Source organism: Diadema antillarum, unplaced genomic scaffold (assembly GCF_040938485.1).
Source record: "Diadema antillarum isolate AM-2024a unplaced genomic scaffold, OU_Dant_1.0 seq00000684_RagTag, whole genome shotgun sequence".
Classification (NCBI taxonomy): Eukaryota; Metazoa; Echinodermata; class Echinoidea; order Diadematoida; family Diadematidae; genus Diadema; species Diadema antillarum.
This window is the reverse complement of record NW_027271589.1, coordinates 773,433-834,380: the sequence shown is the minus strand read 5'-3', so window position 1 is coordinate 834,380 and position 60,948 is coordinate 773,433. Positions and strand designations below refer to the sequence as shown.

General features: G+C 38.1%; 2 protein-coding genes across 2 annotated transcripts in view; one reads left to right on the top strand and one right to left on the bottom strand.

The window, feature by feature from the left end:
- Positions 1-2,113: 2,113 nt before the first annotated feature.
- Positions 2,114-35,732, bottom strand: LOC139737185 (autophagy-related protein 16-like). The gene is made up of 17 exons (XM_071647862.1): positions 35,618-35,732; positions 33,927-34,041; positions 31,114-31,225; positions 24,085-24,158; positions 23,136-23,226; positions 22,255-22,487; positions 16,738-16,758; positions 14,712-14,780; positions 10,211-10,310; positions 8,766-8,871; positions 8,056-8,061; positions 7,277-7,419; positions 6,590-6,710; positions 5,511-5,625; positions 4,716-4,865; positions 4,316-4,462; positions 2,114-2,207 (listed from the first exon to the last, which is right to left on the bottom strand). Exons 1-17 carry the CDS (start codon positions 35,724-35,726, stop codon positions 2,114-2,116), a joined length of 1,806 nt encoding a protein of 601 aa, XP_071503963.1. The 5' UTR covers positions 35,727-35,732.
- Positions 35,733-43,908: 8,176 nt separating this feature from the next.
- LOC139737184 (very long-chain specific acyl-CoA dehydrogenase, mitochondrial-like) overlaps positions 43,909-60,948 on the top strand; it is a 24,669-nt gene continuing 7,629 nt past the window's right edge. The window contains exons 1-10 of the mRNA XM_071647861.1: positions 43,909-44,092; positions 46,437-46,533; positions 47,441-47,513; positions 48,564-48,628; positions 51,661-51,795; positions 53,124-53,392; positions 54,865-54,993; positions 57,342-57,436; positions 59,151-59,254; positions 60,204-60,395. Of these exons, the coding sequence (XP_071503962.1) occupies positions 44,025-44,092; positions 46,437-46,533; positions 47,441-47,513; positions 48,564-48,628; positions 51,661-51,795; positions 53,124-53,392; positions 54,865-54,993; positions 57,342-57,436; positions 59,151-59,254; positions 60,204-60,395 (1,227 nt within the window). The 5' untranslated portion in view covers positions 43,909-44,024. The remainder of the gene's footprint in view (positions 44,093-46,436; positions 46,534-47,440; positions 47,514-48,563; positions 48,629-51,660; positions 51,796-53,123; positions 53,393-54,864; positions 54,994-57,341; positions 57,437-59,150; positions 59,255-60,203; positions 60,396-60,948) is intronic.

Below are 60,948 nucleotides of genomic sequence, written 5' to 3'. Positions count from 1 at the left end.
CAGCCCTATCAAAACCAATTTTCATTAAATGAACTTTGAATTCCTCTTAGAATCATATATGTTCTCCAACATTTCATAACATGGTTTCTAAGTATCTCGCAAAAGTTTACAAGCTGAATCCTCATCTCAACCAATATTATACCATACCTTTAACAGAGACCCAGTTGTGTGTGGAGACATGGGTGAAATGATCTTCATCCACAGTCCACTGGAATACATTAAAACAACCAAGAGTACTGCCTGTCAGCGAAAATATGCATTGAAGCATACACTCATAGATAACTGTCGGATATACTATTTACGCTGTTATTTTTCGCATACAGATATTTTCGCGAATGACAAGGTCATAGACATTTTTTCGGGAGATGTTGTTTTCGCGACCTGACGCTTACCTGAATGCACTATTAACAAAGCACATGGGGGCATTTTCGCGTGTTGTTAAATTTGCGATCCAACTGTGATTCGCGGAATTCAAGAAAAATTAAACCCTTGCGAAAATAACAGCTTATACAGTATTCAAGAATCCCTGTAATGAATCCAATATATACCGCTTCATCACTGGTCTCTGGATGAGTTCACACGTGGCCGAAGAATCTCCACTGGAAGCGACAGTTATCAATGAGCCAGTGGAGACTCTTCGGCCACGTGTGAAGTTACACAGAGATGAGTGATAAAGCTGTACACAAATTAATTACAAGGATTCTCAAATATATCCCAGCCAGACCAGGGGGGTGTTTCATAAAGCTGTTCGTAAAGTTACGAACAACTTACGAGCGACGGGTGATCAGTTCTATGTGCTATACTTACCAGAATTTCATTAATTCAGCACAAGAACTGATCACCAGTCGCTCGTAAGTCGTTCGTAACTTTACAAACAGCTTTATGAAACACCCCCCAGCCTTTCCACTCCATGGAATCCACATGCTATTGGGTCTTTAATAAGATACAGTTGTAGGTAGCAAGCAATGGTAAATGCCTTCCACCACAGATGAAGGAAAGCTGTGGTGAGTTTTTCGATGCATAGTGAAATTCTCGCAAAAATCTGTGAATCTCTCACACACAATGGAGCGTTCAGTTGTGTGGGTGTGAAATCAAGTAAATTCAGCGGCCCAAAAATTGATTTCATCTTTACGGCCACCATACTGGGCTCCAGAACATATTCAGGCCTCATTATGTTCTGCATACATGAATAAATTCTAGGTCAAAGGTTCGTTTTGAGAGAATTTTCTTTCTTCTTTTTGTTTTTATGGACCACACCATGAAAAAGTCATAGTTGTAAAGAAAAAAAAATCAGAGCAGAATAGAGTGAAAATGTCTTGATTTATGACAAGGCCAGTGTTTCCTGTTAGAAAGGCCAAAAATCATAACAGAATGTCTAAGAATACCCAAGACATTGTACTGATATTGGCAGCATAAATGAAAAGCCCAAGCCTGGCTATGGAAACAATCCTTCCTAACCCATGACATCAATACAATGTGATCCTTGATTTTACAAATCATATCTTTCAGTCCAAGAGGGTAGAGCTAAAATGCTGCTTTGAGAATCAAGCCAGAGGGGCCCATTCGCACCAGAAAATTCATACCAAAGAGGATATCTTCAACTCAAACAATTGCAATCATATCGTTTAATTGCATCCATGCATATGTTAAGGGGAAAAAACCTTGCTTATCTGCAGCACAGCACCTTCCAAAAATCTCAAGCTTTGCACATACACCATTCCGTGTTTCTAGTTCATTGCATGCCCCGCACAGGGTATGGCAATCAATCATGTTCTCTGCCTCTACCGCATGCGCGGACCACAGATCACATTATCAAGACCATATCATTTTCCACAAATCTGCTGAGTGTGATAGTAGCACTATCATAAATGCACGGTGAATGGGTAACATTTCAGTGTTGTCCATTCATACAGTAATCCATCATCAATTTGAGATGGAGATCGGTGGTCTCGTTAGCATTCAAAACAAAACATCATTGTCTGAACATTATGTGAACTGGCCCATGGGTGCCGACCGAGTCCATGTCCCCTTCACACTGTGCATTAGCACGGCCTGTACTCTCAGACACTGATAATGGGTGCTACCCGGCGCAAATTCCGATCATCGTCGACTCTCAGAAGTCGGCCCATAGGATGACGGTCTTGGAGCGGTCGCAGCTGAGGAGCTGTCGGCCAGTGGGGTGCCATGAGACGCACATCACTGGAGCTCTGGTAATGAAAGAAAGAAATAGAGGAGAAGCTTGGTCAGGGGACCGTTTCATGAAACTTTTTGTCAGTGATTTACACTGACAACTGTTAAAAGCTACTGAAATCCTTGCGTCTGACTGGCCGATAGCATATTTGTCGGTGAAAACCTCCGACGAATTCGTTGATGAAACGCCCCCCAGAACATTCTATTACATGTATCACCACATTGTCAAAATAAGGCATCCTCAAATGACTTGGTATTGTATCCGCAGCCATGCCAACATGCACTGTAATTATGATGATGGTAATAACTACCACCAGTACTATTTGAACTTAAGATGAGGAGGATGGGGACAAAGAAGAAGAAGGAGAAGAAAGAGGAAGAGGAAGAAGAGGAAGAGGAGGAGGAGGAGGAGGGGGAAGAGGAGGAGGAGGAGGAAGAGGGGGAAGCGGAGGAGGAGGAGGAGGAGATGAAGGGGGAGGAGGAGGGGGAGGAGGAGGAGGAGGAGGAGGAGGAGGAGGAGGAGGAGGAGGAGGAGGAGGAGGAGGAGAAGGAGGAGGAGGAGGAGGAGGGGGAGGAGGAGGGGGAGGAGGAGGGGGAGGAGGAGGAGGAGGAGGAGGAGGAGGAGGAGGAGGAGGAGAAGGAGGAGGAGGAGGGGAGGAGGAGGGGGAGGGGGAGGAGGAGGAGGGGGAGGAGGAGGGGGAGGGGGAGGAGGAGGAGGAGGAGGAGGAGGAAGAGGGGGAGGAGGAGGAGGAGGAGGAGGAGGAGGAGGAGGAGGAGGAGGAGGAGGAGAAAGACCCAGATGAATTGAAGGAAGAGGATGAGTGAGGAAAGGAGTAGAAGCAGGAACTATTGCTGGGAGCAATGACTGAATGATGGCAACAGCAAAGTCACACTTGGTGCAGATATAAATGTTTCACTACACATAAACGTACAGAAGTCCTATTTTCACAAGCAGCTTCACAATGTCTACATTGTAAATACAGCATTCTACTATTTCTCTTCATTTTCTTGAATTCGAATCTATTCACTGGTCAATCAACACATAAGAAACCAGAGAAGCACACTGAGAGCGCAGACCTCCCCCAAGCATGCAGCTCATTTCCACCACTGATCTTGTTCTTCCATAGAGATATCAGTGATTTCCACCCATACGTACTTATAGCATTGTGTGCTGAAAGTCGCCCGATTTCCCAATATAGAAGCCTTTGTTACGTCATAAACCCTCAGCTGCAGGGCGCGCCTCGCCCTAGCAGAAACTAGAGCACGCACTTTAGTGCGCACTTTAGTGCGCGCATGCAAACCTCAAATATGCGCAGCCTGAACTCCCAAGTTCATTGACCCTACCTGCCAAAATATCAAAAATCCTTCATAAATTCCCCCAAAATTCTTGTTTCACTACCAAAAGTTAATCATCTGTTACTTGTATCACGCTTAACCTTTCCTGCAAGTTTCATCCAAATCCGTTAACCACTTTTTGAGTTATTTTGCACACTAACTAACGGCAACGAAAACATAACCTCCTCCCTTGGCGGAGTTAAGAATAGGAACTTGAGAGGAAAAAAAAGCATTTGTCAAAACCCCTCATGTGAAGTCATAAGTAATTACACAAATTTCTTCACGAACGAACATTGGATACCAAATCACTCGAACATTCTGGAAAATCAGCTTGATGTCATTCGAATCTCCGCATCAGTTACCAGAGACAGCTGTGTTTCAAGGCATGGTATAGTTTTGGTTAGGATGGGGATTCAGGTTTCCAAATTTTGGTGAGATAATAAGACACCTTTTATGAAATATAAAAGAGCATACAATTCTAAGAGGAATTCGCAGAGTTTACTTCATGAAAATTGGTTCTAAAATGGCGGGACCCATCATTTATTAGGAACACTTTTAAAGTTTGTTTTTGGAATATTATCTCAGTCATTTCAAAACTGATGTTCATCAAACAAACTTTAAATTCCTCTTAGAATTGTATGCTCTTTAATACAACTGTATTTCATAAAACAGGGTTTCTAATATCTCACAAAAAGTTAAAATCTGGAGATCCCATCTCAACCAAAACAATAACATCCCTTTAGGGTAATGAAGAGGCAATGCAAGGAGGAGTGCTCTTTTAATGACTCACTTGTGTTCTTTCACTCGCTTCTCCAGATCTCCACTTCCCGCTTTCCAGAAGAAGATGGAGCCGTCCTGCGAGCCGGCGGTCAGGTACTCGCCGTCAGGACTGAAAGATGCTCGGGTGTGGTCACAACCCACTTTGAAACCCTCAGCACTGTTCAAAAAAAAAGAAGAAGAAACAACAATTAATTTAATTTGGGGGGGGGGGGGTTGAAAGAGGTTGGACTTGAAAGAAGTTTCATTGTACCATTGTTTCATGTGTAATTGTTTTATTGGTAGCGAAATCAAACAGTATGCAAAAGTTCAGCAGTAACTTTGTGGGAACATTCGTATCATGTCACTTCTGTAACTATTGTGATAATTTCCAAGTGAAACGCCTTGCCAACGCACAGTGTACCAATACTCACCCGCAGGACGTGATGACTTGATTCATGCGGAGGTCAACGACATTCAACGTGTCATCCCTGGTGCAGCAGAGGAGGTTGAGCCTGTCCGGTGAGAGGTCAAGCGAGGTCACCTTCCCACTGAGCTGGACTTCTTTGGCCCGCGCATTCGATCTTGGAGGGTACACACGACAAAAATAGCAGCAGAAGCTAAGTCACGGTCAGGAAATTTCAAGAGTTTTTGAAAGCTAGGCCCTCATTTTGTAGATCATTAAATACTGTAAAAGTTGTTATTTTGTTGTGAGGGTTGAATTTCAAATTTGAGAATTACTGTTGGGCCACGAATCTAAAAACACACGAAAATATCATGAACTATCTGGCATTAGTGCACTTAAGATAGCCTGAGTGTCTATCATGAAAATAACATTTCCCCAACATGTCTACGACCTCTTCATTCCTGTACAAAAAAATATTTGTACACAAAAATAACAGCTTTTGCAGCAGACAACATTGTGCACCGAGTTGTAGGTCACGCACAATGTAATGCTATCATGTAACTTCAGGATAGTTACTATCAACACACATGAAGGCATTTGTAAATATACAAAGTATAGAGGAAGTTCTTCACAATTCACTGTAATGTCCACAAAATAATGTTTGTTGTAACAAAATCAAGATGGAGGTATGATTTGGTAGCAGTCTACCTGTGGTAGTGTAAAGGTACTGTGATATTAAAGCCCTGTAATATGGGTATTTCAATCTAGCACACACTATGACACATGCTTCAATGTGTTTCTGATGTCATCTAAGTGCCCTCACCTCGTATCCCAGAATCGGATCTTCTTGTCGATGTGACCGCTGATAATGTTCGTCCCTGCCCCGTCGCTCGTCACGAGATCATTGCACATGGATCCAGCGAACATTGTTCTGACACCTGATAAAAAATAAAATAATAATTAATCAGAAGCCACTTTAATATTCATAAATTACACTGCCCTTCCTGTTCTAAGAAGAAAACAATATGCAACACGCAGGGTGGTCCACAACTTGAAATTTTAGCATGTTGCAAGCTCACAATCTGAGAATATTGCAGAAATTGAATATGCGCGGAGCGCACATGATGAGTACATAGTACGCAATATTTTGCTGCTTATCTCTCTTTGTGCTGCTTACATTCAATGTTCTCTCTCATGTTTTGCACACAAATATCTAAAGTACCTAGTAGTTTGATGTTTCTTATGTTATGCACATGTTTTGCACATTTTTGAATACTTTTACTTTGAGCTTGTTGCAAATTCTTGAGGATGTTGCATAGCATGTTGCTGGCTTTTTAGGATGTTGCACAAGAATTTTAGCATGTTGCAGCGACATGCTGAAACCCCTCGTGGACCACCCTGCAACACGTATAGGTCTGTAATTTTTGCTAGTGCATATAACTGTAAAAACTCAAATGGCAGTGGCGCTACTTAATTTCCGTAACAAGAAGTTGACAACGCTGTGCTGATGCATAGCACATTCCTACAAGCTCTTTTTGACGGTACATGAAAAACATAGAACACTACTAGTATCTCTATCTCAAAAACCAACATAGTTTTGTAGATTTTCTTAGCAACTACGGTGGACAGGTAGAGTGCAAGCACAAAAATAATAATTTGATATATCCTCAAATAACATGACAGAAAATTTGAGAAAGAAACAGTCAGAGATGAAAAGAAACACAATGAAATATAATACCACAACATAAATCAAATGATATCAAATGAATAGAATGCACCTGAATATTAAAAGTAAGATGAAGTAGAATGATACCAATAAAAATGAAATGCAAATAATTTGAATAAATAGAAAGATACCAAAAATGAATAACAACACAAACGGCAGTATTTTCACAAACTTACACGCTCTGTTCCTCAAATCCCAGACCTTCAGCGTCCTGTCGTGGCTGCCGGAGACAAACTTGCTGGGGTCACTGAGGAACTTGGCGGCCAGCACCTTGTTGCTGTGACCCGTTAATGTTTGCTGCAATGGAACAAAGGATGGTCAACATGATGAAAGATCTGCAGCTTCATTACACCGCTTTTAAGTTGCCTTCAAAACACTTGCTTCACTTTCAGAGCTTGCTGTGCCAAACACTGAATGATTTTTATCTGAGATCTGACAGAGACAGGTTTCATGCTCACAGAAGAACTTGTTTGTGAACATATTTCATGATATAATTCATATACATCAATATATTTTTGCATTTCCTTTCTTTTCCTTGCTCTACCTCCTCATTAGTATTGCTGTCGTTATTATCTTAATTATCACAAACACTATCATTACACAATTTATAATGATTACATAATCATATCATGATCACAATCAATATTACTTCTATTATCACGATTACTGCTATTACTACAATAATTCTGATCACCATCATTGTCATTATCAGTATTTTTTCCTTGATGTTCTTTTTGGTTGCCCTCTTTTCGCTATACAAATCACATGGAAAGCCACTGAACCAACTGATAAACTTTTTTTTGTCTTAGCTTTGCCCATAGATCAGAGGTTGTTTCCGTTATCAAAGGATCAGGCACACTTACCCTTAATCTGTGGTCTCGTGTGCCCCACACTCTGGTGGCGTAGTCGTTAGATGCCCCTAGTATCAGCTGCTCCTGGACGTCAAAGTCTATACATGTCACCGCCAGGTTGCTGCCGAAGAGGACTCCTCGATTTTGACACGAATCTGTGGGTTGGCGCAAGAGTGAGCAAATCCAAGACGTTGAGTCCAGCAGTTTTCAGTGAAGGTTTGATATCAAACCAGGGGCATACTTCTGAAAGAGCTTTGGAATTCAATGCTGTGTTACAATAAATGCAGTTACCATAGAAACAACATTCTAACGGCTGAAGGGCTGCCACTTTGCTGCTGCCATAGAAAATGGGTATAAGCTGCAAGGGTTGTTACGAAACAGCTCTATAAACTGGGGCCCAGAACCTCTCTCCCAAATATAAAGACACAAACTGTGTGCAAAGGCAGTTAGCTACAACTTGCCATGTCAGGTAGAACATGCATAAATATGTACTAAGTTTCATGATGACACTTTGAGTCACTTTTAAGATATGAAGGAAGAAAGGAAATTTAGCACTTTTACCTGACCTTTGACCTTTTGGTATCAGAAACTTCCCAGAGAATCTCTATTGGGTAATACATGTATATATCAAGTTTCAAGAAAATTCCTGCAGGCATTGCATAAATATGAGGGAAGTAGTGAAATTTTGAGAAGTTGACTTTGACCTTTGACCCCTGACCTCCAAATTCCCTAGATAATCACTGTCAGTCAGTACATGCATATGCACTAAGTTCCATAAAGAGACCTTGAACCATTTACTAGATATGGAGAAAAAAGTGCAATTCCAACAATTTCACTTGACCTTTGACCTTTGACCTCATGACCCAAAACTCTCTCTGGAGAATTTTATATTTAGTAGTACATGTATGCACTAAGTTTCAAGGAAGTACCTTCAGGCATTGCATACTGTAGATACGGGGGATATAGTAACATTTTGAGCATTTGACCTTGAGCATTTACACCCAAAAGTTGATAGGCACAACTTCACCCACTTGTAAGCATGCGTCATAATCTCGCTACACATTACCTGCCAACGTAACATCCTTCCCAAAAAGATTTCTGTTTCTGAACAGCATTCTCACTATCATACAATGCGTTTCTTACTTTTTGACATCTGCATCTTTATAACGGTGCTAAGGGCTTCAGGTGAGATGCTTGTGTTGGGTTTACTTCAACAATAACAAAACGAGAAAGATGTTTCTTGGTAATGTAGGATGACAAGGAATGTGGCAATCTTGGTGCCTTATTGTTAAAAAAGGCATGCCCCCTATTCCTCTCCCACATTCCCATCAAACTAAACTTGCTGACTCCTTGACAATCATAATCATGATTTTAATCAGTTTGGACCCACTCGACTTATGTTCTATTTTTCGACAAATTCTCAGTAAATTTTCAATAAAAGTACAGCAAAATCTCACATAAAAGATACATATACCATATATTCCAGCTGATGCTGCCTTACTATTTAGGAACTCCCAGAGCTTGAGATGTCTGTCTGATCCTCCGGTAGCAAAGAAAGTTCCTGATGGACAAAATTTGACTGTGTGTACCTCCCCATCATGCGCTTCCTAAAATGGAGGGGAAGGGGAATTATCAGAATGGGCATGAGTATCACGATGAAACAGATGAAGAGTTTATTGCAAAATGAGCTAAGAGCCATTTTTAAACATTTCAAAGTAAGTCCAACAGATAGAGCAAAATTAAACCTTTCCAGCAACACCTTGCTTGTGACATAACAAGGAATTTTTCTAGAAGTTAGGACTAAAAATATCCTGTATTTTCCTATTTTTTTTCTTTCCTTTTTAGCAGCTTCACTCATAACTATCTCAACTTAACAATGGAGTTAGCTCATTTTGTGATAAAACTCTTCAGATCTCACATAACAAATGACCATTTCATGAAACATGAAAAATCATCATTGAAGATGAACTACATTTCTTCTTGTTGCTGCAAATGTTACTCTATGACATGGAAGAAGGTTCTGCATCATTCTTTTTTTTTTTAACCCTATGAGAATCATGGTTCATTTTGAAGTGCACACACTGTATTTACCTACAATGTAGATGCATTAACCACATTTACATGCTGACTTGCAGACTGCAAATCAGGGGATGGGACGTTAGTGTATAATGTTAACAGCAAAATTTGTGTTCTCAAACAGAATCTGTCTCTACAGGAAATCAGCCTCAAAGTATATTTTGGTTGCAGACATTTCAAAAGGTTGCATTCTGGATCAAAATGATGTCTTCAAGTTTTACAGGCCTAGTAAAGCAAATCGCTCTCCAGTTCCTGCTGATGTACTGATTACTTCACGGGACAATTGCTCACAGCTGTAAGTACTAAACCTCACTGAGAGATAACTCTGATTGTAATAAAACAGACACATTTAGGTCCCATTGTAGGTGTCAGGAAAAACATTTTCTTTCTGTCAATAAACTCACCTTTTATAAGGAACACTTTGATTTTGGATATTTCAGCCACTTCAAAACCGACTTTCATCAAATAAATTTTTAATGCCCTTTTAAAAGAATTGTATGCTCTGTAGTGATTTCTAATTCTTTCACAAAAAGTTGATACCTCAATCCCCATCTCAACCAAAATTATACAACCTCTTGTATACTGTATACGCCATATATTTCGCGAGTCTAAATTTTCACAATCGGGACTTCCCGACAAATTTCGCGAGTGGTTAAATTCGCGATCGTGGAGTCCTGTACTGAATGGAGAAATGTGTACGCGTAGGTCACAATCATTATCGGCATTAGAGTCAACATTTCCGTGTGTTTTTAATTTCGCGAATAGCAGCTGACTCGCGAAATTCGCGAAAATAAAAACCTCGCAAAATATTCGGCGTATACAGTAATCCCTTTTAAGACTCCAGCATGTAGAGGTAAGTGAAATACTCACAAACTGTGAGATGTTCTTGTCGGGGACGCTCATGACAAACGAGATGGGAGGAGGCAGACTGGCGATCCTTGGTAGAGTGGATGCCGATGTTGAGGTAGGTCTGGAAAAGGAGGAAAAAACAATGAGTAGCAAGAACCACCTCTTGGGAACTTTTGTTCCCTACTTTCCCCTCCACCTTACCCATCCCTTTTGCGATACTCAATATGTGATTATGATAATAATAATAATAATAATAATAATAATAATAATAATAATAATAATAATAATAATAATAATAAATTTATTGTGCTAAATCCACTCTATAGAGTGCTCAAAGCGCATACATACTATAATCCAGTGTATTAACCTGTTGAGGACGAGTACCGAGTATACTTGGGTAGGTGTCTATGGGAAATGCATGTTGCAGCAAAATCAGTCCGTCCTCAACGGGTTAAGACCTGGCATATCTATATGCAGTCTCTCACAGAATTGATAGTCTTTTTTAGAGCAACGTTAAAATTACAGACAGCCAACTATTTTTGCTAAAAGGCTCAAGCTTATGAAAATGGACAAAGTTTGGCATAATCATACTGTCATTGTTGTATAATATCCAAGGTTAGTTTGTTTTGGGTTTTGTTTTGGTTTTTTGTTGTTGTTGTTTTTTTGGTGGGGGGAGGGATTCAGGGGGAGGGGTAAAGTCCTCGGTGAAATTTCATGTGATGAGGCAGTATGGCAGCATGGAATTCCAATCTGACAGATATCCAGTCTTTGAAATTATGCAAGTCCCATCAGAAGATAAACAAACAAACAAACAAACACAAGGAACATCCACTAAGCAGAGCTACCATCACAAGTGGAATGGCATGTCAATGATACACGAGTACAAATTATTCACATGGATCCTAGTTTACAAAGTAGGGGTTTCGAGATTTGCCAACCTTATGCAACTTAACAAAACTTACAGCATCATGCTCTAAGTGACTCTAGCTAATTCTTTGAACTGTCCTTTCGTGTTATGGTTCTACTAATGTTTTGGCAACCTAAAGATTACATTGTGTAAGACTAATATCGCTATTCATTCAAATTATCAAGTTTCCGGTGATTGAGAGGCTGAATGTCTGTGTGTGCCATCACAGTAACAATGACTATAAAGTTACTATGGTTGTTGTTGTTCTTGGCTTTTGTTTGTTTGTATGTTTGGTTTTTTTTTTTTGTTTGGTTTTTTTTTTGGGGGGGTGGGGGGGGGGGGGGGGTTATTAACAAGAACACACTATAGCATATGCAGTAATCCAGAAAAGAAATTAATTCAGAAGTTAGCAGGTTAGTCTTGTACATGTAGGTATAATAGTTGATTCTTTGGCAACCCTTTACTAGTCAATATCTGAAGGAAAAATATGAATCCAGTTCAGAACACTGCCCCCTATCTGGGAGGTCCCCCCCCCCCTATTTTCTGTGACCTCATCATGACCGTTGAGAATTTTGGATTCTTGCTTCATGACTTTTTCCCCTGAAGTCTTGCACACATTCTGATACCATATTTGCTAATATCCGATATACCTGTGGGACGTTATGTGTCACAATTTGTACGCGCATGTCGTAAAAATTGCTCATTACTACATAAATATATTTGTGTACAATTACAAACTGTCAGTCAACAGTGCCTTGCATTTCTTTATGAATCTGGCACAGATACTGATGTTGCAATTGCTTCATGCTTTCTTTTGGTTAAGATAGAAACTGAATAAAGTTTGGATATAATAAAACATGTGGAAAGTAGAAAACAATATAAAACATAGGAAATATAAGCAATACAAAACACAAAAACACAAAAGTGACAGGTTTTTGCTGAGAAAGGGAATATGAAATTTTTATAAGAGAAATGATTCGGATAATTGTTTTATACTTCCTCGTGGTAAAAAGATTTACTGAGCAAAACCTAGAAAACAATAAATATATTAAAAATCTTTAAAAAAAAAGAAAAGGAAAGCACTGTATATACCACAAGAATGAAAGTCATATTTATTTGCATTTCTTTCAGAGGAAAAAGAAGCTATTTGAAGGTAAACGGGTAATGGTGTTTGTTTGCTTTTTCTCTCATTTCTAAAAGGTATCATTCATCTTTGCACTTCGCTATTTGCACTTGAAATTGCAAATAAGGTACATTCTTTTAAAAAATCATTAAAATTTCCATGAATTTGCATAAATTATATTTTTAGTTTTACAATATCAGGGTCAACAGAAGACGGCAGAAGGTAATGGTAGTGCTAATGGGTTCTGCAAAAAAAAATATATCATTTTGCTAATATTTTGCATACATGTTTAGTTTTCCACAGTAGATATGAATAGTATGTGATAAGTCCCAATCGTAAATTTGCATATCAACAGTTTATGCAAATTTGCTGTACATATCAACATACAGTCCGTACATAAGAATTGATTCATTTCTCATTTAGGAAACATTATTGTTCATTATTACACGCTTTCTCTATGTTTTTATAGTTGTTTAGGTTGAAATTATGGAATTATCTCAAATATGTATACAATTTGCATACTTACTCAACAAATTATTCACAAAATCTGCAAATTTGACTAAAATATATAATGCCATCAGATCTGGCACATGAAGATCTATCAGAAGGCAAATTTTAAATGTTCATTGGACTTTGCATTTCCGAGATCAACATTGGGGCCTCCTATGCTCAAAATAGCCCATTACGGTTTAGGGTTAAAGTTAAGATGTTAGTCTTTACAGTATTCCACAACCATAACACGCTGAATTCCTTGATTTAGGAGAAGAAACCAACTCCATACATTTTCAAATTTGTTATTAGCATTACCTACACCAGTTACTGCAAAACCAAGCATTCTCAAAATGATGATTACATCATGCCCAGTGGAATAAAGATCTAGAAAATAGATACTGATGGAAGCAATTTCCAAGAAGTCCAAAATGTTCTTGACAGGTTGAGAATCATTGCTCGCAACCAAATGAAAGAAATTCTCAAGAATGCATCAATATGCTGTTAAGGATAAAGTCTGCACTGCCATATTACACAAGTTGCTTGAATTGCATTATATCTACTGATAAAAGAGTGTATCTACAGTCAGGCATGTGTTGTCGTATGGTGCAGAAATTTGCATTGCATCATGGGCATCATCAAAGGTTATCACCAAGTGGGCACGTGCTTGCATTTACAGCGAAACTTTGCCTTCGGTGCAGTGCATGTGTGGCTTTGAACAACGAAACAACCATAAGGTACATGGGTAACAGACACTCCACAGTGCTCTCTCAAAATGCACATTCACAATTCTCAAAGTAATAATACAACTCCATCTGTAATGAGACACATGAAATACTGAAAAAAAAGCCATCTAATTGCAACTGTAGGGATACATTTTTTTAAAGTCAAGAAATTCAAAGACGAATTCCAAAAGCAGTTTCATTTTCCCTTGAAAGACCAGTACAAGTTTTGCACACATCATCTAAGATACTCAGAGGTCAAGTAGCACAAATAAAAGCACGTTCCATGGGGCTTGGGAGGGCAGGCAAATGCAGGGGTCCGTCTCATGGAAGTCTTACAATTTTTTGTATAAGAGACTTTTCGCTCATATGACACACTTATAAAAGACTTTATAAAATGAATTTGAAAGTCTCTCATAGCTACATAAATGTATTTACCAGCAACTTTGGTCATTCTGAGATTTACATAAAGACTTTTATGTGATGACTTCACGAAACAGACCCCAGGCAGTGACCCTGAAAAGAGAGTACTTGTAATGTGAAAACTATGACTAACCACACTTTGCATTTACAAGGGTATATAGAATCATGTTAGAGGGGCCACAACAAAAAACCTCAGGATTAATAAATCATGTTCTTGCGTACATGTCAAACATGATCAAACAGAATAACTGTCAGAGGTACACGTATACAGTGCTTTGCAGCGTGCATATGTGTGTGGCAGGGGTTAGGTGTGAATAATAATAGAGAGGTAGCTAGGGATGTGTGCGTGCACATTAGCAAGGTGCTGATTACATGTGGAAAGAGCCAAGGATAATACAATACACTGGTAAATCAAAATTATGTTTATGATATGGAACTACTGATAGACAGTAAAGAGTTGAGTTTAAATTAATGGATTCTGGTGTCCATTTGTTGCTACTGCAACTGATTGACAAACTGCCCTTCAATGACATAAATAAGCATTGATTATTCAGTGTCTTTTGCAGTTACCATGATAACAAAAAATTAAAATAAAAATCATGGGCATGCATACATACTACAGTTGGATTCAAACCAAATATCTCATGATTACCAAATCCAACCCGAGTATATATGCCCAAGAATTTTTATCATGACTACTACTAAAAATGCTGAATAAATTGGTGCTTATTTAAAGTAAATGAAGGGCAATGTGTTGATCAGTTGCAAAGAGTTGAGTGTTTTGCAAGGTCCCGATACATCGGTGCAGTGTGTCTACACAAACACCATGAATGTTTCGTGAAAGTTTTTCTTTTGTACCTTGTGGGTGAGGACGAGGTGGGGCTTTTTGAAGTTACTGGACTGTTTCTAAAGAAGAACGAACTAAAACTACAAGAGCAAACACAGAAATATATATAAATATATGAATATACGTCTAAATCAAAATCTAACATCACATATCATATCTTGAAATGCTTTTCCTCTCATTCAAAGGTATAAGTCATTATTTCAAATTACATTTTCAGGGTTCCATCAATTTATCAGTTTTCTATCTGAAGGGATGAGATCATCCCAATATCAAAATTGCACGCATATATCCGTTTGTGTAATTGGAATTCTATGATCATAATGTACCATGAAAGAAAATGATTTATAACTTACAGTAACCAAAACTTACATGTCAAGGAATAAAAGTTTTATCTGTAATCTTTTAAAAAAAAAAAAGCAAAATAGAACAAACATTGACAAATGGTAAGATGCATTACCATTGAAACACAGGTACAAATATGACAGATCTTTAAGGTCCCACGTACTGACTTCCATGCAACTTGAGTCATAGTACAATCATTTCTATGAGATCCAAGAATCCCAAGCTAGATCAGGTAGACAAATAAGCAATATTTGGGCAGAGTGACCAAGAATTACTTTCGGCTCTGTTCCGTAACCCTAGTCAAGTTGGAAGATTATGAAATTCCATTCTTTGGTACTCCGCACCAATAGAAAAAAAAAAACGATTTCCTTTTTACACGTCATTACGCGAGCAAGCTTCAAGTTTGTTCTTTCAGATCCAAAATGAATGTAAAGTATCACGCTACAGTACATCAGTACCATGACAAAGACCATAGAGCAGGTGGTCATGGCTACCTTTTGATTTCTACTCAACTTTTGTTCAATGCCTCAGCGATCTGTTGCTATTGATTCTCTGAATGCATGCAGACATTTTTGTTTCACGAATATTCCTACGGAAAAGTCCTTAATTAAAGAGAAAAGTCAACAAGGTCTCTAATTGATCTTGGTAAACAGGTCTGGCTAGAAATTCACATGGTATTACTTAAAGTACCAATCTAACTATCGGTAAATTAATTTGATGCCCAGCACGCAGACACACTACACTGTAGGCACTGACATGCATCTTACATTACATCATAGTTCCCTATCCATTCATACGGCTACACTTTCAAGGGGAGTGTACTGCAATGATTTCAAAGGCTTTTCTTCAATGAAACTCGCCCCATAATGATATCAAACAAATGTGACAGGCTGACAACGAGTTCTGTGTATGGAGAATCAATTCTCCATGATTTGATCATACATAGGAGCTGTTTCAAAGCCAGAGTTCATCAGGAAAAAAGGTCCAAAGTGAGGCCAACACCTGCCTTTTCTACATTTTCAACATTTCAAGTTTCAACATGCAACAGAAACAAACAGAACCCATAAATTGCCCCTAATCCATCCAAGCTTCTCGCATAATGACAATAACGAGGAGTTATTCAAATTCATGAAATTCTTCCGTCGAGATGCTTTCATTGTGATTGACAAATTGCCCTGCATCGACGTCGATGAAGGGCAATTTGTCAATCAGTTGCAACGAGGAGTTACTCATGTAATTCAATCTTTTCCTGCCAAAATTCGCATGCAGGGCTAAGCAGTTACGACTTTACAAAACAACCCATTCTGAAAGACAACATATGACATTGACACACAATTACTTGCCACGATGACATAAGAAAGTTAGACAATATCTCAACATCCATGCTTACACAGCCCTAACCTTATCTTAATCACAAAGGTTTCCACACTAACAATGCAACATATTCTAGGATTCTTTGACTTATCGGTAAAAAGATATTTGCGACACAATATCTAATTCAAATTTTACAGACAAGATATCACAAAAAGCTAATGCTGAGCTGGGGAAGGGGATTAAAGATGCAAGGTTGGCAAGGGGGAGGGGTGGGCAAGGGAAGGGGGGCTAGGTGTAAAGGGATAATATTTGTGGTTCATGTTGCCTTGTAACTCATGGGGTAACATGGTGGAAATGAAACCAAGGTGGTTGGCAGCTTACCTTGCTCTCTTCTCGGCACTGCTGTAAGGGAGAGAGGGGGAGAATTAGACGTGAATGTGAAAAAGCATGCAAACTGCCATGGTTAGGAACTCATCTTTAGAAAACAAAGAAAACAAAACTCATAGATGGGGAATTATACGTGTTGAATGCTGACATGAAAGGAATTTCATTGAGAATGTAGGCTGGGCTCATCGGAAATACATAATCTGCCATGGAAAATGGAGCCCACAAGCTGTGTTCACGTATCTCAGATATTTGGACACAGAAAACTTACTGAAGTTTCAAGTGTATGTGAATATTGTGTGTGTGCATGTGTTTGTGTGTGCCCAAGTGTTTGGCATAATGCCCTCAAAATACATCGTAGACCCAGTCAAAACAATGAAAGGCTGTACACAGCGAGATCCTTGACAATGCCGCTAAGGCCCGCCAATGTTTGAAATTTCCCTTTTTACTGCAATGAATCCCTTTGTGTTAAAATATGACTTTCACATTAAGATAGGCATAGGTGCTTTTTGCAAGAGAAGAAATAAGGATATTAATAATAATAATAATAAAAAATAACCTCTATACACATTAAAAAACATGCCTTATATTAGAGCAAATATTATTTAATCTTCTCCAGTATTATCCAAAGTATTGATTCAAATAAAAGCAAATACTCCTGTATTGTTTGTACACCTAGCATTTATACATGTGAGAGCATATTATTATACAAAAATGGATGCCCGCTTTGTCTACATTGAAAAACATTGTCCATAGTGGTCATTTGACCAATTTTTTTGAATGGCTTTTGAAATCTACTACATTGTAGTAATGAGAGATGTCAGTCGTCTGTCAACAGAGTACTGTATTACAGTGCTTGAACAATTTAATTTACTTGGAAAATCCTGCCTCATGTTGCATAGAGGTGTATTTGGCTTTAATTTGGTACAATTCGATTTTCAAGTTTGATGTACTTGTAAGTTCAAAGTGCAAAGTGGCAACTCCACCAGCCAACATTGAAAAAGTGTCATCAGCTATTGCTAGCTCTTTGTCAAGTGCATCCTGCTATTCCCTGCAACAAAAGAATTCAAAGGAATTAATCAATCATTTATTTGAAGTGGACATTTGTATGGTTCTTTTAAAAATTACAGCCAAAAATAAGTGAGGGCATGAATGCATTTGAAAGATGACATTAATCATAGGTGATAGTGCAGTTTAGTGTGAGAAGTTTCTGCAAGGATTTTTTTTTTTTTTTTGGTAAGAAAAAAAAAATAAAGATATTGCATGTGTGGAATGCAAGACATGCTTGTCATTTCAGGTTGTTCTTGTTTACTGCAGGTTGCTACATGCAATGAAAATGCAAGTTCTGTTGAAATGAATGCCCTATACACAGATAGTACATTTGGCCTCACTTTGTGTGTCCTCTTTTCATCCACTTATTTTCTTATTTGGGCATTTCCACGGTAACTCACGTTACATTTTGAACTCAAAATTAGGTTGTTGAGATCAATATTCTTAAAACCTAATTAGTGATATGAGTTACTATATGTGAATGAGTATCATGCACCTCCATCCTACCTCACAGCAACATTACATCCACAGACTCTTATGAGAACTATGAGAAAAAACACTACAAATGTCGGTAACTCACGTTACATAATTTGGACATGCAAAAATTTGGCATGTCTTATATTCAAAAGTTTCCTCAAACAAGAAACAGAGAGACTTTAAAGTCTATTGTGTCAAAGTCATGGACTAACAACATACATCACCGAGTATGGTAAAAATTCAAATTGTCTTACATTCTCCAGGTATCGTCATGTGAAGCGGTAACTCACGTTACGGTAACTCACGTTACAGTTTGTCCACATGATCACAAGACAATTTTTTGTCTTAATAATCCAAAGAAAACTTACCAAGACAACTTTTTTTCACAAACAAACTCCATGAATAAAGAATCTAAATTGATTTGAACATGATCTGACAGTAATTAATCCCATTTTATCCATGAGATTACCAAAAGGCAGGAAACTTTACATTTAGAATACCAACTTGAAGATAAATTTCATTTTTAATTGAGTCGTTTTCCAAGCTTTCATTTGTACTGAGACAAAAATTGTATTCCACAAAATGATATGAAACAGAGTCTATTTCATTAAATTACACTTTTTTCCAGTTAACAAATGCATCAGAAATTGAGGATTTAATTGAGAATTTGATTTGATTGTTTTTTTATTTTACTAGATTTAAATGGATTTCAGGCTATCTAGATAAAACAAGTCATCCATAAACTATTCCATTTAATACACCGAGTCACGAGACTAGAGACCTGTACATGTAGTCTGTGGAGAGTTTAAAGGTTCAGAAATGAAATATTTCAATAAATCTTGTAACTTTTAAACAATGCAATTTATATTCCAATTATTTGATAATTGTTTGAATTACTCAATAATCAATTGTTTGTATGTTTGATTTGTTTACAAATTCTTATACGAAACTGGTACAGAAATTAGACTTGAATTACAGAAACTGCAGATAAATTTTAGTTATCTGCTACCAGTATTGATCAGTTTAATAAAACATGTTCATAAATGTTTTAGCCTTAAAAAACAATGGCTTTGGTCTATGAAATGTCAAGTACCCATTATTTAAATTGTACAATCATGTAAAAAGTATATACCAGTATTTTCTAGAGTAATCAAGCAGACTGAAGCAGTAAATCCCAATGAAAAACATGAATAGTAAATATTTTGTGATCAGGAGGCTAACTATTGATATCACAAAATGTTGATAGTTTTGCTTTAAGGTACATGACTGTCCAGCTCTTAAAGAAAATGTCTGATAATGAGGTTCACATTCAACAAGTTTTTGGTAATAGATCAGCATGTAAAGTAAATTATAGTAAACATGGAAAAGTTTCATTGGATAGGATTTTGCAACAATATAGCTAAAACCTCAGAGTAGATTAGTATAAAACACATAAGCGTGTCAAATTCACAATGTTCAGTTCTCAAAAATCTCAGAAAAAACAGCAGGAAGCGAGCTCCAATCTTAAAATTCTGTTCATACGTGTAAATGTTTCAGCCTCATAAACAATGGCTTTGGTCTATACAGGTACTGTATAAAAACTATGAAATGTCAAATAGTAATCACTTGAATTACAAAAACAAGAACTTTTCAAGAGTAATCATGCAGTGATTATCCCAATCAGGAGGCTATTAATAGTTATCACAAAATTTTGATAATTTGCTGGAACAAGGTCCATGCAGCTTTAGAAGAAATGTCTTTTAACAACTTTCGTAACAGATCAGTATACATGCACTGTAATATTAAATAGTACATATGGAACAGTTTCTTTCAGAAGTTAACATGTGATGAACATGTGTAATTAATATGTCCATTGTACATGTAGACCAGTTGGTTTGGTGATAGAGAGAGACCAAGAGAATAACAATCTACTGGAAATAGAATCTTAATACTTGTTCAGTAATCATGTACTCATTGGTTACTTACAATCACAACCTTCATATCATTTCTTGGTATTAAAGAAAAATCATGTCGGTAACTCACGTTACATTGTGGTAACTCACGTTACATGGTAACTCACGTTACAATTTTAAGACCTCTGTTATGAGAATTTGAAGTAAAGACTATAAGTCCCATCATATTTCTTGGATGTGTGCTGCATAGTTATTTGATAATCCAAAATACCATGTCTCAGTTGGGCATAGTAAAATTGCTAGGTTAAAAAGTTCATGTTTCGGTAACTCACGTTACAGCAGCTTCTCGAGCTATGTAAGAGCACGCTGGTGTCCGAAGTACAGATCTTATATCGAGGTCTCCACTTTATTTTCTGCTAGATTAATATATTTTTGATTTGTAAAACCAAACAAAGTTTGATTTGAGCCTCAAGTATAAAAAATAACCACAAAGAGCAACAAAAATGCATTTTTAGGGATTTTTAGGTAAAAAAATGCTTTCTGGCTTCAAAAGGTATAAAAATGCACAGAAGGGAACTTTTCTTAAAGGTAAAGTTGGTTTCACACACTTCAAACTATGGCCAACAAAGTAAGATTATCAGTTGTCCTGAAATATGCGGGTAAAATTTTGGTGGTCATGTCGCACAACTCACGGAAATGCCCATTTATGTTTGTATATATCTAGCAATGGTAATGGTAATGATGACGATTATGATTATAATAATAACAATAGTTATAATAATAATAATGATAATAGCGATAATAATAATAATAATAGTTATAATAATAATAATAATGATAATAGCAATAACAATAATAATAATTATAATAATAATAATAATAATAATAATAATAATAATAATAATAATAATAATAATAATAATAATAATAATAATAATAATAATAATGATAATGCCCTATGATACCAATACTGACATATAGTGAAAGGGCAAAAAATATAATTCTTTGATTCATTTGGTTGCAGAAAATGAACAGGGCCCGCACTACAGTTGTAGGCACCTTGGAAGGTGAGTGAATACACAATTCTGTCTCAACCAGCCAGTTATGGGTTAAACCATAGCTAATGGTGAGTTTCCACCTTTAAGGCACCTTTGAATGTTTCTATAGATAAATGGCGCTATGTATTAAAACGTGTTTCATCATCACCAGCTGTTTCACCATCATCATCATCACCATCATCACCATCATCACCATCATCACCATCATCATCACCGTCATCACCATCACCATCACCATCATAATCATCACCATCATCATCACCACCACCATCATCACCATCACCATCATCACCATCATCACCATCATCCTCATTATCATCATCACCATCATCACCACCATCACCACCATCATCACCATCACCATCACCATCATCACCATCACCATCATCACCACCATCACCATCACCAACATCATCACCATCACTATCATCATCACCACCATCACCACCATCACCACCATCATCATCACCACCATCACCATCACCACCATCACCACCATCACTATCATCATCACCACCATCACCACCAGCATCATCACCATCATCATCACCATCATCATCACTATCATCATCACCACCATCACCACCACCATCACCATCATCATCACCATCATCACTATCATCATCACCACCATCACCATCATCATCAACTAGCTCTAAAGTGAAAAGAGAAGCAAGTGAAAGAAAAAACAAGACAGACAAAGGGAGAGAAAGAGACAGAAATGATGAGGAGAGAGAGAGAGAGAAGGGGATGAAGATCCAGAGTGAGGGGAGATTGGAGCAAAATTTCTCTAAAACCAGAAACTTTTGTGTGCATGAAACCTTTGCAAATTTCGCAAGGAGCCAAGACTCGCAGAAGCAAAATGCACGCAAATTTTTTTTTTTTTTTTTTGTCTACAATATGCCTTGAATGCTAGTCGCCAATCAGCAAAAGTTTTATGCCACTGAAAAGGCCATCGGCTCCAAATTCGCGAAAGTTTCATGCCACGAAACATTTCTGGTTTTTATGGTATCATATTCATCCTCGCAGCTAGCTACCTGGTCTGTGGTATATTGATGGGTTCCGAGGCCGCGTCCTCGAGGGCGGTCTTCACCTTCTGGTTCAGCACCTCCTGGATGATGGCGTTGGTGCTGTTGATGCGGTCCGCGTCGCGCCCCTTCTCCTCCATCAGCCGCGTGATCAGCTCTGAGTTCTCCTTCTTCAGCTTGAAGAGCGCCTCGTCGTTCTTGCTGCACAGCAGCGTCATGTTCTGCAGCTCATCCCGCAGATCCTGTCCGACAAATTTGCGTCACAACGAAAATTCACGGTGAAACTTCACCCCATGCTCAAGTCAACTTCAACAAGAAATATCACTGAAGGCGACAAATACTCCACCTAACATCTCAGCACTAGTGCACTGCTGAGAACAATAAAGAACTAAAGGAGTCAGCTCAATCTAAAATATCTTTGCATGATTTTTATAAAAAGTATGCTTTTAATATGGCAATACATTGTTTGACATTGAAGAAACATGTGCTTTGCACATCTAAAAATTATACAAGTCACATGTGCCAAATCTCAAGTCAAATGCTCAAAACCTGAGTCAGCTCTATCCACAACATTGTTTCAATTTTATTAACAAATGCTGCTACCACTGCAATATCTTGCCCAACATAGACATGAAATATGGCTAGAACAGCAGCATATTACTGTGAACATGTGTGTCAACTTTACAATCAATTGCTCAAATATTGGAAAAGTAGTTTGATCTGCAACACTTGCAACAGACTAACAAACCACACACCACAAACCACACACTGATTCCTTCTACTTCTTTTTTAACTCAATATGGTCACAAAGACTGATGAGTCTCTATGTTTTGTTTCTGTTTTCTGTTGTCGTTTTTTTACCCATATGACTGATTTATCTTCTTGCGTACCTCGTTTGTTTTCCTCAGCTCTAACACAGCTGTCTCCAGATTCCTGATTTCGTCCTCATAGGCCCCTACTCTGATTAATGCTTCATTTAAGCTGAAAAGGAAGGGGGGAAAAAACAACATCAAACATGCACACACAATGAACAGAAGAAAACAAAACTGATGTTGGTTACACACATAGAAGCATCAAAACAATAATACCCAGTCTAATAGCATGTCAGCAACATCTATCAGTTTCTATGGCCAGACTCTCTAGAAGCAGCAGAGTGAAAGACATCATCAGATTTTTTTTCCTCCTTATTTCTATGTTTAAAGGGGATATTCTCCCCCCCCCCCCGAAAAAAAAAAAAAATGAAATAATGATAACAATAACATGTGGATTCAGAGATTGCACAAAATATCAGAGACATGTTTAAGGAAGGTTATATGAAATTAAATTTTTACAAAAATTCATCTTTTAGGACAATAAGAGCACTTGACCCAGAAATTCTAGCTCCTTCAAGAAGGCATGGAGTTATGGAGAATACTGTTTGCATATAGTATGAAACATACCTCAGTTACAGGTCAAGGAAATGAGTACTCTTCAAAGGAAATAAGGATTTTTGATGTTTCTTTAATATTTTTCTTTATATCATTTTATACATATAATGTATTTCCTGTTGCATCATCTGAATATCATTCTATTGCTTTAACATCACAAATTATTAAATTCATTCTAGAGAAGGCGGCATGTAGAACTAAACAAAAATGTATCAAAAATTTGCAACTTTTAAAGGGATTATCTGATTTTCCTCAAAGCTTCCCTAACCTCTTATTCTCTGGATCCATCATATCCTGTTTAAGCCACACTAACCCCCCCCCCCCCCCCCCCCCCCCCCCCAGCCTCTCTACACCCCCTCCATAGACACCCTAACCCTAACCTGTTGGTCTGTTTTTTGTTTCTGCAACTTACCTCTCTTCACATTTGGATAGCTCGGTTTCTTTAATCTTGAGTTGATTGGTTAGATCCATTAGCTGCTGAACATTCTGCAGTGAGGAATATGAATTTAACAATAACAAAGAAATTACAGGGTGACCCTTAACAGTGGAGGTAATCAGCAAAAAAAAAGTTTCAAGTCAGTCAATATTGAGAGAAAAAAAAATAAAAATGAACAATGAAACCAAAAACAATTAAAAAGAGAAGGGGAATGGCCAGAGAAAATAACATATAATATAATGTGATATAACACAATACTATATAATATAATATAACACGATGTATAATATGATATAATATAATTTGATATAATATAATGTAATGTAATGTAATGTAATGTAATGTAATGTAATGTAATGTAATGTAATGTAATGTAATGTAATGTAATGTAATGTAATGTAATGTAATATAATATAATATAATATAATATAATATAATATAATATAATATAATATAATATGATATAATATAAAACTTTTGGCTTTGCAACATTTGTCATCACCATGCCTACAATTGTATGTACCAATTTATAGTTTACCACATTTCCTCTCTGACTTTCATTTACCCTGTAAACCCAATGTTGACAAAATTTGATAAGATCAAGTCAGATTTAACGTACCATACAGGATTTGGTCTTTGATGCACTAGCAAGCACAAAAAAAAATAAATAAATAAAAATAAAATATCAGAAATTGACTTTAACCTTTAACCTTTTATCAAGTACTGTAAAATGGAAATATAGGTGGTGTGGAAATTTTCTTGCATTTCACGCAACCACAAGCTAGTACAAAAATAAAACCAGAGAAAAATTGTTGCATGCCATGTATGTTCCACTATTTAATGTCCTGCTTCCGCAGAACTACATACATGTGATATTCATCTTATCTCGCTCAGAGCGAAAAAAAATTACTCTTAAAATATCCACTTTCACAGAAGTCTAGGGGCCCATAACATAGAAACACCGGTAATTAGCAAAACAAAACAAAAATTCATCTTGAAAGGGTTTTACTTTCACACAATTCTTTTCTCCAAATCATTTTGTAAATTACTCTGTTTACCTGATTTTGAGTTGAAGAGCTTTAATTGAACAGAAAAGAAAAAACAGCTACAGATTTGCAATCTCTTCATTTATTTTTTCTATCACTTTCATGTTTACCTAATGTATTACACCAGGTACAACTTTTGATATCGTCGGGTGAAAATGATTATAAGGGCTTAAAGATGATATAAAGTTTTGGTACCTCAAAAGTTTCCCTGAGTTTCCTTGTCTTAGTTTGTGTTTCAGGTTAAAGTACCTTTCATATAACTAACACTGTGAGACTTACTCGCCCCAAAGTGCTCTCATGTCTTAGTAATCATGCAATAATGGTTTCGTACAATACGTGTATATTGATTGTCGTGGTACCGCGTCGAGTCAAACTAACGGCTCGTTCGAATTTTTCAGAGCCCGCTCTGCTCTGGTACGAAACCATTATTGCATGATTACTAAGACATGAGAGCACTTTGGGGCGAGTAAGTCTCACAGTGTTAGTTATATGAAAGGTACTTTAACCTGAAACACAAACTAAGACAAGGAAACTCAGGGAAACTTTTGAGGTACCAAAACTTTATATTATCTTTAAAGGTGCCTCTAACACTGCAGCTTTGGTGGCGACTCAACACCCACATCATTCTCAACCGACGATATGAAAAGTTTTATCACAGCATGTGTTAACTCCATTCTATTGAATTTGAGATATTTGCAATTAAACCTGCTAGAAACAAAGAAAATATTAAGAAATTGAAGGATATTCTAATCGTACCTTCAGGAATGTGCCTTGTTATAAATGCAAAAAGCACTGAGGTATCACTGGAAAGGTTTTATCTTGCTCTACCTGATGGTGGACTTACTTCAAAATGTCTAAAAATGGCACTTAAACCATTTTGCAATTAAACTCTTCATTAGTATCCGTATACTTTGTACAGTATGCCCCCTCCCACCCACCAAAAAAAATGCAATTGGACTTCCACATTGACAACTTTAAAAATGACTGAACAATCTGAATGCTACTTCATGGAATGAAACTATAGCTTCTTACCTACATTTTGCAGAAAATCCCATTCAATTTGGTTAAGAGGTCACAGAGAAATGTGGATCATTGTAAAGCATGTCATGGGTCCGTTTCTCCCAAGTTTCATCACTTGGATGCTCTAGGATGCTCAAACTTGGAGGGAAGGGATTCCTGACATGCTTTACAGAGATCCTCATTTCTCTTTGATCACTGAAGCAAATTGGATACTTTTTTTAAAATGTTGATATTAAATAAGTTATAGCTTCATACCTTGAAATCGCATCTGGACTGATTCATTATTTTTTAAAGGTATCACTGCAGAAAGTGAGATTGTACTTTTTTTTGGGGGGGGGGAGGGACATGCAATATACATATTCACACACAAACTACAAGAACTATACTTTACATTTGCGCATCAGTGAAGGATTTGTGATGCATACTGAGTACTAAGTAATCTGGACCTTTGTAGGACAGAACAGGAAATCATGACAGATTACTTGCAAAGCCACTCTCAAGTCTACACTGGTAGTTCTGCTGGACTCGCATACACGCACAACATTAATTATCCACAAAACAAAGTCATGATTAAAAAGCAACTGATTACACGTTTTTCCTTTCCTGTTTCGTAGTTCCCACTCGACGAGACCGAGACATTTTAAGTGGTCTCGTTGGCCAGTGGGATTCCCAAAATCTGTTTTTGTTTCTTTTCACTGTACATGCTCTCAAATGCCTAGGAAACACAAACACGAAGTGTTTCGAATCTAAGGATGGCAGATGGCAGTTACTCCAGGGTCCTTATATTTCATTGTCTTCACTTCTGAGTTCCTAAAACTACATGTAGTTTAGGATTCTAAAAGAAAAACAAATATTGACGAGCAATTCAACTTCTGCGCAGTCAATTTTGATGCCCTCACATTTCATGCAATCAATGCATATTATGCCACAGAGATATGGCCCTTCATTCACATTTTTAGGAATTCACTCATCTTGACCAAGTATTGACCTTCACAGGACATATATTCCATTTTAATTCTGTGCAGTATACCAAATAACATTATCATTCAATTTACTCTATATGAAATTTATGGCAAAAGGATGGCATTTTAACTTTATTTTGGTTGCCTTTGACAGTTCAAGCCTATTTTTTTTTCAAACAATTACTTGCTTTAATCATTTCCTATCTCCTCACAGACATTTCTAAAAATGGCATTTTAACCAAAGTTCACTTTAAGTAGAGAATTTTGATCTTGACCTTTGAACTCTCATCACGGTCACATTTATGCAATTAATTGTCCATTTTCTTCTACCTTGTCTACTAAAGTACATCACTCTACTGGACATTAAAGGGATCGTATAGTTTTGGTTGAGACCTAATTTCAGGTTTCTAACATTTTTTGGTGAGATAATGAGAAACCTCGTATGAAATATGAAAGAACATGTAATTTCATGAGGAATTCAACGTTTATTTGATGAATATTGGTTTTGAAATGGCCGAGATATCCAAACCAGAGCGATTCTAATAAAGTGTGGGACCCACATTTTATTACGATCTCTTTGTCTTATACTTTGTTTTGGGATGTTTCTGTCATTCCAAAACCGATTTTCATCAAATAAACTTTGAATTCCTCTTAAAATGGTATGCTCTGTACTATTTCATAAGTGTTTTCTTGGTATCTCGCAAAAAGTAAAAAAGCCCAATTCTCATCTCCACCAATACTGTACCATCCCTTTAAGGGAAGGAGCTCTGGTTGGAAATTACATTCTTTTTCCGTTTGGTTTTTTTTTTCATAAGTACCATGACCTATGACCATGAACTTTAACCTTTCGAGAGGTGCAATATTAAAAAAAAACCAAAGAAAACCAACAACAAATGAATGGAATCATTCAGGCCTGTGATGTTTGTGAGTTGGAAAAAGGGTAATTTAAGCCCTGTTTATACTGCAGTCTTCCTGTGTTTACCCTGTGTTCCTCCCAGACAATCATTCAGCATGGACACAGGATAACATTCCTTATCAAAACACGAGGTAAGGTGCAAGGTATGGTTTATACAATAATACTATGTAAATGAACGTCTTGTGTCTGAGAGCGAAATGTATCCATACATAAAGAAGCCACAAGTACCCAATATGTCACTATACATTTCTATGGTCATGAACCCACTCCCCTTTGGATTTCGTTAAGGATATGGTATACATCACTTCACTACTGCATGCTTGGACTACTGCCAATTTCAAAATGGATTTTCAGTTGACTCATAATGAGTACCGCCCTGTACTGCTGCAGAGCCTTGCAAATGTACAAATGTACAGCTGAAATTTTCGTGGTGGTTTTATTTTCGCGAATTTCGCGAATCGCCTTTGAACCGCGAAAATAACAACACGTGAAAATAACAATGCGCGAATAGCTAAGTTCAGTTAGACCCTCGCAACCGCGAAATTAACAACACGTGAAAATGTCCTCCATGTAGCCATTCGCGAAAATTTCAGCTCTTACAGTAGTATGCAATGATGTAACTGTTAGGAGGGTACGCTTTCGGGGGGGAAGCCATCATATAAAATGTCGATATTCTGTTTGAGATTCATTTCTTATCACTTGCTCTAAAAGGGCTTTTTATACAGGTAGGATGTAATAATAATGATGATAATAATAATAATAATAATAATAATAATAATAATAATAATGATAATAACGATAATAATAATGATAATAATAATAACAATAATAATATAATACTAATAATGATGATGATAATAACAATAATAATAATAATAATAACAATAATAATATGATAATACTAATAATGATGATAATAATAATAATAATGATAATAATAATAATAATGATAATAATATAATAATGCGGCGTATCTATCATTACTGATACTCTCGGCACATGAGAGCCTGTAAGATTCAACACATGCTGTGTACACATGAACAGCTAATAGTACAGCCCTTCAAATCCAATCCATATCCAAAATCACATAAAAATTAACCAAAACTACAATTGAACAAATTATACGATTTGAAGAGAATCTTAAAATGAGAGTATAAAGTTTCCTGACATTGAGTGGGAGAGTAACTAAGAGATCAACAAGAACATTTTGTACATTGTGAGTAGTTGGGCATGCAGTCATTAGTAAGACTTCTGGTTTGCATGCTGCGACCGTTTACCTGACAGGAACTTGGCACAACATCAAGAGGTTCTCCTCATGTTCATGCTTAACGGCTTACACCATGTAAAATGATTTGTACCCAATGTTTGTACCTTGTTCGTCCCATCTTTAGTGCTTTATATCATGATCTTTCATTCTCACAGGGGAAGGGGGTTCAGTGCTCAGTGTACATGACAGGGAACATGATTGCTTATAATATAATCTGATGAAATTTACATTACAAGGCAAACACACAGGGATGTCTGGCCCGCACCTCACAATTTGTGATTATAGTGTTAAACAATTTCGATATAAGTTCATTGACCTTTTGACCTGGCATCTTGAAGTGTTGTACCTGTGGTGTGAGTTTTGTGGTCATAGCTCAAAGCTACAGCGAGTTATTGAATGCATACAATATATTGTGCTTATCAGGGAAAGTTCATTGACATTTTGACCTCTGACCTTGTAAGAATTCACCAACATTCATACTAGAGTGACATCTTTAGGTGATTTGGTGGTAATAACTCAAAGCTAAGGAAAGTTATCAAGAGTAAACCAAAATATCATGTGTACAGTGCTTATCAGGTAAAGTTCATTGACCATTTGACCATTGAACTTGATGGACTTAACCCATATTTCAACTTGTCTAGCATCTTTGGGTTTTCTACCTCTGGTATGAGTTTGGTGGTCATAGTTCAAAGCTGTGGAAAGTCATTGAGAGTACACCACAATACAGTCAGTACAGTGCCTTTCAGGACAAGTTCATTGACACGTTGACCTTTGACCTCATCAGACTTCACCCATGTTCACACTTGACTGGCATTTATAGGTTATATACCTGTAGTGTGAGTTTGGTGGTCATAGCTTAAAGCTGTGGAAAGTTAGAGAAAGTATACATAATTGTTGACAACAACGTCATCATCGATGACTGAAAAAAATGTGCCTATGTCTCGCTTCCGCTATGCGGGTTAGACAATTACAGCACACATACAAACATAAAAATACATACAATATCTATGTATACATATAAGGTGCATAAATAATACACACTAATAGAATATCTATTTCGCCTGCTGAGAACCAGAAGGGCTTTATCGAAGTTTTGGAGGGTAATGAGTTATTGGTATCATTTTGTAGAGCTCAATCTCCTTTACATTATGGTGTCAATTTTAGATTCTTTTCATTTTCAGTAAAATATAAAAAACTAGAAAAGCACTCTAAGAGCGTAGACCTCCGCCAAGCATGCAGCTCATTTCCACCACTGAAGCCTTTGTTACGTCATAAACCATCAGCTGCATGGCGCGCCTCACCCAGCAGAAACTAGAGCACGCACTTTAGTGCGCGCATGCAATCTTGTATACGTGGAGCCTGAACTCCCAAGTTCATTGACCCTACCTGCCAAAATATCAAAAATCCTTCATAAATTCCTCAAAAAAATCTTGGATCACTACCAACAGTTAATCATTTGTTACTTGTGTCATTCTCAACCTTTCCTGCAAGTTTCATCCCAATCCATTAGCTACTTTTTGAGATATTTTGCACACGGACAAACTAACTAACTAACCTAACTAACGAACACACAAACCAACGGTAACGAAAACATAACGTCCTCCCTTGGCGGAGGTAATTAAAACAACAAGGGTGTTATTCTATCCTATATTTGGAACAGTGCCTAAAAATCTACCCAGTTTTGATTAAACAAACTCTTTATTTCATGAAAAATGAGTGTTCCATTTTTATCTACGTTCAAATCTTGGAACGCAAGAGCACCCTTCTGGCTCTCAGCTCGCGATTTGTGCTTACCTCCCCTCTCCTTCGATGCAAGTCTGTCAGCTCTTCATGAATCTTCAGATATTTCTGTTCCAGTTTGTGGTAGTCTGCTGTACCCTTGCCCATGTTTCCACCGACCCCGGGGCTAAGAGGATTTGCAAATATGGAACAAGAAAGTGTGATCGCAGGTTGTGCTAAGTGCACTGCGACATGTGAATGAAATTTTGGACAAGCAATAGGGAGGCATGAGAAATTATGTTACAAGAGGATACCTTGATGATAAATCAATTTACCCAGATTAACATTCCTACATTTGTGCGTAAATCTTGAAGAGAAACTGCACTTAATGTTCTCAGTAAACTGTGCTATATTATGAAGATGAGCCAATCTACAGGAACAGTGCAAGTTCTATCACAACCAGACCTCAAAACAGGAAAGTTGTAAAATGTGGACATGTTCCTGTGTTTCGGTGAAACAGAAAACCTGGTGATACAGTTGTAGTCACAAACGCAAATTCAATGAAGTGATTGTCATCATCTGACGAGTATTCTATCAGCTTGCACACAGACTTCTTCTCCCCTTCCCTTTTTTGAAAGGAATTCAAAATGGTGAAACTGCATCCATTACTGAGCAATTCTCAAGTTGTTATGATTTAACAATGCTGACTCTTCTTGAGGTGTTGAAGATGAGCGCTTAATGGCCAAAGAAATGACACGATCCTACGTCATGTACTCTCCCATGGGAAAATTGTGGGGTGATGACATCATAGCCCCATCTCACGCTACTATATATGACAAATATTTTTCCAAATTTTCATTTTTGCAAATTTAAAAACACATGAAAATATTGACTCTGATGCCAACATGAATGTGACATGCACACATACATTTCTCCATTCAGTACCATTCAGTACTGTAATCCACAATCACGAATCGGTACTCACAAAATTGGAAGCCCCAATTCATGAAAAATTAGACTCTCTAAGTAGAGCTGTATACTGTAAAACGAGGAATTTTTGTGTGCATTTTAATTTCGCGAGAGCCAAGATTTGCAAAATTAAAATTTGTCTGAAAGTTCTTGTCTACACTATATGCATTAAATGTTAGAGGCAACTAACGAAAATTTCACGACGCGAAAAAGCCGTCGGCTTAAATTCGCGAAAATTTCATGCCGCAAAAATATTGTTTTACAGTATGGCATATCGGCATTTCCAAGCTAAAAAGGGTACATTTCAGGGATGAAAGGTTATTTTCTGTTTCGAATATGCATTAACCCCCAATACAATATGACCTTTAAGAATACTTTATTGAGAGATATCTTTGCCGAAATTGCTTCAAATGAGAAATACATTAGAATTTATGCCAAAACAAAAATTCTCAGGGCAAATGCATGTTTTAAAAAAAAAGCTGGACATCTACTAGTATGTATTAACATACAGCTGTATGTAGGTCAAATAATAAATGCATGCTCACTGAAAATTTGTTCTTTTTCAACTGAATGGCTTGATATCGATAAGAAAAGATAACAACAACCCTTAAATTCTATTCAACACTGTGTTTTAAAACCATTTCTAGACTTAGTGATGAACGTACATTATGCACTTGTCAATGTAATGACGCACCCCACTACCCCCGGACATGGGTGCGTCATGGTCATTTTTTGACTGACCACACGGGGTTTTTGACGAACACCACAGTCACTTTTTTGACGGACATAACGCTGCAAGTGACGAACACCACAGTCACTTTTTTGACGGACAACACGTTGAAAGTGACGCACACCTCGGTCACTTTTTTGACGGACATCCTCGGTACATTTGACGCACCCCCGTAAATACTGAAACGATTTTTGCATACGTTTTATTCAAGCAATTTCATTTTCTTTTGGTTCGTACACATAATTTGTAAAAGTTTCGGCAAGTTTCCCTTACCATGTAAGCACCGTATTGTCATTCACCGTACATCACGCTGCTGCTACGATATTCCGTGCAGTAGTATGTATTCTGTGCATGCAATCCATACATGACAATCACATGTAATGTGTGCAGAATGCGCTGTGTGTGCGCGGCCATTGCTAGTGCGGTGGATGCATACTGCTGCAGCGCAGGTAGGTACACACCACGCCACGGCATTCATATTCCCGCTCGAGTACTGCGTAACTACAGCCAAGTCGCGGTACGTAGAGATTCGCACAGCTAACAGCGTCGCGCGCGCGTCTGGCCAGCTGGTCGGGCTATTGATCCCGCGAGCAGAAAATGGCATGCGGCAAGCAGTTCTTCTGCTGCCGTTTCGACAGGAAAGATTGAACTAAGTTGTTACATCGCTGAACAGTCCCTGGTTTGAGATTGAGTATGCATGATTTCATGGGTTTGTTGGAGGGAAAATGTAAGGAGAAAGGGTGGCTTTTAAATTCTTTGCTTGCCAGATTCTGGCAAGCATTTTTTCCTCTTATTCCAAAACGCTTCCCGACTTTGATTTTCACTTGCAGCGGGAAAGCGCTCACTGTAATTTCACTCGCGGTGCGTGTATCCAGCGTGCGAAAATGCGTGTTATTTTCCATAGCCAAGTGACGTACCATGACGCACCCCTCGGTCAAAATTTTGACCGACATTGATGGGATTTTGACGCACCCCTCGGTCAAAAATTTGACGGACAAAGCTGGTAGAATGACGAACACCTGGGTCACAAATTTGACGGACCAAACGAGGAAATGACGCACCCATGTCCGGGGGTAGTGGGGTGAGTCATTACATTGACAAGTGCATTATGTGGACTGACAAAAATGTGACGAACAAAAGAACCTAGACACTTCAGGAAAGACAACAAAGAAGAACAGCGCCCTCTAACCTTGGTGGGGGCTTGGCCTGGAGGTCCGCATTCTCCTGCTGTAGGCGCTCCACCTGCACTTGGAGCTGGAGATTCTGTGCCCGGGATGCCTCAATCTGATTGGCTAGCTTCACATCTGGAGCAGACATAGATACAGACACAGACACTGAGATTAATTAGGGTCTTAAGTTTGTTCTTCTGAAAATTTGTTATTCAGAAACACACAGATTCCCTACACCTAGATAATTGTTTTATCTGAAAATTAAATAGGTTTCATTAATCCGAACATTTGCACGGCATCATTCCGAAAAAAAAAAAAAAAATTTCTTAATCCGAAAATGAAAAGATGGTGCGCACTAACAAACCTTAGGAATTACAAACTTCATTTTGTTTATGGATTAATGACATTTTACATTACAAACTTTATTTCATTTTTGGATTAATGAAGCTTGTTTAATTTTTGGATCAACAAACCTTCAGAATAAAGTGCCTTCAAAATAAAAAATCTCATTTCATTTTTGAATTAACCAACCTTTGGAATAAGTAAGCTTCTGAATAATGAAATGTAATCAATCAATTCAGGGGAGTGCAGCATCACAACCTCACAGTACTAAGAGCAGTGCTAAAACTGCTGCATCTGTGAGCACACTTATAATTTCAGCTTGCAAGCTTTTTGGGCCGTACCTGTCTAACAAAGGCTTAAAATGCCTGACAAATTAAAAGAACAAACAAAAGGAGGCCAATGTGGACAGATTAAAGTGGTAGGAAGTCATAACAACATTGACAAGGAAATTAAATTACAATTAGGCCTAATCACAAGCATTCAAGTTCCCATGGACTGCATTTGGGAAGGGTGTAAATTATCTCATACGTACATGCTCTTAAGTCAGGAGCGCCACTGTTTGAAATAATAAACCAAGGTATAAATCCATCAGCTCTAAGAGGAAAAGGCAATCACCATGTCTTGAGCTTGGGGGAACAGCAGGCTAACAAGATTCAGGACCAATTGTGTCGCTGTCAAAAACTTGATTATCATTCTATAGTCATAGATCAAGTCATACTACATATAAATATTATAATGTTTATAAAGTGACAGTAATGATGACACTAATGATATTGGTAAACATCCACACTGCATATTGTCATCATAATGTATAAACAATGACAAAAATATTTTAACTTGAGCAGCATCTTTAGGTGATGTACCAGGTAGATTTTCTACCAACAATGCAAATGGTGTGAATTTGGCAGTCTTTCTAAGCAACCAACAACAGTCGCAGTCAACAGTAGAATCCAAATGTTTACTCTTGGAATTCCCAACGTAGACTTTCCATACACAGAGCTAGTGTCTAAAATAAACTGTATGCTGCGCTCTATTCAAGTTATTTAGGCAGCCATAAACATCAGTTTTCAGCACCATCATTAACTCATCAACCAGAGAGCTTAGAGCAGTGCAGCGAATCCAGCGCCAGCGGACCAGTGTTCAGCGTAGCGCAGAGGGAGGAACGAGTTCAGACCGAGGCGAGGGTCTTGCGAAACTGCTTGCGACATAGCACATTGCACTGCCGCACCTCACAAGCACGCAGAAAAGACAGAATTCAGAAGGAAGGGGTTAGAGAGAGGGAGATCTATAAGAATGACTTGTCTTATTTTTGCCCCTTAGGAGAAAATAAATTCACAAATTTCATGTCACAACCTTCACAGCTACTTACGACTTTCGAAGAGCGACTTAAATGGCGCACATTCGCGTGCATTTCGTTTACGAAGGCGCAAATGTATCGTCTTCCTCCAAGAATTAACATTGTCCATGGGAGCCGCCATCTTTCTCTAGAGAGGGAATTGTTTTGGTCTAGCGCCAGCTGTCGTTTCTCTTGCCTTGCCTGTGCATGCAATACGTGCAAAACACACTAGTACTCAACGAGAGTTTTACAATCCGTACGCGTAGTGCTCTTGAGGCGACGTACATTGCCGAAAATAGAACCAAAGAGCAGGCTAGGGATGTGAGTCATAGGCAGGCTTTTTGTTTTCTTCTGACTAAAGTTGGTATTTTTCCATGTTACGGGCAGGAAACATGACGCTTAGCACAGTGAGATTATGAAGACATTCCCACAGAAACACGCAAGAAGTGATCTCGACCAGTCACTGATCTCCCCAGCCAGATCTACAAACACTATTAAGAAGTAGAATCTTGCATTCATGAAAATAGAATAAAATAAACAAATGAATAAATAGAATGGTCCTTCGTCTCAAAACAAGACACATCACGACCGTCTCATAGGGCTGAAGTTTTTTTCTGTTTTTTTTTTCAAAAATTGTTTTTTAAAACTACTGAAATTTTTTGTCATTCTCCGTTCCTTTTTATGTTGGTCTTCCATTTTCCACCTTACAAGTGTGAGAGGCCGTTCGACCAAAAAAAAAAAAAAAAAGAATTGCTCCGTTCTTAGCTGCATTTCGTCAGTAAAATCCTTGTGAATTCCTTATTTCAAAGTTTATTCAACTTATTCAATTTGATTTTTCATTTCCATTAAATAAACAGGCAGGCAACATATTAGTAATAATATTTCAAAAACTTAAATCAACAAAATACGTGTGATCATGAGCAACAACATAATTGCATTTTTAAAGATGAGTGTATAGTACAAGGATGTGAATGGAAATGGAGAGTCCAACTAAAAAGCAAAGATTGTACGGTATATGGGACCCTCAGAATGGGACCCTTTTGAAGTATGCCAGTAAAAAAGATATGATGATAATTACAATAAATGATAATCATCCTTTTTCCACTATAACATATAGTTTTGTTACATTCCTGTTGCAGCCACCGCGAGCAATTTGTGCAGAAAATGTGTAGGGGCCTATCTGTAAAATCAAAATTGATGACAATTAAAACCCTTTCTCAGTGGGTTGTTACAATCTCTCCCAATTTTAGTTACGTGAATATTGAAAAACTTTAATATTCCATAATCATCTTTTAATAGTAGGGTCCTATTTTGAGGAAACTTTTTATTTGCACACTGTTCATGAGTGCCTCACGTAACAGAATGCTCATCCTCAAAATAGGACCTTGCATGAGAAAATAATTTGATTATTATCTCTTAAAGCAAACTTGTGAATGTGTGACATATTGTATACGTGAGCCGATTCTTTTATGTTTGTTTCTTTGTTTCTTTTTTTACAGATAAAAGGCGTTATAGAGCTTGTGAATGCTGTTCTTCTTCTTCTCCTTCATTATATACATCATACATGCATTACATACATACTCCACAGTGTGAATCCGAATATTATGAAGAGTTTTATCGCAAAACGAACTAATTCCATATTTCTTGTTATAATTGAGATATTTGCGATTATAGCTGCTAAAATTAAATTACAACGTAATTAGAAAATACAGGATATTTTTAACCATCTAAACATTATGCCTCGTGATTTAATGAGTGTTGGACTTTGAGCGCATTCGCGATTTACCTATATAATACGACCGTGTCCGACGACATGGGCCTTTTTGCCTAAGTCGGACTCATCAATTACGGGCCTTATTTGCCTATAGTGCCAAGCTCGTGGGCTGTATGACTCGTGGGTGTCGGGCTCCTGATGACTGTCAGTGATAGCGTAATAATTGGGGGAAAAAAAGGGGGGGGACATTAGTCCTTGCTTGGCCCCTTTGAACAAATTCTCAATGATCCATGAATATTGATATAGCGCCCTAAATTTTTTGTTTTCAAGATGTTCTGTATATGATCTAGCGATATGTCTTGTTAGATGCGATTTACCTATCGGTCGAAGATTTTTTTTTTTATCCTCCTTCGAGGGACTTTATTTCTTTTCAGATAATATCTAAAAAAAAGTTCACAAAACAAAACATACAGAGAGCAAGATGTAGGAACATAGAAAATAAGGGTACGAACAATATTGATTGTCAGAATCATATCATCACATGAATTTCGATTCCTCTGGTGAAAGTTTACTTGAAATATATCCAAGATACTTCATGAGTGTGATATTACCTCATCATAATTTAATTTCTGCATCCACAGCTAATCAAATATAATTTTCATGATTCAATTTCTGCTCTAATTCATAAAGTTGCCCTTTTTATGAAATCAAGTAGCTTTTTTTAACCAAAAATTTCACATTCATAATGAGCTCTGTTCTTAAAAAAAAAAATCTGTCAATAATGTGTATGATATTATATGCATTCGTTACTTTTGTTGTATAATTGCTAAGTTGTAAGCCTATATACAAACGAAAAATCGTATATTGAGCAACAACTATAAATATCAAATTCAACAACATCAAAGATTTATCTCTTACATTAAATCCTGTTAATATTCTCTCATTCACAGTGATATCAATATGAAAATAAGCGCACATAATATTTTTTCCTAATATAACTTTGTATCTGGGCAATATAACACAACATGTCAAATTGATTCAGCTTCGCTATATACATTTCTTACAAATCATGTCGGACGTAATTTTCCATTTCACTAAATTTTCTTTGAATGGTAAAATTCTATGTAATAACTTAAAACTATATTGCTTTATTTTATTATTAAACAACTTTCCAAACTTGAAATCAAACAACACCTTCCAATCAAATTTTTTAGGTATATGTAATATTTTTGTCGAAAAGCATATCACATGTAACTCATATTTCTTGTCATCCAGCAAGCAACAAATAAAACTGTTTTGTTTTTAAAGCTATATCAAATCAATTATATCTGAAATTATTTTTTATTCTTTATCTATCGGTCGAAGATGTCTCAGTAGCGATAATACTGTTCTCTTTGGTTCATTTTGCACATTTCGAGTGATATTTCTTCTTTTTTATTCTTGCTGTGCCAATAAGTCAAAAACGTGCGCGAATTTCACACACAAACCCATCCTATGTATACAAAGGTAAGCACGCAAATGGTTGGCGGAGGGTTGATCCTTGTATAAATCTATTCTCTTGAAGTGGGGCTAAATTCCATGCACCACCGTCACCTCGCCATTCAATGTCAGTGATATCTCTAAACTCCTTACAAAGGCAGTGGCGGATCCAGGTTGAAGGGCACCGGGCGCCCCCTCCCCCTTATTCTTGTTAAAACAAAGGAAATAAAAAGTAAAAATGGGGCGCGTGCGCCCCTTTTAGTTTTGTAAAGGAGACCCTCTTTATGGAATTCCAGGATCAACCCCTATAAAGGCGTAGTGTCATCATTGAGATGTATATATCTATGACTCAAAGATTAGAACTGTTTTATCTCTGCTGATAATGCTATCGAGTTGTATCAGTTTGCCTCTTGATGTGAGTATAACTTGGCAACAGGTCATGCACGCGAGAGGAAATCGGGCGGGGAGGGCGTCAGAACGATTCCATCGTTTTATTTTTTATTTTTAATCTTTATACTATTTGGTTTAGAGGAATTATACTCAGAAGGAAATGAAAAGACTTACTATAGAGCATGCTTCCTTTCCATCCACTTGAAACAAACATGATCGTCTCATGCAATTTAGGTCAATCCAAATTCGACGTTTAAAGGACAAGTCCACCTTCGTATACATGTGGATTGAGTGAATGCAACAATATTAGTTGAACACATCAGTGAAAGTTTGGGGAAAATCGGACAATCCGTTCAAAAGTTATGAATTTTTAAAGTATCTGTGCAACCGCTGCTGGATGAGAAGACTGCTATAGTGTATGATGTCACATGCGTACAACGATATAAGGAAAATAAAAAGAGAATTTCACAAAACTTTACTTTTTGAAGAAAGTGCACATTGCTTCGACTTGTCAATGATGTATGTTAAGGGTAATATCATTCCCCGTGCCTTCTGAAAGGGAGAAGTCAAGTGTTCTTTTGTTATGCGAGAAAAGTGAAAGTAATATGTTGAATTTTCTTTATTCTTTCTTTATATCGTTGTACACATGTGACATCACAAGCTATAGTAGTCTTCTCATCCAGCCGTTACTGAGCAGAAACTTCAAAAATTCATAACTTTTGACAGATTGTCCGATTTTCCTCAAAGTCTCATTGAATAGTCTAGTAACATTGCTGTATTCACTCAACCCACATGTTTATGAAGGCCTGAACTTGTCCTTTAAGTTGATGAAATAGTGGAAATTAGTGGACGTGAAGTTTGAGTCAGGATTATGACACCGCATATAAATGCAAGGGATCGAAGCTGCTGGTTGACTTCTAGTCTGAAACTGAGACAACAGAAATTTTGACCTTTTTTCTGTTTCCTGATTTCTTTTTCCTTCTCTTCGATTTTGTTTTTTTAATAAGGGGATACCGGCAGCGGCGGGTAAATGTTGAGAATAAAACCCAAATGGAAGAATGCCGCAATAATTTTTGTAAAACACATCTAGTGAATTTGGAGGAAAAAATCACAGTCTGTTCAAAATTTATAATGATTTTTAAAGTTTCGATGCCACCATCACTGGATTATAAGACTTTAATGATTTTTCATTATTCCGAAGGTTCGTTCATCCGAAAATAATAATCATAATAATAATGAAGTCTTGTATAGCGCCGGTATCCGCCAAGTCAGGCGCTCATGGCGCTTGCTCCTAAATAAATACATAATTCAGCTAAATTTCATAAATTAAAATCAGTTCTTTAGTTCCGAAACACACAAATTCCCCTTACCTGTATGTTCATTAATCCAAAATTGGGTTCGTTATTCGGACATGACTCCGTATAGCCCTCCCATCGTCAATCTGAACGTTCGCTTATCCGAAAATGAAATGAGGTTCTTTATTTCAAAGGTTCATTAATCCGTTAATTAATTAATCCAAAAAATGAGCAACAACAACAACAACAAAAACAAAAACAACAAACGAACCTTCTGGATTACAAAAACTGATTTCATATTCTGATTAAAGGACAGGTTCACCTTCATAAACATAAGGATTGAGAAAATGCAGCAATATAAGTAGAACGCATCAGTGAAAGTTTGAGGAAAATTGGACAATCGATGCAAAAGTTATGAATTTTTAAAATTTTTGTGTTGGAACCGCTGGATGAGGAGACTACTGCAGCTTGTGAGTCATATGCGTACAACAGTATAAAGAAAATGTAAAGAAAATTCAACATATTTTCACTTTTTTCGCATAATAAAAGACCACTTGACTTGTCTCTTTCTAGAGGCAGGGGGAATAATATTACCCATAACATATGTCGGTAACGAGTCAAGGGAATGTGTACTTTTTTTCAAAAGATGAAATTTTGTGAAATTCTCTTTATATTTTCCTTATATTGTTGTACGCATGTGACATCTGAGTTATTCATACACTGCAGTAGTCTTCTCATCCAGCGGTTACTGCACAAAAACTTCAAAAATTCATAACTATTGAACGGATTGTCCGATTTTCCTCAAACTTTCAATGATGTGTTCTACTAATATAGTTACAATCTCTCAATCCTTATGTTTATGAAGGTGAACTTGTCCTTTAATGATGTGGTCCTCGAAATAACGTCAGCTCGATTCATGACGCAGAGTTGAAGTTAGATTGAAGCTGACGTTGAAGCTGAAGTTTATTGACTCAATTATCACATTTGAGGTATGCGAGTTCAAAAGCAATATACAAACTGTGGAAACATTATTACCTATGTACGTCAGAAACGTTATTATAGGTATAACACCACCTGCGAGCTGAACTCATAGATATATACGTTTCCTAATACCATCGATATAGGCCTACCACATGAATCATCTTTGATAGTCACACTTGCACACACACACACAAAAATGAAAGTCATTATTTGTCATACTGGTTTGATATAGACCCTATATGATTAATCACTTATCAAAATATTTAACAGTCTCTTTATTGAATTTCGCTATCTTCACCAATGTCTTTTTAGCTGTTGTTATCCATTTTAAGTACGTTTGGGTATTTCCAAAAATATTTCTTCAGCGCTTGTTTAGAATTTTGAAAAAGCGGACATCAAAATAAATGATAACATTCATACACAATCCAGCCCCGTAATTACTATAGGGGGGATTCAGGAGGTTCCGTCCCCCTCCCCCCCCCCCCCCCCCGTTAGCCAGCAGCCGAAAAAGCAAAAGAAACTAGAGAAGCACTCTGAGAGCGCAGACCTCCGCCAAGCATGCAAATCATTTTCACCACTGATCTTGTTCTTCCGTAGAGATATCAGTGATTTCCATGTGCCCATACGTACTGCATTGTGTGCTGAAAGTTGCCAGATTTCCCAATATAGAAGCCTTTGTTACGTCATAAACCCTCAGCTGCGCGGCGCGCCTCACCCCAGCAGAAACTAGAGCACGCACTTTAGTGCGCGCATGCAAACCTCAAATACGCGCAGCCTGAACTCCCATAAAGTTCATTGACCCTACCTGCCAAAATATCAAAAATCCTTCATAAATTCCCCCAAAATTCTCGGATTACTGCCAAAAGTTAATCGTTTGTTACTTGTGTCATTCTCAACCTTTCCTGCAAGTTTCATCTCAATCCGGTCACTACTTTTTGAGTTATTTTGCACACAGACAAACTAACTAACTAGCGAACGAACTAACTAACTAACGAACAAACCAACGGTAACGAAAACATAACCTCCTCCCTTGGCGGAGGTAATAAAAAGAAAAAAATTAGTTGCGGAATCCCCCCCCCCCCCCGCCATTTGAAAGGAAGCTTGTTTATAGTGGCACCAGAAAATTGCCCTGAACTTTATTCTCTTTTTTGGTCAACTTTTTTTCTAATTCTGAAACCCTCCCCCCTAAAAAATCCTAGTTATTGGCCTCCAAACTGAACTGGAGAACAATTTTCACAAATTCTTTAACTTCTTGGGATCATTAGTTTGAGTACCGTCCCATCACCACAGGCAACTTTAATTGTTATCCAAGCACCTCAAGCGACAGAAAAACTTTCTATCAGTAGAACTTAATTGAATCAAATGATCGAATTCAAGTTCATATTTAGATATTCTATAAACTCTACATTGTGTGTTGGAATATACTTCATCATGCCAGTCTTGTTTCTAAATATCCAACAACCTCTGAGTCACCGGTGACTTCAATTTTGACAGTGTCATGGCCCGTGGTCAGTGCTATTTGATGCACTGATCATGATTGATATAATGGGGCGCCCATTTTACTTAGTAGAGGTTGCGTCCCGTACAGCTCTTACTAAGCAACACGACGCAGGGAGAGAGGAGGACGGCCAAGGCAATCTCCTGCGAGACGTCCGCGCCGCAAATCTAAAGTTCATCCCTTTTCACATAGAAAATTAATTTGATTTCTGTTAGATTATGTAAATTGCTCTAATGAATATTTTTTATGATTTATGAAAGTCTTATGAGAGACTTTTTCCTCATAAGACACACCGTTATTGATGAGAAACTTTATGAAAATGATTTTGTATAATTCTCTTTTAGATTAAGTCTTTCATAATAGTAGCCACTTTGGCCATTCTGAGATTTATTTTTTGATGGAACTCACATAGGCATCCTATGATTCACAGTAATCTTGAGAAGGTGAGACATTGTTATGATTATAATTTATGTCAGAAGGGCGTGTCTACACTCACACACACCTCCGACACACCCCTTGATGGCCAGGGTATTCAGTTCACGACGACTCATTTTTGTGGGAATGGGTCCATTTTGCAACAACTAAAAACATCCCAAACCAAAAACGACATTCATCTGTTCGATTTTGGCGCAAACCAGAAAAATCGAGAAACATCGATATGTTGCTTTCAGGAAAAATGTAAATAGCTATGGATACTTGATTGAAAATGATGGCCTAATCTTTTTCGAGGTTTGACTTTGTTCTGACTTTCAGCTCTGTTGTCGCCGCCGCGCCGGTACGGTGCGTCACTCGACAGACTGATTTCCGAACTAGTAATCGAAGGGCACTGGGTCATTGTTACGTAGCACACTATACGCGCGCGTCCTACGCGTTTCTATGAAACGTATGTGAACGTACGCACCGGTACATACACTCCAAATCACACATACACACGGTATGATAAGTACACACATGCTGTATTGATATGCGTAGGTAGGACTGGAGAGTGACATAATCTGTGTGATTAGACAAGATTTCAGAACTCAGGAAAGACCCGTCAAATATTCATTTTCTTCGGATAACGCCAGTTCACAATCTATCAACATGATGCAGTCAGCGAGATTAGTTTGTCGCCTTCAGAATACCGTGGCTCATAATTCAACCGCTTTCAGGTAAGTCTGTGATTGTGTAATGGATAAATGCGGCGATGTTGAACGGTGACGCTGCCGCTACAGATCGCATACGATGTCCATGTACGACATTACATTTGAAGGTCATGAATTCAGTGGAATACTAGTACATGTACCGGTGCTAGATCGTATCGCTGTCGGGCCGGGTTCGGGCGCCCGGAGGGCCGAGGGCAGGGCAGGGGCATCCTGGTCCAAGAGACCCGACGACCGACCCGCCGCGGCCGTCATGAATCAGGGCGGGGGCGCAAACACCAAAGTAAAGAGTTCGAGCGAGACAAAGTGAAAACATCACTTATATTACCCCATTTACAGTTAGGTAGCCACTTTGGCAAGTTCAGTTTATGATAAATTGGTCGAGGCTATTTACGTTAAATAGTACCTATTAGTAGTAGGGCCTAGAAATATTTTGATAACTGTGACTGTGAGTGTGACTGTGTAAAAATTAAGAGAGCGAGAGTGTGTGATCTGAGTCAAGTGAGTGATAACTCAACTTCATGACATGTCACTGTCAGTTGTCTTGTCGCAGAGTGATAGCTGTCTTCTCTGCTGGCGATATGATTGTCAGTGATGGTCACCAATGCGGCAATGCGCAATGTTGTATATTACTTAAATGGCAGCAAAGTGGCCATGAAATGTCAAAGACAGTCATTAAAGGCTAGGAATTCACTGGTCTGGTAGAACTGTTAAAGAGGGGTAAATTACAGAATAATTACCGGCAACGGACAAACCCCGGGGCGCTCCTTGTACACAGTTATACTGTGGGAGTGCCCCAGGCCCAAGTTAAAAGAGTGCTGTTACTGAACGTTCGAAGACAAACCTAAATTTTTGTATTCGGCGTTTTTCGCAGTTGTTTTCAGGCTGTTTTTAGTCCCACTTTAAAACAAAAGCGGGAGTTACTGGCATGACAAGTGTTATGGAAAGCGAGGGTACTCTTGCACCTGATTGGGCCTTTTTATCAATGAATGAAATGGCCTCTGCCACAAATACAACATGTAGGCACCCTGTTGCAAACAGGGATGATTACCCCAGTCTGTAAAGCCAGAAATTTGTTGTGTCCATGAAACTTTCGCATATTTTGCAAGGAGACAAGATTCACGAAAGTAAAGTGCATGCAAAAGTGTTTTATCTGTGCAAATTAGTGATTGCCAGAACTTGGTGATTTGTGAAAATTTCATGCCGCGGAAAAGGTCGTTGCTTTCATGAAAGTTTCACACCGTGAATGCTTCTAGTCTTACAGTACTTAGTCTACAGAGTACTGTCAGTTTCCTACTGAGACTTCCTCCAGAGACATAACATAAAACCTAGTATTTTCCCCCAGATGTATGGTTGAACTATTGCGGCTGTACATGTACATTGTATACCTGCAACATTGTGGTAGTCTAGAGATCTAAGACTAAAGTTAAAATATGGCATTTGATGCAGGTAGGGGTGTTCCTGGTTCAACGTGGTGTCTTGATAATGATTTGCAATAATTTTGCTGGTAGATGACTTTGTGAGTGTGAGTCTGTTGCCATTGTTTGTTTGTTTTTATGTCACATGTGTCACTGCTCTTCTGAGGTGATATCAAAATCAAACAGTTGTCGCTGAGTGACCCAATGACAGAAGTTTATTTCGGATGGATTGGCATGTATTTAGAGGACAGAAGGAAAAGAAAAGAAAGAAATTGTAGAGCAAAAAAAAAAAAATCGAAGAAAAAAATAGGAAAAGATGGATTAATTTATACTTTTAGATGTTGGTAACTCGCCTCTGCACATCATGTTTTGGTGCTTATGCCTGTGAATGATTTTCCATTTGAGATCAAAAGGGGATTTATAAATTCCATGAATATGATTCAAAATAAATGAACATTGTCCTCATTTCTGTTGAGGGCTTGTACTTTGAGAGAGTATGAAAATACACAATTAATTTATCAAATCCAGAGATTACAGATTACAGATCACAAGCCCCCCCAAACCCAAATCACTTTACCTTAGCATAAGAGTTAGAATTTTGATGCATTAGTTTTCAAGAGCATCAATCCAACTTGTGCAAAAGAAGAAGAGGATCTGCGACTTCTGCCAACCTGGTTTGCGATGGAAGGAGTGTTTTTACAAGAATGCAGCTTTTCAGACAGTACTACACAACCTGACTTACAGTGTATATGTGAAATTAAGTGTGAATCTCAGCTATTGAAAGCAAAGTGTTCTTTGCTTGTTGATTTTTGAACATCTTTTGTTGTTGTTGTTGTTGTTGTTGTTGTTGTAAACAAATGTTTCCAGAGTTCAAGAAGTTCTCCCTTATCTTATCATAAAGTAAAAATAGTATCATGCTACTTATTTTTCCTCAGGCCTGGAGTCATAGCATGCAACCAGCTTTCCCGCCACAAGGCGTCTGCAGCGCAGCCGCAAGAAACTGCCCAAACATCGGCTCCTGCCAAGACAGAGGTGTGTATGACATGGGAATACAAACCATTCAGGTATCCATCTCCCAACCAAATGTCGTATTTCCCACTCCCATGTTCATAACTACTGTGATGTGGTACAAATAACACTGGACGTATTCAGGGTCCTTAGCTTCAATTCTTGCAGCTTCAGTACACTATATTAGACATACTAGATATTTACTTGGAAATCTTGCATAAAGAAATGGCTGCCCCTTGTCTTGAAAAACAAAGCAAAATTTTCTTGTGCAAGAGCTAACTAAGTATCACAACAAACACACCACACAAAAAGAAACTGAACACCTCAAGTAGTCAAGCACCAGGTAATCATTTACAAACGAGTGTTGCTACTACAGTCGTATGTGTACAATGTAGCTATACAGGCTGTTACTTATCATGAATCTCTTGTATGAACATTTATGCATTGATAGTAGAAGTTGTGTATCACTCCCTGCGCCAATTAATTTCAGTGCATTGTAAATACACGTCCTCGTACAGCAAGTGTAAAGTGTACATTTTGCACTGAGCTGAAATTAAGTATGTAAATGGTAAATGAATTAAACCCAATACAAGTATCTTGTAACAAACACAGCATGATGTAAACATTAAAAAAATGCATGATGTAAACTTAAAAAAAAAAACAGAAAAAAAAAAAACTGTTGAATGCTTGAGGTCAAAATGGAATTTGAAAACAAATGAGTTCGAAGATGAAATAGCGCACAGATGGAACATATGGTAATATTTTGATGGAGGGTTGTTTTTTTTTTTTGGTCTGTTTTGTTATTATTGTGGGAACAGAGATCAATATCAGAAACTTTGTGATGAACATTCGTGCAATAGCCCCGTGTGTTACAAATCAGACATTTAAAGAACCTTCGAATTTGTCATTCTTGGTCTATGCTATGTAACAGGAAACAAAGTCATTTGTGATGGGGCTCTTCAAGGGACAAATCAACCCTTCGGAAGTATTTCCATACCCTGATGGTAAGTTTGCACTCGTGTTGAGTCAGATTGGTAGTGTGCATATGGGTCACTCGTGCAACAGAATCCTAAAAGCATTCGCAATTAACCTTAAGCTTGTCCAGTTAGTGGTCACATATTCAGTTACAACATGTGGGTTTGACAAATCTTGTTAGTTCTGTATGAAGTTGGGTCCTACAGTCTGATAGATAATTGTCTTGCATCAATTTATTCGTGTGATACGTCATCTGTATTTTTTTTTAATGGAATAAGTAGGATGTAGGTGTATGTACATGTACAGTTTCATTCAGGAATGCCAAATTAGTAAGAGCAATATGATCATTTCTGTGGCATAATAATCCAAGGACTGTTTATGGGATCAGACATATAAGAGGCAGCATATATGAGCTTACCTCTGCAAGGTGCTGATCTTTGGTAACACATACACTGTATGTTAGCAAACATTGTTGTTCGTTCAACATTTTCTTTGTCTGTTCTGTAGACTTGCTTCAACTGATCAGATGATTTGATCAGTCATTGTGATAATTCACCATGCCATATGATATGAACAAGAATTATTGCCACTAATAGCTGGAGAGTTCTCACAAATATGCAGTTATTCCCATCAAGCGTGTGATATCATCCACACTTATTGCCTATCATGCGTAGAAGCTGTGAATGTTTACAATATAACCCTACCTGCCTGATGGTCCCTACCCATTTCTTTCAAATATGTAGCAGCACAATTTCATCATTATCTGATTTATTATAATGTTGTTCAACAATGGCCAAATATTACTTATTGAGGTACACTGTATGTAGATCTAGACCTCAACTGAATATTTTAGTGTTTTGAAAATGCAAGAGAAATGTAAAGAAAAAGCTTATTGATGTAAGAGACACATTCAATCTCTTCTGTTAACCTTTCGTACTTTCCTCCCTCTTCAAAGCATATTGGGAACACCCTTCATGACTGTAGTTTGAGCTGTACAAGTATTGATTGTCATGGTTATTCATGTGATATGAATTTTTCACTTATCACTTTTCAATTCTCCTTCCCAAAATTCTTTGTAGTCCTGTCTCCGGAGCAGAGGGAAAATCTAGAAATGCTCATCGATCCTACCATGAAATTTTTTGAGGTAAGCCCAGACATCCCTTTTCATCTTGTAACAATCATTCACATTTCTCATATAAGATGTATCACTTCTAGAAACAGTCCCTCTCTTCATGGAAATCTTCAGAAATAGAAATATAAGGGGAAAAAAGTAAAAGCAGGGGTCGCACTTAACTTTTTTTTAACTAGCCAGGCGGACTACTTAGAATCAATTTTAACACTGAAGCAATATTTTGGCAAGCCAGACGGACCAGTAACTTCAGAATTTTATGATTTTTAGCTAGTCCGACGTGATTTCGGGTGGCCAATGGCCAGTGGACCATTGCCAATTTCGAACCCTGAAAAGGAAAAAGAAAGAAAGAAAATACAACTTATAAGTAAAGGACTGAAGCAGGGCTATGAAGTTATCAATATCTGTTTCAAAATTTTATGCTGGTAAAGTGTAATACTTCTTTGCATGTAAACTCAAGATTGTGGGGCGACTGTGCTGTCAAACCAAAAACATGGATGGCATGAAACATGAAAATCGTAGCTGATGGCCTTCTTTGCAGCATGAAACTTTCATGAAGTGCCAACGGCGATAAAATTAAGAGAATACTACGTTGTGTACCACAGGTAGACATAAAATTTAGCATGCATTTCACATATTTGCAAATGATGGCTCCTTTCAAATACTGTAAAACACAATATTTTCGTGAATTGGAGCCGATGGCCCTTTTCGCAGCATGAAATTTTCATGAGTGGCCCGTAACATTCAGTGTGTGTAGTGTAGACAAGAACTTTCACATGCAATTTAATTCTGCGAATCTTGGTTCTCGTGGAATTCGCGAAATTAAAATGCACGTGAACATTCCTCGTTTTACAGTATTCACGAAAGCTTCATGCACACGGAAATTTCTGGTTTCACATTTAATACACTGTAATATTGACTTATGACGCTGAGTGTGTACTGTTTATCCAAGAGTTCTCATCATCATACATTGTAAACACCTCGCAAACTCTTGAGCTCAACCCACAGCAGATTTTTTTCACGAGCAGAATTGGCAATTACACTTTGTATTAATATTATATGCTACATTGTATGTATGATCCCCTCTTAGTGTTGGGAATAAGTCCTCCTTTTAAAACACACTATTCATCCTAACCTGAGTTTAGTTGCTTGTTACCTGTGTTGTAGAGTATGCCCCTTTGTCGTAGGTAGTGTCAATTACTGTAAAATGAGGAATGTTCACATGCATTTTAATTTCACGAATTTCGCGAGCGCCATGATTCGCGAAAATTAAATACGTGTATGTGAAAGTTTTCTTGTCTCCACTGTATGCATCGAACACCAGTGGCAATTCGCGAAAATTTCATGTCACGAAAAAGGCCGTCAGTTGCAATTTGCGAAATTTCATGCCACGAATATGTCATGTTTTACAGTATTACCAATCTGTATGTCTATTAAAAAACATAAAAAAAGGACAACCTACTTGGAGGTACAATGTATAACTCCATAAAGTGGCACAAAATCCTAAATTATTGTGTCATGATGCATGTGAAAGTGTATGGCTCTTTTTACTTGCACGTGATCGAGAGACCTTATTAGTACATAAATTGTGTATTGTACTCCTTAGCCAGCTGTGGCAAGATGTGTAAAGTACTGGTAGTGAGATCTGCATAGTACATGTATATGGAGCAAGTGGTCAGTATGGGTCATTCAGTCTTTCCTGAATGGGGAATTTATACTATGAATGGAATGTAACCTACAGAGTGCATTGGTGAAGGGAATATTGCTGGTACCCACTTTCGTTGTATGACCACACATTATTGTGCAGTCTGTAGATACTGTGCATAGTGCATGCAAATGGAATCTGAGTGTGGGTGTAGTGTGACCTTCTCTTGCAGTCTTTTCCAGTTTCCATGAAATTGCTGCTGGTTGTCGATGCTATGAATAGAACGTCTGGCAAAATTTAGCACAAGGCTGTCTCAGTGGTCAGTAGAGTAGAAACATAAAATGGCCGCAACAATTTTCATCATCTAGAAATGCTTCCATGGGCCGTATTCTGAGAGCTAATTAAGTGTCTGATTAGCACTTAATTACCGAATTGGTATTCTGAGAGCATGATTAAGTAGGGGGTATATTAACTACCATAGCAACAAGCGTTTTGGCGGGAAGGACTTACGCGTTTGCGCGTATCAATGCGCGTGCACCTCTGAGAGGACTTAATCACAGAGTTAATTACGAATCGGTATTCTGAGGGTGTAATTAAGTATGAAAGTTAATGGAAAACTTAATGATACCAAAGAGTGTCATTAACTACTCCGATATCACGCAATACATCATGTTTTCTCTGCCACAACGATGCTTACCGTCTTCGGTAACCGAGGAGCGGTTGAATGTTGTTATCGTGGTATCCGTAGAATTCAGAGAAAAAAAGAAATATAGCCGATCTTCGAGGAATTTTGTCATTTTATGTGAGCAAAGAGGTTGAGATCTTCGCGTGCGTAGGTGAGGGGTTGTAATCAAATACCGGAGTGTGCGCACGGAGCTCTTGGGTTGTAATTACAGGGGGCGTGGAGGAGCGCGCATTGAGGGCATATTTGCGCGTGTAATCATCAATTTGGCTTCTAACAACGCGTCTGATTGGATGGAATAACAATCAGATGGGAGGGACCTAAGATAATTACAGGGGACTTAATCATACCTTAATTACGTCCTCAGAATACCGATTTTGCCCATGATTAAGGGGTAATTAACTTCACGACTTAATCACGAAGTTAATTACAGACTTAATTACGACCTCAGAATACCACCCCATATCTTCAGCATCAGCAGGGTCGTATGCAGCATTTTAGATCATTGAATTCCCTGTGGAAATCACAAAAACTCTGATCCAGATTAAAAGATTTGAATGAATTCACCATTATACATTTAAAAAAGTGATAAGAATGAGGGGAGCATCTGTGTTTCATACTACAAAATGATATCGGTTCAATGTTTGTGTGTGTTTTGTGTTCTGTGTTCTTCCACCCAACATCTGTTGCCATGACGATTGCATAACTTTCTCCACACAGGAGGTGAATGATGCGGAGAAGAACGACGCCCTGGAGAAAGTGGAGGACCACACGATGCAGGGTCTCAGGGAGCTGGGAGCCTTTGGGCTGCAGGTCCCAGCAGATCTTGGAGGAATCGGACTGACCAATACACAGGTATTTTCAAAGAAGCTCCGTTGCTCTTTTTTTTTCTGATGTTTGTTTAAAAGTGAAAACTAAGTTTCGGTAAGTGCTTGAGAACCCGTCTAGCACCATTTCATTTTTGCTTGCAATATATCGAAAGAGTCCACTAAGAAACTTACCTGGCTGACGCGGTTTGCCGGAATGATGAGTCGGTTTGGAGTATTTTGAGAAAAATAATAATAGTAGGAAAACCGACTTTTATTCCAGAAGGCTCCAGACTAACTCGGTCTCGGAAAAAATTCGACCCTACTTCAGACAATTCACACGCAGTTTGTGATCGCCACATTCTACTGGCCACTGCATAATACCAAATGAGGCCTAACTGAATGGACAGGAAAGTGCGTGCTAACGTAATCCTGTACAAAACAAAACAAACATGACAGCGCGCGGTCCTCAGTTGCTGAGACGCGCGGTCTTTGGAGTTTTTGTTGTTATTTATCAAGCGCCTTTGATTGTTTTAAAGGTGCTTGATAGGCGCACACTAATTTTGCATGCGCGCAAAAGAGGTTTTTGATGCGCGCGTTGTAACAACTCGGACCATTACTGCGAGTAGCCAGAACACGAAGCGCTAGTAGCAGGCCGCTTCCATAGGACAACACTGTACAATCAGAGGGACAACCATTACAACTCATCCCACCGTCAAAGCGAAGCCAAGTTATCCCCGAGTCCGAGTTTAGCCTGACCCCGTTCGGGTAAGTACTGAGACTGAACCTTTTTGGTTAATATTTCGCATTTTCGTCGTTACCCATCGAATATCTTGTAATAACATCGTTATCCTGCACATTGCCTAAGCATACGTTCACATTTGGGAGCGAAATTTGACAACTTTTGCAGGCGTACCAGAACTTTGTTTGGGCTTTAAAGTGAGCTCTCAATTTGTACACGTACCGTTGGTACTGGTACTGCAGCTTGAATGATAGCTCTCTCACAAACCAACATCATCATGTCTTAGCTGATTTTAGTGTCTTTGAATCATACTCCACTGGCGTTTTTATTTGATCTTTGGATAGGTTCTGCTTTTATTTGATTGTTTGTAGTTGTTTGGAAAAAAAAAGAAGAAGATTCAACCAGCTTTGAAAGAATAACAACAGCCCTTTTTGATGATTTGTACCAAAACAGGCAACAATTGTCTCTATTTTGTTTACATAATCATTATTGAATTCAAGGATGTGGCTTGTTGGTTCATGCAAAGAGGTTAATCTTTCCTCTATCTTAGTCTTTATTTTGTTCTTATAAGATTAAGAAAATTGCACAGAAGAAGTGTCATCTTTTAATGCTATTGGCAATTTTTGTTTTTTCAGTATGCTCGTTTGGTTGAAGTCGTTGGAGAGCATGACCTCGGGGTTGGAATCACGCTTGGCGCCCACCAGTCCATTGGCTTCAAGGGCATACTGCTCTACGGTAACGAGGCGCAGAAGGAGAAATACCTGCCGAGCCTGGCGGCTGGCGAAAAGATGGCGGCCTTCTGCCTGACGGAGCCAGCCAGCGGCTCCGACGCCAGCTCCATCCGATCGAAGGCGGTGCTGAGTGAGGACGGCAAGCACTTCATCCTCAACGGGAGCAAGATCTGGTGAGTAGGGGGCACCCTCTGCAGGATTCACCGAGCGCACAGTGCCACAGGCACAATCTTGTAATGCCTGAAGCATCTATTATAATCGTTGTGACTCAAAAGAGATGTGCTTGATATGTTTAACATTCTATTGATCTCACGGCAAGAAATTCATGGGGTGATATTTCTGCAACATCACCTTGTGATCATAAAGGAAATGGAAATCTCTCATCACTGTTGAATACAGATGGACTGAGTAATACTTATTGATGGCTGAGATCTTGGGGGGGGGGGGCAAATAAGCTCCATGGGGTTAAGAGATCACAGGAATATTTCAGGCATTTTTTGTTGTTTGTACACAACTTCTATTTGTAGTAGTGTACGTGTGAATCCAGTGTTAATTTTGACTTACCCTTTGCATTCTATATGCAGACATTTGCCTGGATACTATCTGTACTATCTAACCCGAAGTCAACCTGAAGTGTTACTGAATTCTTTATCACATTATCATATGCATCAGCAAAGGCTGCTTGTCTGACAAAACAAGCATCGCATGAGAAGTATATGTCATGGCACACAATGATGTCATGTACACATCATAGTTTTCTAAGATGTACACGTTTCTCACCCATATGTGATATACAGAGATGCTCTTGAATCCGCGTTATCTACTGATGACTGCCAACTATTTGCTTGAACTCTTATTTATTTGCTCAAACTCTTATTTAAATATAGAAAGGTATTTTCAGTGTTAGTAAAACATTCATGCTATCTTTTATCAGATGGCAGTGTGATTTGAGAGTATGATTGTGATGCTATTGCAACACTGTGTTCAAGGTTCTGTTGTCAATGTAATACTCATCACCATTTCAAAAAGCCAAAGTCTTAGCAAACAAACCTCCATCCGCTTTGTATGGTATCTAAAACACATGCTATTTGTCCCTCTTTTCTTGTAGTGTTTGATGTTCACTGTCTTATTTTAGGCCATGCTGCAAGTGGAGATAATGGTTGTTGTTTTTATTTCTTATCTCTTGATAAGCTGTTTTTAGTTCAGTAAACATCTTTTTAATCGACATTGTCCTTCAATGGAAAATGTGTTGTGTTGCATAGTAAGTGAACTACTTTCTTGATATTGCAATGAATTCATTAAAGATTTCAAAATTTCAAATTTTAAAGACATGTCAGAGCATGTGTTGTAAAACTAGTCAGGATATGTGAATAGCTAATGCTAGTGGTATATGCAAGGTTTCCAAAAAGAAGAGAATCCACCATGTTGTTTCTTTGGACCATGCAGTTGAATGATATGATCCCCGTTTCATAAAACTTGTTATCAGTGACAACTGCCACATTTCTATGACAATTTTTCTCCCAGCCAATCAGATGCAAGGATTTCAGTAGCTTGTCACATCTATGATAACTTGTCACTGATGACAAGTTTTATGAAACGGGGCCCTAGGCCTAAATTGTTGGATTTTTTCCCTGCCACACTCCAGGATCAGCAATGGTGGCCTGGCTGAGATTTTCACCGTGTTCGCTCAGACCGCTGTCACTGATGCCGAAGGAAATACGAAGGACAAGATTTCGGCATTCATCGTCGAAAGGGGCTTTGGAGGTGTGACCAGGTATGAACACTTGTGTAAAGCCCATTGGCCAGAATTCATGAAGGTGGTTTAAATTCATACCATGGTTTAGATTAAGTCCATCGACTAAAATAAGTGTGAAATATTTGCACTTTTGACATGTGCATATTAATGTGCATTTGTTATTGGATGACTGTTGCTGTCATGCAGTTTGTCAATTTTATTTTTGCAGAAGAAATTTGCACAAATCATGGTGTAAATGTAAACCACCTCCCTGAATTCAGGCCAGTATGTCCCAGGAAAATTTTGTTGGAGAAATCATTGTTGTTTGATCATTAAATTGGCAACCCTGCACTTTTACTGCGAATCTCACTTTGGAGAAAGATTCTTGATACTGGTTGAATTTGTGAAATCTGCCCAAAACCAGAATGTTGTTTCCTACAAGAATGTGCCACTTTGAGAGAAAACAAACAAACAAACAAACAAACAAACAAACAACAGTAACTTTAATCTTCTAAGCTGTGCTGCCAAATGAAAATTTTAAATATGTCTTGTTTCATGATACATACTGCAACATTTATATTCAACATGCACATTTTGTGCTTGAATATAGTGCACGAGGTGGTTGAACTTTGGCACTGTTAGAACATGTTGAGTGTGCAGGAGTATGTTTAGATCAACAATATCTATTTTAACACTTTTGTGACAGGAATAGATTTCTGTTCAGACATTGCTTGCTTGGTTTTTCCCACAGTAGGGCCCTTGGTAGGGCTGAAAATTAATGATCTTTTCCAGTAAAGTAAAAAGGGTGTTCCTCATAATCAACAAGCCTGTCTATTCATTTTTGTTGTTGTTGTTTTTTTTTCAGATAATATGTTAGTTCCAATATCACAAATCCTTTCCAGTAGAGTCAACAGGGTGTTTCATAATTCAAAAGCCTGTCATTTTTTTCCTTCAAATCTTTTAAATTTTAGTTCCAATATCACAGGTTCTTTCAAATGCAAATTACAACAAATCAGTGTAATGTAAAATATATGAGCAGATGTTAAAAGCTGAAGAGAAATATTAGCAAGTGCGTAACCTGTCTTTATCAACTTGTTCAACATCAGTGTGTTATAGGAAAAGAGAGGCCCACTTTAACCCTAAAAAGACTGGGGGGGGGGGGCCTAAAAGGCCCCCCCTCGACATTTCGCGCGATTACTCTGCAACACGCAATGCTCTTGCCGCGATGCTCAATGACTTTTTTCTTTCGAGTTTCCCGCACATTTTGACACCAAATTTGTGACGCCCGGAGGTACGGTTCTGAAGTTACATAACTTTTTGTACATGCACGTGAGGCCGAAAATGGCTCAAAAATGTGATTTTGTGTACAAAGTCAATGCAAATTGAGTTTTTTCACATGGTTCATATAAATATGCTTATTTTTACTCTCAATGGCTAAAATTAATTTATTTTAGGAGTATTATGCTTCAAAAAGTGTCTGCCACAAATTTTGTAAAAAAAACAACAAAAACAAAAGGTCGAAAAAACAAAGAAATACATAAGAAATTCATAAAACAATAAAATAAATAAGAAATTAATTTTGATACCAAATTTTTTTTCAAGTACATTTGCTAAGAATGCCATAAAGAATAATTAGACCAAAAATGAGCACTTTTGGAGCTTTATTTACTGATTTAGGTCAAAGAGTCTGATTTCTCGCATAAATTAGCATAATTAATCAAAATGAAATAAAAGAATACTATTTTGGAAAATTTAAATATACGATCTTGTAGATTACATCGCACACTACCATTGTACAAATTTCCGCGGCGATCGCGCGATCCACGGCCGAGATCTTAAGGGGGGGCCCTTTAGGCCCCCCCCCCCCCCCCCCCCCAGTCTTTCGAGCTACCAAAATAGCCCAGTCTATTTAGGGTTAAAGACAAGTGTATAGAGATGTGGGCCACTCAGTTGACTGTCAGAGGTATGCCCAACATAACAACAAATCATGCAAGCAAACAGGGTCATTAAAATACTGTATACACCAAATATTTCTCGAGGTTTTTATTTTCGCAAATTTCGTGAGTCAGGTGCTAATCGCGAAATTAAAGACATGGGAAAATAATGACTCTGATCCCGATATGCTTGTGATGCACACTTGTTCATTTCTCTGTTTAGTACAGTACTCCACGATCGCGAATTTAACCACTCGCGAAATCGTTGGGAATTCCCGATTCGCGAAACTTTCGACTCGCTAAATGCATGGGCTATACTGTATATTTTCAATGGAAACAAATTGAATGAGTCTTTGTCAAGTCCTTGATGGATGAAAAAAGATGTCCATTAATCTGAATGCATTAGAAAAACAGCCAATGTAATGACAGAATTCTCTGACTTTCACCTGGCAGTGGTCCTCCAGAGAAGAAGATGGGGATCAAGGCATCAAACACAGCTGAGGTCTACTTCGAGGATGTCAAGGTTCCTGTGGAAAACCTCCTTGGAGGTGAGTAGATGCATTAGGGCAAGTCAATGACCCTCTTAACCCTAATCAGGCTGGGGGGGCGGAATCCGCCCCCCCCCCAACGTTTCGCGCAATATCTTCGCAGCGCGATAAGCTCCCACCGCGATGTTTCATGACTTTTTTCTTTTAAGTATCGCGCAACTTTTGAGACCAAAATTGTTGCGCCCGCGCGTACCGTTTTGACGCGACGCCCGTTCGAAAAAAATAAGTCAACCCCAAAATTGCTCCAAAACGTGATTTTGTGTACAAATCCAATGCAAATTGTGTTTTTTCAATTAATTCACATAAAAATTCATATCTTGACATAGAATGGACGAAATTAATTCATTTTAGCATAATAAAGCTTCGAAATATGTCTGTGACAAATTTTGGCCAAAAAATAAACAAAAACAAAAGGTCGAAAAACAACGAAATACATAAGAAATTAAAAAAACAATCAAATACATAAGAAATTAATTTCGATACAGATTTTTTTTTATCCTATGTCTCAGGAGAATGATACAAGAAACATTTTAAAAAAGAAATTAGCTTAATTAGAGCATTAATAAGTGATTTAGAGCCCAAAACTGATTTTATGCATAAATTACAATAATTAATTAATATAGAATATAAGAAGAATTTTTCGGAGAAAGCAACCATACATTTTGATAGTATACGTCGCGGGTGTTGCGTGTGCCGATTTTCGGTGCGATCACGCGTTCCATAGGCGAGATCTGAAGGGGGAGCGGAATCCGCCCCCCCCCCCCCCCCCCCCCCAGATATAGCATAGCCAAAAAAGCCCAGCCTGATTAGGGTTAATCTCTATGCAAATGTAAAATGCCCACGGGCTGCTGGAAAGTGATAAGTTATGAAGTTGGTTTTATTTCTCTCCTTTTTTCTTGTGGAAAAAATTGAGCTAATTCATTGAGTTCCCACATCCCCAACATACTCCACTAAAGACAAACAGCTTTTATACAGAGTTCTGCAAATCCACGTGCCTGCTGTTGTGCTTTCCCTTGGCTAAAAACAAAAACAATTCACCACATATGTGTTGTTTAGAAAGTTTGCATGGTGATGTAAATGAGGAAGAGTTATTGATTTCGGTAACACCTTGTGTAAGTAGTCATTGAAGGGACTGTTGTTTGGTAAAAGACCCTAGAAAGACCCTAGAAAGAGGAGAGTGTAGGAGGGAAGAGACATGGGGAGAGTGTAAGGAAGGCAAATAATGGCAGTCAAAGGGTAGCGGTGAGCTGGGAGTTGAGATTGCACAAAGTTTTATACAGAATGTTGCGTGGTGTCACATTTTGTTGCATTCACCCCATTTTATTATGGCCTAGTAGGATTCTCACTAGCATTTGGACTGCCGTGGCAAAGTTTTTGGCGGTTAAAAAATCTGACACAGCATCCACTGCAATCAGGGTCTGTCACATTTGCCCACCCCGTCCCCCTGGGTTGTCTCACGTCCATCTTGTTTTGTCCATGTTGGCCTGAAACATGACTGCTCTGGCCGCCGGGAATGTCGTGTAAACGTAGCATTAACAAACACAATGTTTACTATTGGTAAAACTGGTAGCATACAGAGCAAACAAGTCAAGCTGTATGATTGATTGTTTGGCTAGGGTTTTATTTCCATCTGAAACAAGACTACAAATGCCAGACTCTCTCTTTTCAAGCAGTAGAGGGCTCATTTCTTTATTTGTTTGACCTGCCCCTGCAGAGGTTGGCCAAGGCTTCAAGGTGGCCATGATGATCCTCAACAACGGACGCTTCGGCATGGGCGCTGCCCTCGGTGGTACCATGAAGGGCCTCATCAAGAAAGCTGTAAGTCCTGCTTTTCTTTAGAGCATGCAGGTCTGTAAAGGAATGTAATTCATCTACCTGTACTTTCATGATGATAATGATCAAGCACATGATAACACAAAATTACGTGCAAAAAGGAGGCGCAAATCCAGAAATGAAAGCAATATTTTCATTCTAACTTGTTTCTGACTTGAATTGGTTGAAGAAAGTTTATTAGAAATTTGGCGAAAAACATGCTGTGAACTGTCAAAGTGCAAGATCATAAGTACAATTGTACCATCTGTGATTCCTTGTAGTAAGGATTAACATGTGACAGTGGTGAGAATCAATGATGGTAAGGCCCATGATAATGAAGTCAGAAGGATTTAGAGCTGTCTCAAAAATTATCGTGGAGAGAATGATGGAGGAGATAATATTCTCTGTTTGGTCTTGATGTCATGATGATGAATGATAGTCTTGACATTGATTGTTAGTTCTTTTGTAGGGACATTATGATTAACCGGGTGGATGATGATAATGATGATGATGATGATGATGATGATGATGATGATGATGATGATGATGATGATGATGAAAGAGGTAAACAAGAATGAAGACAGCACTAACTACAGTGATGATGAGGTTGTTGGTGGTTAAATTGATGTAAACCTGGGGCCCGTTTCATAAAACTTGTTATCAGTGACAACTGCCACATTTCTATGACAAATTTGCTCTCAGCCAATCAGATTCAAGGATTTCAGTAGCTTGTCACATCTATGACAACTTGTCACTGATGACAAGTTTTATGAAATGGGGCCTAGAACAACATTTATCGTTACAATGATTATCAAGCACGGTCAAAAATTAAAAAATGAAAATAAAAGAACCAGAAAACCAGCACCCACCTACCTACCCCCCCCCAAAAAAAAAAAACAAAACAGGAAGATAACCCAAGTTCTTGGACATATACAATTCCTTCCTTGACACGCAGGTGGAGCACGCAGCCGGTCGCAAGCAGTTCGGCTCCACAATCGACAGCTACGGGGCTATTCAGGAGAAGCTGGCCCGCATGGCGGTCAAGCAGTACGTCAACGAGAGCATGGCCTACCTGCTCTGTGCCAACATGGACTCCGGCTCCAAAGAGTTCCAGCTAGAGGCCGCCATCAGCAAGATCTTTGCCTCTGTAAGTCTAGGCTGGAACCCAGCTCCGCCTTCCTTCGCAGCCTCCTTGACCTTTTTTTTTCCCTTTTGGGGGTGGGGGGGAGGGGGGATGCAGGAGAGTCATTATGACCCTGTACGTCTTTACCTCCAATCCACTCCTGCCCCACTTTCTTTCATTCCATTTTCCTTCTTCTTCTTTGCTTCTGAATAGAGATGCCAACTGTTACTGTATCATATGCTGTATACTTCGCAGAGTTTTTATATTGAATTTTGCCGAGAATTTTGTGATATTTGTGATTTAACAACACACAAAAATAATGACTCTGATCTTGACATGAATGCAACTTGCACACATACCTTTCTCTGTTCATTACTGTACTCCTATGATTGTGAAGCTAACCATTCATGGAATTTTCGGAAGTCCCAATTGTAAAAAAAGATTAGACTTGCTACCACATCGTCTTCCTGATGATATCACTTTCTAACTTTGGCTCTTGTTTTCTGTTCCTTTATTTTTCTGGTGTGTGTCCAGAATCTAAGACAGATTACCAGTATGTCGATATGTGTGTGTATGT

Coding starts and splice junctions, on each gene's coding strand:
- LOC139737185 (XM_071647862.1), bottom strand. CDS start 35,726: ATGGCGGCTCCCATGGACAATGTTAATTCTTGGAGGAAGACGATACAT. Junction 24,159..31,113: donor TGCATCGAAGGAGAGGGGAG/GTAAGCACAAAT, acceptor TCCTCACTGCAG/AATGTTCAGCAGCTAATGGA. Junction 6,711..7,276: donor CACGAGACCACAGATTAAGG/GTAAGTGTGCCT, acceptor GTTCCATTGCAG/CAAACATTAACGGGTCACAG.